General features: G+C 46.9%; 4 protein-coding genes, 2 non-coding genes and 1 pseudogene across 8 annotated transcripts; all 7 read right to left on the reverse strand.

Annotated features, from left to right (window-relative positions):
• Positions 1-5852: 5852 nt before the first annotated feature.
• Positions 5853-42933, reverse strand: LOC101555898 (ribonuclease 8-like). 2 transcript variants are annotated; one of them, XR_008629164.1, is made up of 4 exons: positions 42797-42933; positions 40502-40699; positions 39596-39896; positions 37389-39291 (listed from the first exon to the last, which is right to left on the reverse strand). XR_008629164.1 is itself a non-coding variant. In XM_055130793.1 (2 exons), exon 2 carries the CDS (start codon positions 6540-6542, stop codon positions 6075-6077), a length of 468 nt encoding a protein of 155 aa, XP_054986768.1. In that variant the 5' UTR covers positions 6543-6547; positions 39596-39714; the 3' UTR covers positions 5853-6074. The 2 variants fall into 2 exon arrangements, 1 of the variants encoding a protein (XP_054986768.1); XM_055130793.1 differs by lacking the exons at positions 37389-39291; positions 40502-40699; positions 42797-42933 and adding an exon at positions 5853-6547 and having other exon boundaries at positions 39596-39714.
• On the reverse strand, positions 10921-11077 carry LOC129403739 (U2 spliceosomal RNA; annotated as a pseudogene).
• On the reverse strand, positions 21952-39734 carry LOC101556165 (ribonuclease 7-like). Of its 2 annotated transcripts, none has more exons than XM_055130791.1 (3): positions 39596-39734; positions 23757-23887; positions 21952-23258 (listed from the first exon to the last, which is right to left on the reverse strand). In XM_055130791.1, the coding sequence occupies exon 3, from the start codon at positions 23251-23253 to the stop codon at positions 22783-22785; it is 471 nt and encodes a 156-aa protein (XP_054986766.1). In that variant the 5' UTR covers positions 23254-23258; positions 23757-23887; positions 39596-39734; the 3' UTR covers positions 21952-22782. The 2 variants fall into 2 exon arrangements, with proteins under 2 accessions (XP_054986766.1, XP_054986767.1); XM_055130792.1 differs by lacking the exon at positions 39596-39734 and adding an exon at positions 24022-24355.
• Positions 24964-25089, reverse strand: LOC129404074 (small nucleolar RNA SNORA11). The gene has a single exon (XR_008629672.1). It is a non-coding gene; the product is annotated as a small nucleolar RNA SNORA11 (small nucleolar RNA).
• A 12342-nt stretch (positions 42934-55275) lies between the features above and the next one.
• On the reverse strand, positions 55276-55762 carry LOC101556442 (ribonuclease 7). The gene has a single exon (XM_004609501.2). The coding sequence runs from the start codon at positions 55732-55734 to the stop codon at positions 55276-55278; it is 459 nt and encodes a 152-aa protein (XP_004609558.1). The 5' UTR covers positions 55735-55762.
• A 9686-nt stretch (positions 55763-65448) lies between these two features.
• Positions 65449-66415, reverse strand: LOC129403381 (ribonuclease 8-like). Its single transcript, XM_055130799.1, has 2 exons — positions 66014-66415; positions 65449-65832 (listed from the first exon to the last, which is right to left on the reverse strand). The coding sequence occupies exons 1-2, from the start codon at positions 66404-66406 to the stop codon at positions 65734-65736; spliced, it is 492 nt and encodes a 163-aa protein (XP_054986774.1). The 5' UTR covers positions 66407-66415; the 3' UTR covers positions 65449-65733.
• A 1619-nt stretch (positions 66416-68034) lies between these two features.
• On the reverse strand, positions 68035-68160 carry LOC129404075 (small nucleolar RNA SNORA11). Its single transcript, XR_008629673.1, has one exon. It is a non-coding gene; the product is annotated as a small nucleolar RNA SNORA11 (small nucleolar RNA).
• Between the last annotated feature and the right edge of the window lie 1915 nt (positions 68161-70075).

Raw genomic sequence — 70075 nt, forward strand, 5'->3', positions numbered from 1 at the left:
ACACCCAGGAGTGTCTTCTGGGACAGGCAATCTGGGAATTACAGCAGCATGAAGTCATATCTCCACCCCACTCCCGGCCCCCCAAACTTCTGAGCTGCCGAGCAGTGGGGGATAAATTTGTCTTCAGTGCCTTGACATCCTTTTTTTCTGTGCTTACTGTCTACTTCTGGGTCTCTGTGTACAGCCCACCTATTCCTGAGATCTCTTATTATGAATTTTTCTCTCTCTATGTTGTGCCATGCCTTCAAATACTCGGGAGCCAAACCTAATTCCTAAGTGATCTGTCACACTGTCTTTTTTCTTTTCCCTTCGATTTTTACCTAAAGATAAAAGGGAAATGAGGAACTTTGGTCACCGAAGAATCTGCAACTGGTAGAATAGAGCACTTCTAATTCCACTCACATAACTTTACCTCTCTACCATGAGCAAGTGTGTTTACACACACTTCCAGGCAAGCAGCCTGATTTATTGAAAGAACCAGTTGCTTAACAATCTGTCATTATTTTTTTTCTTTCTTCCTTCCCCTAGTCAACTTACTTTGTAAAAATGTAGTTTCAAAACCCCAAGTTTGGTCAGGGAGGAAAACTTCCTATTAAAGATGAGAACTCAAACATAGACTCTGAGTTAGTCTCTGAGTTTTCCTTTGCCTTGGAGTAATTGATTTCATTTCATTTTTGGCCACACCTGGGGGTGCTCAGGGCTTACTCCTGCCTCTGAATCATGGATCACTCCTGGCCCTACTTGGGGATGAGGTGGAGTGCTGGGGAGCGAATCTGAGTTGGCTGTGTGCAAGGCAAGCGCCTTACCCGCTCTACCTCTCCAGCCCCACAAAGCTAATTTAAAGGAAAAGTTCCATTTCAAGTCACATATCTAAACTGATCACACCTTCTGAATTATAACTAAAAGACCATGGGGCTGGAGAGATAATACAAAGAGTAGGACACTGATCTTATATGCTGATGACCCAGGTTCAAATCCCAGTACTCATATAATTCCCCTAGCACTGCCAGGAGGGACCCTGAGCACAGAATAAGGAGTTAGCCCTGAGCACAGTTGGGTGTGGCCCCCAAATAAAAACAAAAAGGAAGGTCAATTGAATAACAGTTTAGATATCAAACTAAATTCTCTTAAACATGCAAATATATAAAATACCAAACACACAATTTTCTTACTATAGACATCAAAACCAGGTGTCTGATTTTTTTAATGCCTTTTTTTTCTGCTTTTTGGGTCACACCTGGCGATGTACAGGGATTACTCCCGGCTCTGCATTCAGGAATTACTCCTGGCGGTGCTCAGGAGACCATATGGGATGCTGGGAATCAAACCCGGGTCGGCCGCGTGCAAGGAAAACACCCTACCCGCTCTGCTATTGCACCAGCCCCCCATGTGTCTGATTTTTAAAAAAGATTTCTATCATTAATTTAAAAAAATCTGGAATTAAAACAAACTTACCCACTTGGAAATAATTGTGTTGTCGTATTTGGCTAGAGAGTCTGTTTCTATGTGGGGCTGTGGTTTTTAAAAACACATATTCAATGAACCATAAGCATAACCAGCAGATATTTTGAACCCCCAGTTTGAGGCAACTCTTCTTAGACCCCAACTTCCCTGATGAATCCTGTTAATGGCCACTGTAGGAACAAACCAATTTCATAGCCCATATCCCCTAGTTTCAAGTTACACTCCATCTAATTCTTCATCCTACTCACGGAAGTAAAAAACTCCTACCCAGGTTGCCACACCACTTGTTTAGATATCATGAATCTATTTAAAGATCCACTCTCTTCTGAATTCTTGCAAACACTCCAGCATGTGGGACCACAACTCATAACAGATCTTGCGTGTTTGAATTTCTCCTGATGTTGTCTGACTCTGGTATTAGTTACAAAGGAACATGTAATAGGAGGTTTAACATTTAACTGGGAGCACGCTTTAGGTTAGGATAAATGAATCCTAGGGGAAGAGGGTGCAAAATATGGAATCCTGTTGGCTTCAATATACCCTTCTATTATAGCTTGTAATGTTTCAAAGTCAGTATGTTCTCTTGTCCTCTAGACTAGATAGTAAATCCTTAACTTCAATAACTTAATTGAGCTCAAAGAATTGGAGCTCAGGCCTGGCTCACACAGGGCTCTGGGTTCCATCCTGGGATCCACATGACCTCCCTAGAAGGTTTCGGGTAGCCCTCAACCCCACTGGGGAAGCCCAAAGCCAAAACCAAAACCAAACCACCACCACCATGACACTACAACAAACCTCAAATCACAGCCCCTCCAAAGTCATAATGTGCATTGAGTGCATGTTAGGAATCCTAGGAGATTTGGAGAAAGGAAACCCCTGACATAGATCTGGCTGGAGTGAGGGGTGGGGTGGTGGCATGGGGGTGGGTTGGGGGTGGGGTGCTGGGAAAGTAAGCCAACAGAAAAGAATGAGTAGCCATAGGTGTTTCTTAGACTGAGACCGTGAATGATTTGGGTGTGCTAGTTCTGCTGTCCAACACGTGCAGAAATCAAGAAGATGTTGAGCCCACTACTAAGATTTGGGATTAGGATGGCTGTTGACACCCAGGGGGCAATCACCAAGTAGATGGACCTGTGTGCCAGCAGCTTAGAAAATGGGACTGGAGAATGGCATTTGTGAGCTTCTAAGTGGCAGTTGGAAGAAATATTTCAAGTCACTCAGGAGAATGGAGTGTAAGAAGGAAAAGGAGCTAAGAATGGAGTCCTGACCTACATCATCATTGAAGGTGCAGAGACAGGAAGTGAAGCTACCTAGGCAATGCCTCGAAGAATGTTTTCTCTCATAACCATCTAGTTCACCTGACTTGGTTATAAGCACAAGAGTAGACAAAAAAAGCGACAGTCAGGGGCAGAGTTGAGGGGTGCTGCCTGGATGCTGTGAGGCTTTCTTTGGAGTGGGATGATGGCTGTGGTGGCAGCAGAGAGCTCTCTGCCTCAGTTCTTCTTTTCCTAGATGGCCGTAGCAGCTCTGGGAGCTGAACTATCTGGATGTTCTGCTTTCTGTGTCTGTGTCACTTTACATATCACCAAACATAGTTTCTTTATTCTAAGCTTTAGTTGATGTAGGAAAATTTCGATTAATGGGAGCGATAGCACAGTGGGTAGGGTGCTTGCCTTGCACACAGCTGACCCGAGTTCGATTCCTCCATCCCTCTCAGAGATCCTGGCAAGCCACTGAGAATATCCAACCCGCATGGCAGAGCCTGACAACCTACCTGTGGCATATTTGATATGCCAAAACCAGTAACAACAAATCTCACAATGGAGACATTACTGGTGCCCCTTTGAGCAAACTGATGAACACTGGGGCGACAGTGCTACATTATTCATTTATTCTTTTTTTTTTTTTTTTTTGGTTTTTGGGCCACACCCAGCGATGCTCAGGGGTTCCTCCTGGCTCTTCACTCAGGAATTACCCCTGGCAATTTCTGGTGCTCAGGGGACCATATGGGATGCTGGGTTGGCCGTGTGCAAGGTAAACCCCCTACCCTCTATGTTATTACTCTAGCCCCCATTTATTCACTTTCTATCTCTCTGCCCTCTTTTGATATTGTTGCAATGATGGGGCGGGAGTATGGGGTGGCATGTTACACTCGAGCATGGTTGTGGTGCTCTCTCATTGGGTGGCACATGAGGTGGTGGTGCCCGCACACTTGACCTCGGTGCTGTCCAGGGGCCATGCCCCTTTTTTTGCTTTGCTTGTGCACCTGCTTGCTGGTGGTTGCACTCTTTTAAATATGATACTCACCCATGGTTTTAGTTGCTGGGCTCACTGGGGGGTCTCTGTATTGCTCACACAAGTGATTTCTGGGTAAATTCTCTTTCTAAATGTAGCAAGAAAGGGAGTGTGAAGAGAAGGCAGATTCAGTGCGGGAAGAAGGGGAAGGCTGTATCTCAGTGGTGGAGCATTTGCCTTGCATGTGTCAGTTTCTGGGTTTGATCCCAGTCCTCTCCTTGCATCTTCTCCTCCCCCGCCCCCGCCCCACACTATAGAAGAAAGTTGAAAGCTGTCTCATTGTTGAGTGCTTTCCTGTAAGTATGGATATGTCCTATGTGCACGTAGGAGTATAGCTGAATGTCTTTTGCTGATTTTTATGTGTTTATATGTGTAGAATGCTTCTATTCCCCCCTGACCCCCCACACCCACCGGATGTGTATCAGATAAGTATAGAAAATGAAAGAGAACTTAGAGAAATCTTTCCCTTCTTCAGTTTTCTTTTTTTGATTTTTGTTGTGATGTCTCGGGGTTGCCACTTGGTGGCAGAGGGCTGCAGATGACACACTTTGTGGCCATGGATATCTCAGGATAATACTCTGCACAAGGGTTTGTGCTGGGAGAGAGTTCAGGGTTTCATACCTGCAAAGCAGGTGCTCTATAGATGAGCCACATTTCCAGGTCTTCATGAAACTCTTATGGTAATTTAGTAGCGTGATTTCATGCTAATTGAGTCTAATCATAGTATTTTTCTGACTTGTGTTTTTTTTTTAAAATCTGATAGCTGTTTCATATTTCTAGTAATGCCTTTTATTTTCTGCAAGTACTGGTCACTGGGCAGATTGCATCCCTACTGCTCCTCACCCAAGTTAGTGGAGGAACACTAATTAGGAGCAGATCAAGATTCTTGGAAGCTCCCGACTGTGAAATTCCCAAGGAGGGAAGCTCAGTTTAGAGTCTGAGGTTCCGGCTCCAGGTCATAATAATGAGATAGGAGGTGAAACCTGAGCAGAAGGCCCTTTAGGGCTTCCTTACACGGGCCGCAACGCCCTCCTGTACTAACATTCACTGCAGCACCTCCCTGAGTCTCAGACAAGTCCGCGTTAGACCCCCTGGTTTACTCACCACTTGGTCACATCAATGATTGCAGAGGAAATAAAAGGTATTAGTTTGAAAAAAAACTTAGGGAGTCAGGTCTCAGCTTGCTTTTCCTCCCCTTCATCTGAGAAGTGATGCCCCTCTCCCCAGGCCTCTCTAATTTTTTTTGTAATTTTTTTGGGGCCATACCTGGCAGTACTCAGGGGCTACTCCTGATGTAGGCTATTGGTGTTCAGGGGTCACTCTTGGTGGTGCTTGGGGGGAACCATGTGGTGCTAAGGATTGAGCTGGGATCAGTTGCATGCAAAGCAAGTGACTTTGTTGGTTTGTTTATTTGCTTTTTGGGTCAGAATTGCTGATGCAAGGCTGGAGCCATAGCACAGTGGGTAGGGCATTTGCCTTGCATGTGGCCAACCTGGGTTCGATTTCCAGCATCCCATATGGTCCCTGAGCACTGCCAGGAGGAATTCCTGAGTGCAGAGCCAGGAGTAACCCCTGTGCACCGCTGGATGTGACCCAAAAAAGGAAAAAAAAATGATGATGCTAAGGGGTTACTTCTGACTCTGTACTCAGGATCACTCCTAACAGTGTTTGGGGGATAATATGGGACACCAGGGATCAAAGTGGGTAGGCTGCGTGCAAGCCTTATCCAGTGTACTGTTGCTTCAACTTAGTCAGCTCTCAGAACAGTGGATACCAGTGTCCAGGCTTCACCTGCATCAGGACAGGTGACACTGATGCCTCATAGAGATAAGAGGAGTTTTCAAGCCTCCAGATTTCCCTTCAGATTGGAACCACACTCCATCAGGGAGAGCACAGCATTTTATTGCAGCAAAATGAGATACATTCCTTTTTCTAGTACAGGAAACCCAGAACCCCTTCCTTCAAGATCTTCCTGCCTAGGATCCCCTTATTGCATTTATACTTATACATCCTCTTTCTTTAGGACAGTCTCTGAAATTATACCTGCCATCAACCCCACCAAACCTGCAGCCCCGCTTGCCAAGGTCCTTTGTGTCTGAGGGACCACAAGGCAGCAGATACCCGCCCCCTGTTTCTTATCATTCTTGGAGCATTCATAAAATCCCCTCTGGAATTAAGAGTATGTGGAATTAGGCTGTGTGGGTGGGAAGTGGTATTTGCAGTGAAGGGAAGGATTCGTGAAGAGAAGAAATGCAGTAGCAGCAGCAGCAACAGGAATTTGTGGGGGTGGCAGTGTGTGTGAAAACCACTCGGCCTTAGATGACTTTATCCAAGTGCACAGGAAGCAGCTCGTAACTCTGATCATCCTTTGGTTGGGGAGGGTCGCAGGCAATGATGAAGGATGCCTCCATTTGCTCCTGTTTGTATTTGCAATCAGGGTACTTTCCAGACACGTGCTTACAGCTGGTCAAGGACACTGGCTCTGGGCTCTGGTGGCAGTTATCCCGCCCATTCTTGCAGGTTAGGTTGGGGGTCTGACAGGTTTTTGCCACGCTGGAGAAGGGTTCATGCAGGAAGGTATTCAGGTTCTTGCAGCGTTTCTTGTCCTGGTTGATGGGTTTCATGGCCGTGTCGCATCTCTCTGGGCTCAGCTGCACGTGCTGAGTTTCAAACCACTGAGCTGAGGTCATGCCGTTGGGCTTGGCGCTAACGGGGTGCTGGGTCACCCACAGTGCCAGCAGAAGCAGCAGCAGGGGACAGAATAGTGTTTTGGCTGGTGCCATCTCTCCTGGGTGGGGACAGAGGAATAGAGGGAGGAAGGGGTGGGTGAGTTGGCCTCCAGTCACAGCCTTGCTAGTGCCTTCACTAATGTGATCCTAAGGGAGTTTGATTCCTACACTCTTGGGTTTTATTAACAGCACTGGATTTTATTTTCATTTTAATTTTGGGGGCCACACCTGGACGTGCTCAGGGTTTATTTCTCGCTGCTGCTCAGATATCACTCCTGGCAGACTCAGGGCACCATATGGGATGCTGGGGATCAAATCTGGCTCACTGCATGCAAGGTAAATGTCCTACTCACTCTGTACTATCTCTATGGCCACCAGTCACTGGCATTTTAAAATTTCAGTCCCAAGAGATAATATTCTATTTTATGTCCTCGATGAGTACTTACAATGTTTATCACAGAATGGTTTTATGAGGTGAGTACAGTATGTTATATATATATATATACATATACACAAATATATATGTGTATACATATACATATGGGCAGGGTTGAGAAACATCAAGAAAATTGCCCATCACTGCAAAGGGTCAAATGCAGAATTTTAATCAAGGCCTCTTGGCTTCCCAAGCCCCTATTCTTTCCACATTCCCATGTTTCTTTTTTTTGAAACTCTGAGAAAATGACAAACTATTGTTGGAAGAATATGCCAAGAGTTTACACTTCATCCTCCTTGGCCAGCTCAGGCACTCCTGAAAGAGTCATTATTAAGGTTGTGGAGTCAAGCTCATTCCTCTCTGTTCTGTGGCCTGTTTTCTGACTGAAACTAGAAAAAACAGACACTCCCAGAAGAGAACCACCACTCCAGCTGGCAAAGCAATACGGGGAGTTGGGTTCTTTCCATGGTGCCATTTTGCCCTGCGGGAGAAAGTCTTGTCATGGGAGTGGGTGAGAGCAAGAAGAGACCTTAGCAACCACCTCAATCAATATTTTACAGATGAAAGAATGAGTGTTACTTTCTAGAAGAGCAAGTACCCATCCCAAATCCCGCAAGTGAGCTGCAGGGCTAGACCAGGAGCTTCCAACCCGCCTCTCTGGTCTGGGGCCTGATTGAAGAAGGAGTGTTTTTCATAAGAGGCAGAGCTTGGCGAGTGTGGTCTGTGGCTGTGGGTGGTATGTGAATATTGTCTTTAATAATTCCCTTCTAATCTTTCTGATATCATTTAGGAGAAAAACCTCCTGTTTGAGCAACAAGGTCTGTTCTTTCTCTCTCCCTTTTTGTTAAAGACAACAGAGTGAATCAACCTCTGAAAACAATATCTGGAAAGAGTTTTTAAAAGTCGGATGACATTTTTTTGGTCACATCAGGTAGAGCTCAGCTCAGATCCCTGGCTCTGTGCTCAGGGATCATTCTAGTTGGGGCTTGAAGGACTATATGAGGTGCCAGGGAGCAAATCTCCATTAGCTGCTCGCAATGCAAATGACTTACACTCTGTACTATCTCTTGGGCCCTCTTTAATGTGACATGGATATTCTTAAAGTATGGTAATATGGGGTAGGATGAGACTCATTGATAGATCTCTTTGATGTGAGATCTATCACACATCTATCACACAGTGAAAGAGGTCCTGGACTCAATTCCCAGCATCTCCAAAGTAAATAAATAAATAAAAATAATAAAAAAAATATAGCGACTAGAAAGGTTCCTTTTCTCTCTTTCTTTCTTTCTTTCTTTCTTTCTTTCTTTCTTTCTTTCTTTCTTTCTTTCTTTCTTTCTTTCTTTCTTTCTTTCTTTCTTTCTTCCTTCCTTCCTTCCTTCCTTCCTTCCTTCCTTCCTTCCTTCCTTCCTTCCTTCCTTTCTTTCTTTTTTGCTTTTTGGGTCACACCTGGCAGTGAACAGGGCTTACTTCTGGCTCTGCACCCAGGAATCACCCATGGTGGTGCCTAGGGGACCATATAGTATGCTGGGAATCGAACCCGGGTCCGCTGTGTGCAATGCAAATGCCCTACGCACTGTGCTATTGCTCCAGCCCAGAAAGGTTCCTTTTCAAAGAATTATTTGAACTAAATGAGTACCCATTTATTTAGTGAGTTGTGAGTTATAACACTGGCTGTAAATGACAATGCAACAATTATCAAAGAAGGAAGCAAAGGTATTGAATTTGGGGTACCTGCTTATGTTCCAGATTCTCAGGCCCCTGCCAGTGTGCTGGGCTCTAGTCAACATCTAGACCTCGCGATGTCTGTGATTTTGGTACCTAGGTGGGCAGCTCCACAAAAAGACAGAATTCCCTCGGGCTCCTAGAATCTGCATTGCCAGATGGGAAACTTCTTCCATGTTTCCTTCTGCTTCCATTTTCCTTCTATAGTAGGGATCCCTTTGACATTCCTCTCCCCAAAGCTAACAAACATTGATTTTTTTTTTTTTTTTTTGCTTTTTGAGTCACACCCAGTGATACTCAGGGTTTACTCCTGGCTCTGCACTTGGAAATTACCATTATTCCTGACATTACATGGGGGACCATAAGGGATGACAGGATTGAACCCTGGCCTGCTGCATGCAAGACATGTGCAATGCTCTATCGGCTATACTATAACTCCAGCCCCAACACTTATGTTTTAAACCCAGAACAGTTTTCTGGCAAGCCGTTGACTTGGGCCTCATGGAGCCAATCTCTGCAGTTTTCCCTTGCAGGTCCCCCTCTGCCCCTCTCCTGGTGAGATGGAATGATTACCAAGTGACTCATTAATAGTTGCAGACCCACAACTCTGGGCTTTGGAGTGAAAGGGTGGGGACAGTGGCAGGAGCCAAGGGCTGGCACAGATATTTTGTGCTAACCAGGATGATTGACCACAGACTCTGCAAGCCCTGAATTCAATTAAGCTGCAAACATGCCTTCCCTCAGATGAGGGTTGATTTTGCCCTGGCCAGCACCATCCAGAGAGACCTGGAAAAGGGGTTCCTTTGATTGTATATTTGATCCTAGTTATTTATTATATCTTCTCAGTTGCTGTTGTCTTGGCTGTTCTAGCCATTAAACACCAGAGTCTCAGTGTCTAGGGCCTGGGAGGTTCTCAAAGATCTACAATATTTGGAACAGGGGAAAAATATGAACTAATACGGGAAAAGTCAACTTTGACTCAAATTTAAACTATTTTCTTACTGTTACTATTGCCACATAAAATTGATTTTATTTAGTTTGAAATTTGGCATACATTAAATATTTATTATATTGGAAAATAGTCTCAGATTAGATTTTTCTTGATTTTATAGGAATTCTCGGGGCTGGAGCGATAGTACAGCAGGTAGGGCATTTCCCAACATCCCATATGGTCCCCTGAGCATCGCCAGGAGTGATTCCTGAGGCAGAGCCAGGAGTCAGCCCTGAGCATCACCAGTGTGACCCAAAAAGCAAAAAAAAGAAAAATAAAAGAATTCTCAAGTACCACGAGAACAGAGACAACAGTGCCAACCACAAATTGCTCTAGTCAAAGAATTTTAGAATAAAATCTTTAATTTTATTTATTTATTTTATTTTTCGGAGAACCTGGCAAGCTACTAAGAGTACCCCTCCTGCACAGCAGAGCCTGACAAGCTACCCATGGCATATTCGATATGCCAAAAACAGTCACGACAAGTCTCACAATGGAGACAATACTGGTGCCTGCTTGAGCAAATCGATGAACAATGGGAAGGCAGTGCTACAGTGCTACAGTGCTACATTTTTTGGGGGGCCACACCTGTCTCCCTTCTGACTCTGTGCTCACAGATTGCTCCTGGTGGGCTTGGGGGACCATATGGGGTGCCAGGAATTGAACTTGGGTTCAGCAGTGTGCAAGGCGTGCATTCTACCCGCTGTACTATCTCTTTGCCCCCCAATAAAAACTTTTAAAGTTATTTCATTAATTACTGCATGAATGGCTTTGAGTGTGGAACATATATACTATATATTTAATGTGATGTGAAGAGTGTTCAAGTGCCCAGTATGGTATGGTTGCATTAAACAGTGTTTCATCAGAAGAATAGTGCTAGGCTTTAGACCCCCTGCCTTGCAAGTTTATGGTCCCGAGTTCTGGTGTCTCACACGTGCCAAGCATGATCCCGGCAGTTATGCTGTCTTTGGTCCCCGGCACTATCATGATTTCCAGCTGAACCACAGCCACGTATGAGGAGAAGCACAAAAATGGGACGCGACCCTCAGCATGCACCATAGTGAAAACATATGTGAGGACCACAGCCAGAGAACGCCCACTGTGGTGAGCATGGGTGAGGGCGCCACAGTGACCCCCGAGTGAGCCCCACAACTGTAATTTGTGTGCCTCAACTAAGAGTCCTGGCAAGCATGTGCCGCAATTACTGTGAGCACCACAGTCACGTGTGGGAGCTCTGCCACCTGATATGGAACCTGCAGCGTGTGCACCAGAGCCAACAGTGTCCAGGCACTGCAGCCAGGTGGGTGTGCAACCCCTGGTCATCACACAGCACCAACACATCAACACCGAGGGGAGAGGGAGCAAAGGAATAGAAATTTAAAAGAAATCCAAATTGATGTAAAACACTTGATCCTAGCCAAAAGGCCGAGAAGCGATAAATTGATGTAAAACAAATAAACATGGTCACAGACATTCTAGGGCCAGTTGCCTTGGGAGTAATAATAACTACTTTCCTTTAGGCAGCCCAAATTATATACAGCACCTGACCGTACATGAACAGGGGAGGGTACCACTTACTACTGTTTGGGGAGCATCTGATACATGCCCGGTACACTGCTAGGAACTCAATTAAGAATTATAACATCATTTGAGAAAAGTGCTTCCTGGACCCAGAGACATGGCTTAGTGTTAGAGCACACACGAGGCCATGAGTTTCTTTCTTTCTTTTTCACACACAGGACTTACTCCCGGCTCTGCACTCAGGGATCAGTCCCATGCTCACAGGGCCATTTGGGTTGGCTGCATGCAGAACCAGTGCCTGGCCTGCTGTGCTATCGCTCTGACCCTAGTGGCCATGAGTTTCATGGCTGGCATCACCCCACACAGCTGAGTATGGAAGGAAATAAATAAATAAATAAAGACAATCTTAAAAAAAAAAGCGCTCATGGCATGCCAAGGCATTGGACTTTATATGAAATTTTATAGACAAAATAGTTATCATTCCTTACATTCCATATCTTTTTTTCCTTTTTTGTTCTTAGAAACTATTTTACTTATTTATGTTTTAAGTTTTATTTTACCTTAATTTTTTATGTAATTCTGGGCTCTTTTTTAAAAAAAGCTTCAATTTTCTTTAAACTATTGTAATTTTTACAGTTACAGAGTTGTTCGTGATTGGGTTTTAGTCACACAATGTTCTAACACCTGTCTCTTCAATAGTGTACATTTCCCACCATCAATGTTCTCAGTTTCCCTTCTTGGCCCTCCCCGCTTCTGTATGGCAGGCAACTTTCTTCTCTGTCTCTGTCTCTTGTGGAAGCTTGCCACAAGTGTGTGGGGAGTGGAGGCCAGTTAGGATAGAGATTAAACCTCTGACAATAATAGTTGGAAATGATCACTTTGGACAAGAACTGAGTGCTGAAAGGAGGCAAAGGAATATACATATTAACCTTCCTGTTTATTTGTTGTTGTTGTTTGTTTGTTTTTGGGTCACACCCAGTGATGCTCAGGGGTTACTCCTGGCTCTGTACTCAGGGATTTCTCCTGGTGTTGCTTGGGGGACTATATGGGATGCCGGGGATTGAATCCGGGTCTGTCACATGCAAGGCAAATGCCCTACCCGCTGTACTATCACTCTGGTCCTCAGTACCTGTATTGCAAATCATAATGCCCCAAAGAAAAGAAAGGGAGGGACTCTTTAACATTTTGTTTTTGTTTTTGGGCTACACCCACTGTGCATAGAGTTTACTCCTGGCTCTGTACTCAGGGATCTTTCCTGGCCAGCTTGGGGACCATATGGGGTTCAAGAATGGAATACTGCCCCTAAATTCTCATTCCTTGTCTGCCACTAACATGCAAAGCAAGCACCCTACTATCTCGCTGACCTACATTTCAGTTACACTCCAGTTTCTTATCCCAGTCATAGAGAAAAAGAAAGAAACTCCGAGGTCAAAGATTTAGTTAAGAGACAGACTGGGATAGAAAAGGAGCCGGTCTGGCTTCAGAGTTCTGTTGCTTCTTTGCTTTACGGCTAATTTGTTAAGCCATTTTTTGAGTTGGGGGCCACACTTACCTTGTGAGCGCTGGCCTGACACTTTGACACATGAGACAGTGTTGGCTCTGATTGTTTGGTGCTTGTGCTCACCAGATCATTACCACTATTTTCTCCTATATGGCTTATATCAGGCTAAACCATGTGTGTGTGTGTGTGTGTGTGTGTGTGTGTGTGTGTGTGTGTGTGTGTATGAGACAGAGAGACAGACATACAGACAGAGAGAGACAGAGACAGAGAGACAGAGAGAGACAGACAGAGAAAGAGACAGAGAGAGACACAGAGAAAGATTTTGTAACTAAAATCATGCTCTCACTAACTTTGCACCATCCTCACAAAATAGAAACAACGCTGTCCGTGTGAGGAGAGTGGAAAACTTTGCCAACGCCAGGTCAATCTGACTCCAATCTACCACCTCTATTCACTATGAATCAAATCCAAATACAAGTTTGTTTCATTCCAGAAGCAGTCTTTACTGATTATCCCCAGCAGTACTCCAGGGCCATTTTTTTTTTTTGCGGGGTGCTATGGTAGTGGGGTATTTGGGGCCACAGCTGGCTGTTCAAAGGCTTACTCCCAGCTCTGTGCTCAGGGATCACTCCTGATAGTGCTCAGGGGACTGTAAGCAGTGCCAAGCATCAAACCCAGGATGGCCACTCGCAAGGCAAGTCCCTTACCTTCTGTGCAATCTCTCTGGTCCCAGGACCACTGTTATTATTTTGGTGCTCAGTAACATGGCACTGCTTCTCCCCTACATCCTGCCCCACCATATCAGGCACGTGGTACTGGGGGTTGAACCTGGGCCATGAAATCAACTCCCTGAGCCCTTTTCCTAAGCCCTTCCTTGCGTGTTTATGTGGGTTCTTCTGGCCACCCATCCCTCACAGTAAAACCTCATTTTCTACCTGGAGATGAATCAAACTGCAGAGCTAAAATTTTGTAGTGGCAAGCACACAATAGCACATATTAACAGCTCTAAATTCTCGTTCCTCCTCTGCCACTAACTCGACTCAGGTCAAGGTTATTTCTTTTATTATTATTAATTTTGTTTGTTTTTATTCTTTGGGGTCACACCTGCCAATGCTCATGGCTTATTCTTTATTCCTGGCTCTGCCCTAAGAAATAATTCCTGGTGGTGTTCAGGGACCATATGGGATGCCAGGGATCAAACCAGGGTCAACTCCATGCAAGGTAATTGCCTTACCCGCTCTATTATCTCTCCAACCCCCTCAAGACATTTCACTGATCTTACCTGGACCCAGTTGCATAGAATACCAGAACTGGAAAGAACTTTAGAGTTTATTTGTCTCCCACAGTGTCCCCTCCCACACACCCTGGATGACTTTTTTACTTTTTCAGGATGTTTTGGGGGCTTGAATCTCCAGTTACACAGATTTTCACTATCTTCCCTGGAAGTCCTATTGAGGCCAAAGGGCTCTTATGCTAGGACAAACATTTACAGGCTCAGAGGTTAAAACAGACCTCAAGATAAATGTGTTTTCTTACAATTTTACTAATTCAATTTTTGGAGGGAGGACTAATTTAATGTCTTGTTTGCTCTAAAATAAAATTCTACTTAAGAATAATAAAATAAAAGTTTCTATTTCTATTGGAAAACTGTAGAGTACGTTTTATGTGTTTTAGAACAGTACATAATAATTTTCTATATACTTCATCTAGATCCCCCATTTTGAGCATTTCTGAACTATTTGAGAATAATTATGCCCTCTATCCCTTAATACTAAAATTATTGTTTGTTTTTTTAATTATAAGTACTCTTGCCTACATAGCCACACTACAACCATCAATTATTATCACACAGGAAATGCTAAGATAACCTTAAATATTTATTCTAAGATAATCTTAAATATTTATGTGCATGCTTAGTCTACAAATATTAGTAGCTCTGTGGTACATGCATGCTTTGCATATTTGAAGATGTGGACTTGATCCCCAGAACCTCCTGCCTCAACATTTTTTTAAATTATTATTATTATTTTTTTTTAGATTTTTTGGTCACACCCGGTGATACACAGGGATAACTCCTGGCTCTGCACTCAGGAATTACTCCTGTCAGTGCTCGGGGGACCATAGATGGGATTTGAAAATCGCACCTGGGTCAGCCTCGTGCAAGACAACCCCCTACCCGCTGTGCTATTGCTCCGGCCCCAACATTTTTTAATTTTAAAATAAAAAATAGGGGTCAAGGAGATATCTCCATGGACAGAGCATAGGCTTTGCATTCAGGAGGCCCTGCCACCACGTTGTCCCCCAGCACCACTGGGAGCAACCTCCAAGCACTAAGCTAGAAAAAGTTACTGAGTACTGGGTGGCTGTGACCCCAAAACAAAGCAAAAATTTAAAAATATGCATCAGATAAGAAAAAAGAAAGAGGCATAAGAGAAAGCTCCTGCTTGCTGGCCATGACTTTGAGTGTTTTCACTAGTTCTCTTCGCCCATCACTAGCATAGGGGAAAGGCTAAAAACATTGCTCAGTGGACTGTAGTTGCGTTAAGAACCCAACCCGACTGGAAGCTCCCAATCTGAGGGTAAATAAGGGCGACTCCTCACTAAGGAGAAACTGTCTCAGCCCACGGGGGCTTCACTTACCTGGAACTTCTTTGCACCGTTTTACTCCGGTCCTGGCGGTCAGATGGGAAGTGGAGACCTTTGTCTTTGCATGTGCCCCTATTTACGTCTCCAACAGTCAATGACATGACCTAGGGACATGCTTGACCAATTTATCATCAACATCTTTGGTGTTATTTTTTTCCATTTCGTTGACACAATGTGAGCATTCAGGTCACGGAGATGTGGTCCACAGGTAAGAAGCAGCAATGTAAACATGTCAAGATCATGTGTATTAAATGCTGTTTTGGTTGAACATGACATTTCTAATATTCAGGGATACACTGATTTTCAGGTTGACCTGAATTGAGTTTGACCTTGGAAAATGTCTTAACTCCATTTGGAGCTATTAATAAAATGTGTTTTTGGACTAGTTCAAGAAATTGAGGCCCCTATTTTTCTCTTTTGTTTTTTGGGCTACACTTGGTAGTGCTTGGAGTTTTCTCCAAGATCTGTACTCTGGGGTCACCCCGGAAGTACTTAGGGGACCATATGTATATGTGGTTTTGGGTATTGAACCAGGGATTGACTACATACAAGGCCAGCACCTTATCCCAGGTACAATCCCTCTGTAATTTTGAGAGCATACCCAGTGCTCAGGGGTGCTGGTGACTCAGTTCTTAGGAGTTGCTCCTGCCAGTACTAAAAGTGACAATCAATGCGGGGACCCAAACGTGGGACTTCTGTACGCTAAGCCTGTGCTCTAGGCCAATGAGGCAGCTCCTTGCCCCCAAGAAACAGATCTGACTAAATTAGCTGTGCAATTTTGGGCAAGGTCTTTAAATCCTCTGGGTCTTCCTTTTATTTTTATTTTCCCTTGGAACAATGAAAAAGACAGAACTAAAGATTACTCTGAAGTCATTAGGTACAATCTCTTGCAACATTATAATTTAATGGATTTCCACTGAAAGAGAGCTAAGTTTTAACAAAGCTAAAGCTAAGCAGCTGTCAAGTTCTAACTTGTCCTAAATGCCACAACTTAAGTAAGAATTTGTCCTAATTCACACTAAGGTCAGTTTATGTTTTATTTATTTATGTATTTATTTATCTGTTTATTTATTTTGCTTTTTTTGGTCACACCCGACAATGCACAGAGGTTACTCCTGGTTCTGCACTCAGCAATTATCCCTGGCAGTGCTCAGGAGACCGTATGGGATGCTGGGAATTGAACCCGGGTCAGCACGTACAAGGCAAATGCCCTACCCGCTGTGCTATTGTTCCAGCCCGGGTCAATTTATGTTTTTTTTGTTTTGTTTTGTTTTTGTTTTTGCTTTTTTGGTCACACCCAGTGATGCACAGAGGTTACTCCTGGCTTGTACACTCAGGAACTACCCCTGGCGGTGCTCGGGAGGGACCACATGGGATGCTTGAATCGAACCCAGGTCTGCCTGCGTGCAAGGCAAATGCCCTACCCACTGTGCTATTGCTCCAGCCCCCAGTTTATGTTCTAAATGTGAGTTCAATTAAGTTCTTGTGTGATGACCATAGAACAGAATAACTTATGATGTATTTTCACTGCAACCAATCCACTGGAAAGCAGTGGAGGAGGCCATGAGCCATGGGTATTGGTGGAAGATCAAAGCCTCATGGGAAATACAGTGACGTGGAAGTCAAACTAAGAAGAGATGAGTCAGAGTGTGGGAAATGTAAATGATCTTCATGAAGGAGTGAGGGGAGAGTAGCTTTACCTGTTGACTTGATTAAATGTCTCAGAAATTGTGTCTGTGAGTAGAGACCTCTTTCCATCTATGGTTGTAAACACTGAACATCTGGAGAAGGGTGAGTATGGAGGACACATTCTTCTGCCTTTTTATTTTCTATTTTGGATTTATGAACAGTAAAGATGAGAAAACCAAACCTCCCTAAAAGAGCACAGTATTAACAATAATATTTAGTATCCTTTAGTTCGGTTTTGTTCTCATAAAAATATTCCCTGCTTCATCTCACTCCAAATTGCCTCACTTAGAGAAGCTAATGCTTGCTGTCCTTTGGTCTGACCTTGGACCTAACCTTATCTATCCTTGGCTCAGAACTTTTTTTGGCCAAGAGAGGCCTGGGAGGGGTTTGGCTTCTTTTGTTTAAGTCCTTTGTTCTTCTGTCCCGGAAGTCAGGCCTGCTGCATCCATCCCAGGTTTGGCCACTCAACATTTGACACCACAGTAATAAATATAAGTGATAACGCCTCTCAGATGTTTCCTACATGTCAGCCTCCGTACTAAGTGCTTTATGCATGTTGTCATTTTAAATCTTGCTGCTCTCCCTATGAAGTAGATGAAGTAGGTTGCCTTTCTATGCATGTGGAAATTTCCATTTGTGGAAGTCAGAGGGACTCTCTATGTAGTGTGTATTTCCATTGTGGGTAATTGTGGAGAAACATCTCTCCTTACCTCCCCAGTAGGAACAATGGACTATAAGGTCTCATTAGCAATTGAGCTTTTTCATGCACTTTCATTGTTTGTTTGTTTGTTTTTGAGTCACACCTATGATACTTAGTGGTTACTCTGGGTTCTGTGCTCAGGAATTACTCCTGGAGGTGCTCAGGGGACCACCGTACTGGATGCTGGGGATTGAATCCAGGTTGGCTGCGTGCAAACATTCTACCCTTTCATGGTCTTTTCATTCCATGGATAATCCTTAGCTTTGGGAAGGCTTGGGTACCGCATAGGGAATGGAAGCATTCTGGTAAGAACTGTAGTGTGTGACTTCGGCCTCTCTATGTGTGATGAGTAGGAGGAGCACTTTCACAGAGTGAGGCTATGGCATTTTCAGGGCATTTTTGAAGCCCAGTTATGCGGGAGTATAGGAGGAATGGGCTGAACTGGGCCAAATCTCGCAGAGAGAAGGCTCCCTGGATCTTGCCACCTGGATGCTGTTTTCCGCTACCAGGGCTTTGGGGCGGATGTGTCTAAGAAGGCTTGCTGAATCAAAGGCAGATCGAGGTCCTCTTTCCAAAGGCATTTCCTGCATTGTGTCTTTGAGACTGGACCCCTCTCTCCAACCCGCTCATCGAGTTCATGGCCCTTTCCACAGTGCCTATGGGCCTTTTTCTTGAGAGGGTAGAGCCTCCAGGGAACCAAGAAACTGTAGAAAAACCTCCTTCCAGATAGTCACATGCCAAGGAAAGTTAGCTCACACTAACTTTATTTCTTGTGCTACTTTCTTTAGTGTATTCTCTTTCTATTGGCAGGGGCGGGGGATGGTTGGAGGGGGGTGTTGTAAGGGTATTGGAGCCATACCTGGCTGTGCCAGGGACTACTCCTGGGTCAATTTTTTTTTTCTTTTTGGGTCACACCTGGCACTGCACAGAGTTACTCCTGGTTTTTCACTCAGGAATTACTCCTAGCGGTGCTCAGGGGACCATACTGGGATGCTGGGAATCGAACCTGGGTTGGCCGCGTGCAAACCAAATGCCCTATTCTCTGTACTATTGCTCTTGGCCCTCTTGGCTCAATTCTTGCTGGTCACTTCTTGCAGTGCGTGTGGGACCATATAGTAGCAGGGATTACATGCAAATCACACATGCCAGCCCTTTGGACTATCTCTCTGGTCACTGGACTCCTTTTCTGATTTTAGTTTGAGGCTCAAATAATTCTCTTTAAAGCCATCTACACATCCCTACCCCTCTCTAATTTTATACCCCAGCAACAAAGATCTTTTGTTTATAATTTCTTCTAATCCATCTCCTTTACCCACTCTTCAGCTTTTGAGTGAGAGTGCATGAAGAATTCAGCCAGCTTTGGTATTTGGCCTAAACCTGTTATTGGTTTTCTTTTTTCTTTTTTTTTTTTTTTTGCTTTTTGGGTCACACCTGGCAATGCACAGGGGTTATTCCTGGCTCTGCATTCAGGAATCACTCCTGGAGGTGCTCAGGGGACCATATGGGATGCTGGGAATTGAACCCGGGTCGGCCACATGCAAGGCAAACGCCCTACCCGCTGTGCTATTGCTCCAGCCCCTCAAACATGTTATTGTTTTGGACCTTAGCTTTTGCCTTTAGAAGTCAGAATAACCAAATGCCTATTTCAACATTTTCCTGGCATCCCTAAACTTGGCTTTTATCACGATCATGTGAAGGAATGGGTGACTGTCAAAATTAAACAGCTAAAACATCAGTCATGAGAACAAGCTAGGTCATTTGAATTGATTGCTAATATCTGAAGTCCTTAGAAATATTGGTGAACATTCTGGAGCCAACTGCAGTATTTTACTTCTAAATGTTTTAAAAGTGTCAGATTTCTATTGTTTAATGGAAATAAGTAAAATTAAAATAGATTATTCAAATTAAAATGTTTAATAATAATGGTTATGAAAGTTTATATTATATACAAAACAATAAAGGCTTCTCACAGAGTTAAAAATAGGAAAATTAATTGACAATGAATATAAACAATACTAGGAGATATTTTGTTAGAAGAATTTTAGGGAGATTCATGTATTCTTTTGAATAAGTATGACATTTTAATTAGTATAAGTACTATTTAATAGTATGAGGTAGACAATAGAAATGAGATATTATAATTTTATCATGATATTTATAGCAGTAATTAATGTATTAGCATTTATCATGTTAAATGAAATAAACCTTAGAATCTATGCTTTCTCTTTGGTGGTAGGTTGAACTGGGAATTTGGTGGAGGGTCTGATGAATCTTGCATACATATAGAGAGGCATTAGACTACGAGATTCTGTAATATTGAAAATTAATGGTAAAACAATTTTAAAAGGATAAAACAGGAAGAACGACGCTTTTAGGAGAATGTTTTCATTGTGTACAAATTTCATTCAGTTAAGTATTCAAATGTTAGCGTGTAGATCAAAGAGATTTCACAGAGTGAAAATCTCCAGACCATGAATAGAACATTGTCAATTTACCTCTTACCCTTTCCCAGATTATACTCCCTCAGGCTACCACTATTCTGCAGCTACCATCACATACTACTTTTGAATTATGCTTATTTATAGTTAATACAATTTAGGTCATGAGTCTTTCATAAAATTTCCTGTTTGGAATCCTCATTTTGAGAGGCTGCATTCAATGCATAAAATTTCACAACTTCAAAATTTCGCTAGGATGTCTTCAAAATTGTCAGAAAAATAACGAATAAAGAGTACTAAAGAATTGTGGAAAAAGGAATAAAGTGAAGATAAATATCAACTATAGTCAAGGACATTGCTTTTCTATGCACCTTGGTTGAAATTCATCACAGTAATCATAGTATGGTGACCACAGTATATATAGATTTTACACTCAGTCACTTGGCATTTGCCACGATGTACTAAATTTAGTAACCTCTGTTTTCAGCTCATTGGCCTCACACTCGTCTTTAACTAATTCCTTATTCTACCCTCTTTTCTTTCTGCCATCGATTTTATCCCTCATGATGTCAAACCACCCATTCCGCTTAGCCAGACTCAGCCTGTAGGCTTGTCCTCTATGTATGGAACATGGGAATGACTCCAGCAAAGAGAGCCCTCAAGAATAACTGAATGGGGTGTTCATTTGCCTTGGTCTGAATATTTCCCAAAGGTGGATCTGACTAGACAGGAATATCATTACTACTGGATTGCTTTTTGGGTCACATCTGGCAATGCACAGGGGTTACTCCTGGCTCTGTGCTCAGGAATTTGTCCTGGTGGTGCTCAGGGGACCTTGTGGGATGCTGGGAATCAAACCCAGGTTGGCCGCATGCAAGGCAAATGCCCTACCCACTGTACTATCGCTCAGGCCCCCCAACTAAGTTTAGAAGCGCCATTTCCAAGTCTTCTGTGATCCTATCAGGTAAGTGGTATTGTTCCCACTTTTTAATATGGAAAGACAGTTGCAGAGAGGCTCAGAAGTGTGCTCAGAAGAAGACAGGAGTGGAGACAAGAATTATAACCAGTTCTATTTTGTTCCAAAACGTTCTCTGACTCTGGTAAGCAGTAAAGGAACACAGGAGTTCTAGGGGCAGGGTATGTAGAAAGGACACTCCAAACTGGGCCAAAGAGGCCTAATGAGGTAGTTGAGCGCTGAGGCAGGGTGGGCTGACAGTGAGACGCGCTTTACCTGGGACTGAGAGGAAGGACAGAAGGGCAGGGATGGTCAAGACTATGGGCTCGGAGTGAGGGGCTGCCCGGATGAACCAACAAGAAGCCAGATTATCTCCAGCTCAACTCAGGAGGGAGGGAGGGAGGAACAGTATGGGTAGTCCAGGGGGGACAGGGAGATGGCATTTCCACATTTCAACCCATCAGGCCTGGGCAGATTGCCAGGGTGGAGAGCCAGGGAAGCACTGAGGCAGGAGAGATCATTATCAGGAGGAAGGAAGCTTGCTCTGGCAGCTCCCACCAGCCTGTTTGTGACAAGCAGGCTTTGGGGCAAGGAAGTCCACTGAGGTCAAGGGAAATGTGATCCTGGAGCAAGGGGATGAAGCTGGGACACTCCCCTGTGCCTAGGCCTTCAGGCCAAAGGGATCTAGTCAGAACCAGGCCCAGAGTCCAGGTCAAAGAGCAACAGGCTGGAGAAGGAGAAGGGACTTTAGAGGGAGGGAGAGAGAGAGAGAGAGAGAGAGAGAGAGAGAGAGAGAGAGAGAGAGAGAGAGAGAGAGAGAGAGAGAGAGAGAGAGAGAGAGAGAGAGAGAGAGAGAAATGAAAATGAATTCAGATCTCTGGAAGCATCTCATACAGTCTTTTGGCTAGAGAGGTAATGAGTGACCTTTACTGTGGCCAGCACAGGGTAGCTGACTCCTCCGAGCTCTCGGGGTATATTTCTTCACGTGAACTCTTACCTAATTCTCTTCTCCCTACAGCCTTGTTTCTATTTAGCCAATGGTAAAGTAGACAGGGCACTCTGTTTGGAGTAAGGAGGCCTGGCTTCAACTCAGGTTCATCTACGCTCCAAGCTGGCAAGCTCTTTAATTAAACTTTATGAAATCCCATTTTCCTGATCCCTGAAGATGGCATATCGTCCCTCACCCTGTCAGCCTATCTCATGGAGCTTCCTGTGGCAACACCATGAAATGCTAGACAAACACCAGGAGGTGCTGCCGTGTCTCCGGGTTCTCTTCCTGCCCCCTCTGAGTACAGGTCACCCCACTGCCATGTCTGAGCTCAGAAAGTCAATGGCCAAAGAACAGGAGGTGCCCTGTCTCTAAATTCCAGCCCGTCTTTCTTACTGTTTCTTCCTCATGTTCAGCTGCCATGAGAAGGCGGGGCAATGGAGAGAGATGTACAAAGACACAGACCAGGGAACCCATATTCCCTGTCACTCGCTCAGACCCACTCTTGGAGAGAAGCCACAAAAAAGAACTGGAGCTGTTCTGGAGCTCCGTCTCCTGAGGTGTCAGCCTCCTCTCACCTCAGTCTCAGAGGAGCTTAAGCTAGGAGGGCCCCGGAAGATGAAGGGAGAGAACGTTCTGGGCTTAGGAGTGGTGCTGAGCCCTGGTAAAGATTCCACAGCTCAAGTGGGAGGAGGGCTGGAGACCTAAATGACTTTGTCGAGGTGCACAGGAAGCAGCGGCAACTTCCAAGGGTCCCTTTCTTCAGGAGGGTCACAGGCAATGATGAAGGACGCGTTCATTTGCTTATCTCTGTAGTTGCAGTCAGGGTACATCCCTGAGACTAGATGACAGTTGGTCAAGGACACTGGCTCTGGGCTCTGGTGGCAGTTATCCCACCCATTCTTGCAGGCTATGTTGGGGGTCTGACAGGTGTTGGCCACACTGGAGAAGGGTTCGTGCAGGAAGGTGTTAAGGTTCTTGCAGCGTTTCTTGTCCTGGTTGATGGGTCTCATGGCCATGTTGCATCTCTTTGGGCTGAGCTGCACATGCTGAGTTTCAAACCACTGAGCTGAGGTCATATTCTTGGGCTTGGCACTGACGGGATGCTGGGCCACCCACAGAGCCAGGAGCAGGAGCAGCAGCAGGGGGCAGGACCGTGTTCGGGTGGGTGCCATCTCTCCTGGGGGCATGAGCAGTCAGAATGGAGACTGAGTCCAGAGCAGGAGGTGGTCAGGAATCAACTTTCTCTGACACAGCTGCTCTGATCACCACCTGCTTGTACCCCGTGCCCCACCTTTGTATGCCCACAAACCCTGTGATCCCAGCTCCTAGCCCTGATGAAGGGATCATCCCTTCACCTCAAATTCCAACCATCTTTTTCATTTTGTCCTCTGACCCCTCCCCTTCTAGCTTCTCTCCCTCCTGTACCCTCTCACATGTTCTCATGTCCCCAACTCTTTCTCTGTCCCCACTTTTCCATGGCCCTGTTCCCATCTCCTCCCTCTCCCTATTCTGTCTCCACCCCCCAAATCACTCTCCTCTCCCTAAGGACCCTAGGTGTGTTCCCCAGCCCAGAGTCCCTTCTCTGACTGGTCACTCACCCGAGGGTGCTCTTTTCTGGTTTTAAACCATCCCTTCTCAGGCCCCTCCTTTCGCTGGTGTCCCGCAGAGGCCTTACCTGTTCATGGAATCCTGGCGCGGTGTCTCTGACCACTGGGCTTCAGCTCTCTGAGGGCCTCCGTCTCCACACCTGTCTCCTCCACGCAAGCCTGAGTACTCGGCTTCTGTCTGCGCGTGGCTGGCAATGTCCTGTGTCAGGAAATGAATCAGGTTCATGCGTCGCCACGACATGGCTGGAGGGATGCCTGTGGAGTTGTCTAAACAAGCCCAGCAATGTGTACCTGTCTAAACAAGCCCAGCAATGAGGAAGCTGAAATCCTCACCTGCAACATCTGTGTCCTGGTCACAGGGGCTTTGTTTGGCTTTGTCTTGGGGCCACTTCTGGCAGTGCTCAGGGTCACTCCCAGCTCTGTGCTCAGGGGTCACTCCAGGTGGTCCTGAGGATCAAACCTGGGCCCCTGCAGGCAAAGCATGTGCTCAGCCCAGCCCATTGAGCTATCTCTTCTGGCCTGTCTTTTGTTTCTGATTTTGTTTAGTTCTGGCAGTGTTTAGGACTCCCTCTTGCTTCTGTGCTCAGGAATCTCTCCTATTAGGCTTGGTGGGTGGGGGTGGGGGGTGGTATGGGTAATGTGGATTGAACCCAAATCAGCTGCATGCAAGGCCAGTACCCTACCTGCTATTCTATTTCTCTGGCCCCTGGTCACATGGTTTTGATGAGTAATGAAGCACCTGACCCAAGAGTCAACCCAAAAGTATTTCAGGAAGAGCTGTCACTTCATTCTCTCTGTTTGTGATCCAGGGAAGCACAGTCACTGTGCTGGTAAAGAACTTCTTTTTTCTCCCACCTGAGACACAGAGAGAAGAGCTGCTTTGAATATTTTCCTTCGTTCGTTCGTTCGTTCGTTCCTTCCTTCCTTCCTTCCTTCCTTCCTTCCCTCCTTCCCTTTTGTTCCTTCCTTTTTCCCTTCTTTCCTTCATTCTTTTCTTCCTTTTTTCCTTCCTTTCTCCCTTCTTTCCTTTGTTCTTTTCTTCCTTTTTCCCTCCTTTTTCCCTTCTTTCCTTCATTCTTTTCTTCCTTTCTTCCCTCCCTTTCTCTCTCCCTCCCTCCACCCTTCCTTCCTTCCTTCCTTCCTTCCTTCCTTCCTTCCTTCCTTCCTTCCTTCCTTCCTTCCTTCCTTCCTTCCTTCCTTCCTTCCTTCCTTCCTTCCTTCCTTCCTTCCTCTAAAATGTTCAGTGGTGATGCATTCGTTGGAGTACTTCACCTTGTGTGTAGGCATGTGTTCATAGGCCTTCCACACATTTTATGCTCCTTGTCACTGAGCCCAGATTTCAGCTGGGTGTGTTGTAAACAGAGGAACCATGACTTCAGCCCCAGGACCTAAGCACACCCCATTTGTATGGTTTCTTACCACTGGGACTTGTGGCTTATCTCCAGGAGGAAATGGACGAGACAGGGAAGTGGGTGAATCACTGCTGTCCGGAAAGCCCAGTACCACCCCAGCTCAGCTCTTCTACAATGACTCACTCCTCTAGGGCCCTCCAGTCCCAGGTGTAGACCAAGATCACCGAACTCTACCTGGAGAAGGCCCCCAACACCTCTCATCCTTCACTCTTCCTCTCCTTGCATGAAAGGCTATCAAATTGAGAATGCTGTTGTCTGTTTGCAGTGCATTCTGACCAGCCTCAGACCTCCTTGCCATGTGTGCCCTACCTTCCCTGCCCCCTTCCTCCCTCCCAACCATAGGTAGTTACAGCTGTGTGGAGAGTGGGGCAGTGCTGGCCCTGCAGTTGGGAGCACTGAGCCACAGAGACAGAGTGGCATCCCTGTCTCGGAGTTGGAACGCTGGACACAAATAGTATTTGTGTTTTTAAGGGATCTCAGGTTCGACTCTGTTCAACTAGTCAACAAATATTTATGTGCCAAGGTGCTTGGGATAGATAAATAGAGCAGGAATAAAAGAGAAAGAAAATCCCTCTCATTATAGAACTAGCATGTTGTTAGAAAAATGAAATCTAGAAAAGAAAAAGAAATTTAGGGCTGGGGGGTGCAAGCTTGGTGGTGAGCTTACACGTGTGAGCTTACATGTGTGAGACCCTGGGCTTGATCCACACATGCCCCTGAGCACCACTGGGGGCAACCTGTAAACAACAAGCTGGGAGAAGCTCTTGAGCACTGCAGGCTGTGGAGCTCAAATGAAAACAGATAAAAATCTAGGAAGTGGTTCAGTGGGCTGGAATGCATGTTATGCATGAAGAAGCCTCAGGTCTGGTCTCCACACTGCACACCCCCTCCCTAAGCACTGCAGGAAAGGAGCCCCTGGACATCCCACCAATGTGACCTAGAAGACAATGAACGAATCTAGGTTTGGGGAATGACTCATGGGAGAGCACCTGCATTGTAGGCATGAAGATACGAGTATGATGCGGCCCCATCCCCACCCCACCGCTGTTTGGGATTCCAGACCTCAACCAAGAGGTCCAACTCTGGGACTCTCCCCTTCAAGTGTGCAGTGACCCCTGGTCCCCATAGCCACAACAAAAGGGAAAAGAAAGGGGGGGGAGGTTTAAAAGAAAAAAATGCAGGGGGCACAGAGGAATATTGAGTGGCTTAATACTGCAGTGGCTTAGAGGCTTGTCCTGCCAGAGCCTAAGTTCCTTCTGTCTGCCTGTGCCAGGCATGATCATGGTAGCTCTCCTGTCTGTGAACCCACCGCAAGTGATTTCTGGTTACAACACAGTCAGGTGTGTGCAAGCATTGCTAAGCACCACAATGGAAAAGATGTGTGAGCACCATGGCCTGAAAGTGTGATCTCTGGCATGCACGTGTGTGAGCACAGGGACCCCAGGTGAGAACCACTGGCATAATCTCTGCCTTGGATAAAGGTGGTCACCCCTGGCATGTGCATATGCAAATCCACAACCGAAAGGAGCCACCAACCTTGGTGAGAACATAGCACCATAGCCTGATGTGAGACTCCTGCTTAACACCACGTCTGAAATATGTGAGTATCATAGCCACTTTTGTGTGTGCCAGCTCCGGTCACTGCAACACCCACAACAACAAAGGGAAGGGGGCTGGCAAATAAAAATGTAGTAAACAAACTGTAGTAAAGCAGAAAAAAAATCTATTTTGCTCAAAGTGATCATTGTAGGGGCGGCTCATTAGCAAAAAAAAAAAAAAAAAAGCCTTGCTTTGCATGTGCGAGGCTCTGAGTTAAATCCCTGGCATCACCCCTTATATTCACAGCCGACTTATCAGAGGAAACCCTCCAAGCCAGAAGACAATGGTGGGATATAGTGAAAAAACTCAATGAAATGAATGCCTCACCATGAATACTTCATCCGGCTAAGCTCTCACTCAAACTTGAAGGAACCATACACAATTTCATGGATAAACAACTAAGGAACTTCATAGACTCAAAACCAAGCTTAAAAGAAGGACTAAAGCGGCCTTTGTAAGTCAAGGAAAAACTCTACTAGAACAACAAACCCCGCAGAAAGATGACACAAAATTTCATGACAATAATCTCTCTCAATGTCAATGGCCTAAATGCACCAATTAAAAGACACAGAGTGGCAAAATGGATTCGGAAACAAAAATCAACATTCTGCTGCCTACAAGAAACACACCTGAACATTCAGAGCAAACACAGACTCAAAGTCAAAGGATGGAAAACGATCCTGCAAGCAAACAGCTCCCTCAAAAAAGCTGGGGTGGCCATACTAGGATCCGACAACATAGATTTCAGGTTGAAAAAGATTAGAACGGACAGTGAAGGTCACTTTCTATTTATCAAGGGATATGTACAACAGGAAGAAATCACACTCTTAAACATATATGCACCTAATGAGCGACAGGCTAAATACTTAGAACAAGTCCTAACAGACTTTAAGGAGGACATTGCTAGCAGCACAATAGTAGTCGGAGACTTCAACACTGCCTTATCACCTCTGGATAGATCGACAAGAATAAAACTCAACAAGGAAATACTGACACTGAAGGAAAAAATAGAAGAGAGAGGCCTAATAGACCTATACAGGACTTTACACCCCAAAAAGAAAGAATACACATTCTTTTCCAGTGCACATGGAACATTTTCCAAAATACACCATATACTGGGCCACAAAACATACCTCAATAGAATCGGAAAAATAGAAATTGTATCAACTACCTTCTCAGACCACGATGCGCTGAAGATAGAAGCTAACCACACACAGACACAGAGAATCAAAGCAAACACCTGGAAATTAAACAGCTCATTGTTGAACAGTGAGTGGGTCAGGAAGAAAATCAAGGAAGAAATAAAGAGATAGCTCGAAACAAATGAAAATGAAGATACGAGCTACCAAAACCTATGGGACGCAGCTAAAACTGTGTTAAGGGGAAAATTTATAGCTCTGCAAGCATTCCTTAGGAAGGAAGAAAGGGCCTACACAGATAGCTTGACTTCACAGCTCAAGGCCTTAGAAAAGGACCAGAAAAAGGAACCCAAACCAGACCGAAGGTAGGAAATAAGAAAAATTAGAGCAGAAATTAATGACATGGAAACCCAGAAAACAATCCGAAAGGTCAATGAAACCAAGAGCTGGTTCTTTGAGAAAATAAATAAGATTGATAAACTGCTAGCAAGACTCAAAGAAAGAGAGAGAGAGAGAGAGAGAGAGAGAGAGAGAGAGAGAGAGAGAGAGAGAGAGAGAGAGAGAGAGAGAACCCTAATAAACCAAATCAGGAATGAAAAGGGGGACATCACAACAGAAACCAATGAAATTCAAAAGATCATCAGAGACTAGTTTGAAAGTCTATATGCCATGAAACCAGAGAACCTAAAAGAAATGGATGAATTTCTTTTTTTTTTCTTTTTTTTTTTTTAAATTTATTTATTTTTAATTAGAGAATCACCGTGAGGGTACAGTTACAGATTTATACACTTTTGTGCTTATACTTCCCTCATACAAAGTTTGGGAACCCATCCCTTCACCAGTGCCCATTCTCCACCACCCGTAAACCCAGTGTCCCTCCCACCCTCCCCAATCCCATCTCCCCCCCACCCCACCCTGCCACTGTGGCAAGGCATTCCCTTCTGTTTTCTCTCTCTAATTAGCTGTTGTGGTTTGCAATAAAGGTGTTGAGTGGCCGCTGTGCTCAGTCTCTAGCCCTCATTCAGCCCGCAACTCCCTTCCCCCACATGGCCTTCGACTACAATGTAGTTGGTGATCGCTTCTCTGAGTTGACCTTTCCCCGGAACGTGAGGCCAGCCTCGAAGCCATGGAGTCAACCTCCTGGTACTTAAGAAATGGATGAATTTCTTGACTCCTACAATCTCCCAAGACTGAACCAAGAAGACTTGGAATACCTGAATAGACCCATTAATATCAAGGAAATTGAAACTGTAATCAAAAGTCTCCCCAAAAACAAAAGCCCAGCTCCAGATGGATTCACTGGTGAATTCTTCCAAACATTTAAAGAAGATCTGTTGTCAGTTCTCCTCAAGCTTTTCCAGGAAATTGAAAAAACAGGAACTCTCCCAAATAGTTTCTATGAAGCACATATCTCCCTAATACCAAAAGCAAACAAAGACACCACTAAGAAAGAAAATTATAGACCAATATCCCTGATGAACACCGATGCAAAGATCCTCAACAAAATATTAGCAAATAGGATTCAACAACTCATCAAAAAGTCAACAACACCATGACCAAGTGGGATTCATCCCTAGGATGCAAGGATGGCTTAACATTCGGAAATCAATCAACATAATCAATCATATCAACAAAAGTAAAGATAAAAACCATATGATCATATTAATTGATGCAGAGAAAGCATTTGACAAGATCCAACATCCGTTCATGATGAAGGCCCTCACCAAAATGGGTTTTGGAGGAACTTTCCTCAAGATAGTAGAAGCCATCTACTACAAGCCTATGGCAAGCATTATCCTCAATGGGGAAAAACTAAGGGACTTTCCTCTAAGATCAGGGACAAGACAAGGATGCCCACTCTCACCACTTCTGTTCAATATAGTAATGGAAGTACTTGCTATAGCTGTTAGGCAAGAAAAAGATATCAAGGGCATCCATATAGGAAAGGAAGAAATCAAACTCTCACTATTTGCAGATGATATGATACTATATCTAGAGAAGCCTAAAGCCTCTACTAAGAAACTCTTAGAAACAATAGACTTGTACTGTAAAGTTGCAGGCTACAAAATCAATACCCAAAAATCCATGGCCTTCCTATATGCAAACAATGAGACAGAGGAAAGGGACATGAAAAAAGCAATCCCATTCACAACTGTACCCCAGAAAATTAAGTACCTTGGAATCAGCTTAACTAAGGAAGTAAAAGACCTCTACAAAGAAAACTACAAGACACTACTCCATGAAATAAAAGAGGATGTGAGAAAATGGAAACATGTGCCCTGCTCATGGTTACGGAGAATCAACATTGTCAAAATGGCAATACTCCCAAAAGCATTATACAGATTCAACGTGATCCCTATAAGGATACCCATGACATTCTTCAAAGAAATGGATCGAGCAATCCTGAAATTCATATGGAACAACAAACGCCCATGAATTGCTAAAACAATTCTTGGGAAAAAGATAATAAGAGGCATCACCCTCCCCAACATCAAACTTTACTACAAAGTGGTAATAATCAAAACAGCATGGTACTGGAACAAAGGCAGAGCCGGAGACCAATGGAACAGTGTGGAATATCCCTACACACAACCCCAAATGTATGACCATCTAATCTTTGATAAGGGAGCAAGAGATGTGAAGTGGAGCAAGGAAAGCCTCTTTAACAAATGGTGCTGGCACAACAGGACAACCACATGCAAAAGAATGGGCTTAGACCTCAACCTGACACCATGCACAAAAGTCAGATCAAAATGGATTAAAGACCTCAACATCAGACCACAAACCATAAGGTACATTGAAGACAAGGTCGGCAAAACCCTCCACGATATTGAAGCTAACGGTTTCTTCAAAGATGACATGCAACTGGCCAACCAAGAGGAAACAGAGATAAACAAATGGGACTACATTAAACTAAAAAGCTTCTGCACCGCAAAAGATACAGTGACCAGAATACAAAGACAGTCTACAGAATGGGAAAGGACTTTCACCCAATACCCATCAGATAAGGGGTTGATATCAAGGTTATATAAAGCACTGGTTGAACTCTATAAGAAGAAAATATCCAACCCCATCAGAAAATGGGGCAAAAAAATGAACAGAAACTTTCACAAGGAAGAGATACAAATGGCTAAAAGGCACATGAAAAAGTGCTCTAGATCACTAATCATCAGGGAGATGCAGATCAAAACAACCATGAGATACCATCTCACACTGCAGAGACTGGCACACATCCAAAAGAACAAAGCAACCGTTGTTGGAGAGGATGTGGGGAAAAGGGACCCTTCTACACTGCTGGTGGGAATGTTGACTGGTTCAGCCTTTTTGGAAAACAATATGGACAATTCTCAAAAAACTAGAAATTGAGCTCCCATTTGACCCAGCAGTACCACTACTAGGAATATACCCCGAAGAAGCAAAAAAGTATAGTCAAAATGACATCTGCACTTATATGTTCATCGCAGCACTGTTTACAATAGCTAGAATCTAGAAAAAACCCAAGTGCCCTAGAACAGATGACTGGTTAAAGAAACTTTGGTACATCTATACAATGGAATACTATGCAGCTGTCAGAAAAAATGAGGTCATGAACTTTGCATATAAGTGGATCAACATGGAAAGTATCATGCTAAGTGAAATGAGTCAGAAAGAGAGAGACAGACATAGAAAGATTGCACTCATCTGTGGAATATAAGATAAGAGTAGGAGACTAATATCCAAGAATAGTAGAAATAAATACCAGTAGGTTGGCTCCATGGCTTGGAAGCTGGTCTCACATGCTGGGGAAAAAGGCAGCTCAGATAGAGAAGGGAACACCAAGTAAAATGTGGTTGGAGATCCCGCCTGGGAAGGGAGATTCGTGCTGAAAGTAGACTAGAGACTGAACACAATGGCCACTCAATACCCCTATTGTAAACTACAACACCCAATTGGAGAGAGAGAGAACAAAAGGGAATGCCCTGCCACAGAGGCAGGGTGGGAGGGATACTGGGGGTACTGGTGGAGGAGAATGGCACTGATGGAGGGATGTGTTTGTGAACATTGTATGAGGGGAAAACAAGCTCGAAAACGTGTGAATCTGTATCTGTACCCTCATGGTGATTTACCAATTAAAGAATAAAATAAATTAAAAAAAATAAATCCCTGGCATCAGCCCACACGTGCCTAAAATGCAGCCTAGGATGCTGGGACACAGCAATGTGTGATTTCTGGTGTGCACAAGTAGGGATGAGCACAGAAACCAAGTGCATCTGGTCTCCCTTATTGCAATAACCGCCCAAAACCAACATGGGTGGGGAGAAGGAAAGGAGAACAAAAACAGAAGTTACAATTGCTAAGAAAAAGTTAAGAAGGAGGATGGAGAGATGCTTCAGCGGGCAGGAGCACATGTTTGCATGTGAGAGGATCAGGTTCCATCCCCAGCACCACAAGGTCCTTGGGGCACCACTGGGAGTGGCTTCTGAGCACTGCTGGCTGTGGCTCCCGAACTAACAGAACAAAAGAAAAAAAAAAAAGGAAAACAGGATGGGGCTCAGTAGGCAGTGATTTTAAAGGAGAGCCATTGGGGCCCAGAAAGATAGTACAGAGGATGAGATGCATGCCTTGCATATGGCTGACCTGGGGTTAATTCCTGGCACCACATCAGTCTCCCTGAGCGTCACCAGGAGAGATCCCTGAGCACAGAGCTTGGAGAAAGCTCTGAGCTCAGTGGGGTGGCAAAACCAACCAAGTCCCCAAATAAAATAAATCCCCAGTCTCAGGTCATTGAAGTGAGTGACTCTGGGTCAGAAAATTGAAGTGAGACTGGATTTTTCTTGCCTGAAAGGATGCCCCAAGGAGATTGAAAAACTCTGCAGAGGCCTGAGCGTTGGAGGAACAAGAAGACCAATAAATAGGATTAGAGACCGGAGGTCAGGGCCGGGAAAGCCTTAGAGACCCAGAGAAGAGCTCTGAATGTAATGGCAGCCCTGGGAGGGTTCCAAGAAGCAAAAAAGGCAGTACTGTTTAAAGGTCACGGCGGGATTTTGAGTCAGGAAGATGAGTGTTTGGAGACCAGGGAACGTCTCATTTTAGTGTGTGTGGAGCAGAACTCTGGGTTAGGATGAAGGATCTTTTTTTCTCCCCCTCCCCTGCCCCCCCCCCAGTTTTGGTGTCACACTCAGCTGTATTCAGGGCTTACTCCTGACTCTGAGCTCAAGGATCACTCCTGGTGGTGTACAGGGGACCGTATTTGTGCCTGGGATGGAACCCCGGCCCAGTGCTTGCAAGCTAAGCACCCTACCCTCTGTTCTAAGGCTTTGGAAGAAGCGGTGTTGGAGGTCGGAAGCACCACTAGATGGCAACAGAGACCGGGGAGCAGGTTTCCCCGCAGGCCTGCCCCCAGCACCCTCTGGGGCCTGGGCTGTGGGAACAGCCTTTGCTGTTTTGTTCAAGGTGCTTGAATCTCTGCAGTTTGAACTTTGGGGCAGACAGTTATGCCTCTGCTGCTGTAGAAATGCAAATGCTTGGACGCGAAGCCCATGGTCTCCAGCAGACTGCGGACAGAATGTGAATGGAGGCTGGGGCGGCTGGAGTGGGTGGTAGGTCCTGAGCTCATTTGCATTCTAGCCAGGATGCCTCACTTATTATTCTAGAGTGGGATGTTTCCAAACCACAGCTTGTCCTGCCCTCTGCTCCTGTGTTTTCCTGTCATTAGAATTATTCTGGTTCGCTCTTTAACTCCATTACACCGGGCTCTCCAGAAAGGCTGCCTGAGTGCTGTGTGAAAGTAAAATAAATGTGGCCCCACTGTCACAGGTGGCAGGAAAAAATGAGGAAAGCTGGAAGGGCCAGGAGAAGGGACAGGGGTTAAGAAGCTCGCCTTGGGCCGGAGTGATAGCACAGCAGAGAGGGCGTTTTCCTTGTACGCGGCCGACCCGGGTTCGATTCCCAGCATCCCATATGGTCCCCTGAGCACGGCCAGGGGTAATTCCTTAGTGCAGAGCCAGGAGTTACAACTGAGCATCGCTAGGTGTGACCCAAAAAGAAAAAAGATAAAGAAGCTCTCCTTACATGCAGTCGGCCCTAATTCAATCCCTGCCATTAAATGTGGTCTCCTAAGCATCAGACAGAGCTGGGAGTGACTCCAGAGCACTGCTCCCTCCAGCCCCCAGGAGTAAAGCTAAAGCTGAAGTGGCAGGGTTGAAATCTGTGTGAGTCAAGCTGCAGTCCTCACTTGGCCTCAAGCACTTGATGAGACAGATGACTTTACACAGTGTCTCAGATCTGCTTCACTTTGCCACAGAAGTTGCCATTTACCCCCCCTTCACTATGTCATGGGGAGAGATGAAAGATGGGAGGAGGAGGGGAAGGTTAGGGAGGGCCACAGACGGATCAGAGTCTGGCAGAAGGGAGAGAGAAGAATTGAGAGAGGCGAGCAGAGGACAAGTTGAGGGAAGGAAAGAGAAAGCCCCTTGCAAGCAGCGTCCAGCTGGGCTGGGAGTTTCTGCCTGGCTTCTTGCTGGTGTGTGTGTGTGTGTGTGTGTGTGTGTGTGTGTGTGTGTGTGTGTGTATGTGTGTGTGTAGTCATTGGGGCAGTATTGTGAAAGTCGTGAAAGTCCCAGTGGTGCCAGGTGGACCTCTGCCTGTCTCTCCTGCAGGACAACAGCTGCTATTTCCTCTGTCTGTATAGGGAGGGGCCTGGGAGAGTGCTGGGCAGGGCCTGGACAGGGGCCCACTCTTCAGAGCCCAGCCTCCCTCCCTCGCTCTCCTCCCCACCCATCCCCAAAGCCTCTGGATATGATGGAAAACCCATGAGAATTTTCCCCCAAGCACAGGAAGGTCCAAGTCTTCTTTTTCTACCTTTGTGGCTCCTGGGATGAATAAAGGTAAAGGACGGGAGATTTGGACACGCAGAAAGGGAAACACCGCAATTTGGAATCAAATCAGGGAATCAGGGAGGGTCTTTGAATTCTCACGCTCTCTCCAGGAGCAGCTGTGGCCTTGAAGAGACAGTGCCACAAAAGGCCGTGGTCCTTGGCTCCCAGGCCCACGCTGTTGGACAAGCCAGGGGGAGAAGAGGGAGACCTGTCCAGGTTGAGAGTCCTCAGCAGGTCATTCTGTCTCCTAAACCACTGCGGGTTTATCTGCATTCTGTTCCCCAGCTATCTACAGAATAAAAGGCAAGTTCCTCTGCATGAGTGTCACAGTCTGCTGCCATCTGGCAAACCTGTCTGTCCAACTTTATTTTTGACTTTTCTCTGACTGAATACCTTAACCCCTGCCAGGCTGGGCTGTCCTCTCCTTTCTTGACATATCTTTCAGAATCCTGTCTCTTTCACCCTTTACTTTTCATCCATTGCTTTACTTAGGTGCTCAGGGGCAACTCCTGGTGTGCAGCTTGGGGTCCTTCCCCAGAGATTTTCTGCAAACCAGGGAGTGCCAGGGATCCGACCTGGGCCTCCCACAGGTGAAGCATGTACCCTGACCCTTTGAAGCACCTCCCCGCCCCTCATCACCTAATTCTTGCTCATTGAGACCCAACCCAAGCCTCAGGGTGACCCTCTCTTTCCTCTCCAAGGAAAACTTCTAGCCTCCTAATTGGAAGAATCAATCGTACCTCAAATCCTACAGCCCTCACTCTTTTCAAGGCCCATGCTTCTTTCCAATGGGTCATTATTTAATTCCTCCATATAGATTGAGCTATTCTCTAATTTAGACTTCCAGTGCCCAGGAGATAAGGACCCTCTCTTACATCTTTTGTCCTCTCGCAAGATATAATATAAACTTTTGCCTATGTGACTCTAGCTGACTCAGCCTCTGCGTGTAAAGGGATCCCTCTGTCCCTGAATGATCTCAGTCTTCTGCACAGTGCTGGTGAGCAATCACTGGAAGTGACAGTGCTGCTTATGGACTTCAGCCCCAGGGCAGGAGGAAGCGATGACAAGAAGGCCGAGGTTGACTGAAGCAATCCTTTTGGGTTCAAGGACAACCCTAAAACTGTAGGTTGTTTGAGCAACTCGACCACTAAAGGGTTGCCACAGAAATTGTGATGAGCTCAATCAAGGAAATACTTGGGGCTCCCCTCCATCACAGAAGTCCTCCCGGGAGCTGCATCCTTCACCAGTTGTTCATGCTTATTGTTGGGAGGGAGGAGCAGAGAATGTGTATATATCTTCATGCACAGGCCTCTTTTAGAGAAAAAAGCAACTCCGAGTTGCTTTGGCAGTGAGTTGTCAGCATTCCTCTTTTTGGCAGCTGGGCTTACCCAGTGGTGCTTCATGGGAGCGCTTACCAGCTCTGTGCTTGGGGATCACTCCTGACTGTGATCAGGGGACCATGTGGTGATGGGGAACCAAATCCAAGTCTCCTGCATGCAAGGTATATTCTCAGTCTGCTGAGCTCTCTCTCTCTCTCTCTCTCTCTCTCTCTCTCTCTCTCTCTCTCTCTCTCTCTCTCTCTCCCCGACCTACCATGAGCATTTCTTTTGTTGTCAGAAGAACTAGCACTGTTATAGCAAATTCTAACAAAAATATCTCAAAGTCTCAGCTTTTCGTTTTTTAGTTTTGGGACTGTACTTGGCAGGGCTCAGGGATCTTTCTAGCAGTACACAGTGAGCTATGAAGTGCCAGGGATCGAGTCTGGACCTCCTACATGCAAAATATACACTTAACACATTAGCTAACTCTCTGACCCTGCTAAACATTTTTAATCTGTGATAAGTAAGTCTCTCTTGTTCAGTAATCATCAGACCTGAGTTTCTCAATTTTGCTGTTTACATTTTGATTTGGATAGTTGTTTGGGAGCTGTCTTGTGCAATATCTGATATTTGGTGGCATTCCTGGCCTGTATTCTCTAGGCACCAGTAGCACCTGCCAAATTTAAGAACCAAAAATTTCCAGATGCGACCAAATTGCCTTCAGTGGAGAACCACAGAATAAGACATAGAGCCTTGTGAGAAATCTACTGTCCCTCTAAATATTAGTTTCTCGGGATCAGAGAAATAGTTCAAGGGTTAAAGCATATGCTTTGCATTCAATTGGTCAGGTTTGACCCCCAAGTACTACAGCAGGTGCCCCCCTGAGGCCCACCAGGGTGGTCCCGATATATCCCCTGCCCTGCAGGACCCAAACATTGAATTACCGTATGGTTGGCTGAGAATAACTGAGTGCCCTGGGCCTCCTGAGCACTGCTTGGGAGGACTCTACAGCCCCAAACAACTTAATTTCTCCCTTTCTAGGTTGTTTTGTCACTGTCACTGTCACTGTCACTGTCAACCTGTCGCTCATTGATTTGCTCAAGCAGGCACCAGTAACGTCTCCATTGTGAGTTTTGTTGTTACTGTTTTTTGGCATATCGAATACACCACGGGTAGCTTGCCAGGCTCTGCTGTGCAGGTGAGATACTCTCGGTAGCTTGCTGGGCTCTCCGAGAGGGATGGAGGAATCGACCCCAGAGTTGGCCTCTTGCAAGTCAAATGCCCTACTGCTTTGCTATCGCTCCAGCCCAGGTTGTCTTGTAAATATAAAAATTCCAATGTGGTGGGTAATCATTCCAGGAATCTCAGGCTAAGGCATGGAGCATAAGGATCTTAGAAGGGAAGAGCAATGCTATGGCATCTCACAGGAAGGACAGATTTAGCGGATAGATTTGAAAGATCAGACTCCACTGGCGACTACAATTGGAGAAGGAAGGCTCATCACACACTTAATATTTTTTCTGTCCTGTATTCATACCTTGGTAATATATGCTCATATGTGTGTCTTTCCAAATGAATTGTAAGTTTACACTGAACCAGAACAGTCTTATTTACCTTTGTATTTTCCCCAGAACTTGTCCTCGTGCTTTCAAGATAGCTTTTGACAAGTATCTTTTATTTATTTATTTATTTATTTATTTTTGCTTTTTGGGTCACACTTGGTGATGCACAGGGGTTAATCCTGGCTCTGCACTCAGGAATTACCCCTGGTGGTGCTCAGGGGACCATATGGGATGCTGGGATTCAAACCCGGGTCGGCCATGTGCAAGGCAAATGCCTTAACCGCTGTGCTATCACTCCAGCCCCTTGACAAGTATCTTTTAAAAGTGGGGAGAGTGGGAGCTGGATATGTAGTACAGTGAATAAATCACTTGCCTGACCCTGGTTTAATCCCCAGCACTGCAAATGTTTCCCTAAGCCCTGACAGAAATGATTCCTGAGCAGAGTCAGGAGTAATCACTGAGCAAAGCCAGATGTGGCTCAAAAACTAACTTAAAAACTTTTTAAAAGCAAGCAAAATGGGGGCAGGGACAGAGCAATAGTACAGTAGGTAGGTAATTATAGGGTGCTTGCCTTGCATGAGGTCGACTTGGGTTTGATCCCCAGCATCCCATACGGTCCCCCATGGACCACCGAGAGTGATCCCTGAGTATTCCTGGGTGAAACCTCCCACTCTAACAACAACAAAATAGAGCAAAATGGATGCATTGCTAATAAAAATAGCAGGAAGGTGATGACTTTTAACCTCCTTCCTTTTCCTTGGCCGTTGTGATGCCTGGCAGCTGCACATCAGTTCTGCTGCATGTATGTTCATAGTGGTGCTCCAGACACTGGCCTTTGTTGTAACACTGAGGATCCCAGATTTCAGTGGCACCAGGACCACAACAAGTGTGTTGGGTAGGGTGGGGACCCAACTCTTGAACTCTGGGTCTCATCTTGGCAAAGCAGGCTGTCTGCTACTGAAATAGGTTCTTGGAAGATGAATTCAAGTCACCTGGTAAAGGGGTTTCTAGCTGGCTGAGCAGGATGGAGGAGAGGGCACCTAGCCAGTTGTGGGAATTAAAAACTGTGCCTAAAGATCACTGTAAAGCTATTGAGTAACCTCTGAGCATTGCCAGATGTGACCAAAAAGCCAAAAAAAAAATTGTTCCTTTTAAAAAAAAGTTTTTATTTGTTGTTGTTGCTGTAGTTCTTGGAGTCATACCTGGTGGTGTTGGGTTTTGGAGAGCTGGAACCTAATCAAGGCAGGTGCTCTGTTATCTGAGACATATTTCTGGTCTGAGAATTTCGGGGAGGCCACACCCAAAGTACTCAGGCATAACTCCTAGAGGGCTTGAGGGAACATAAGAGGTGCCAGGGATCAAACCTAAGCAGACTGGGGGTGCTGGAGTGATAGGACAGCGGGTAGGGCGTTTGCATTGCACTCGGCCAACCTGGGTTCGATTCCCAGCATCCCATATAGTCCCCTGAGCACCACCAGAGGTAATTCCTGAGTGCAGAGCCAGGAGTGAACCCTGTGCATCATCGGGTGTGACCCAAAAAGATAAAATAAATCACAAACCGGGGCTGGAGCAATTGAACAGTGGGTAGGGCATTTGCCTTGCATGCGGCCAACCCGGTTTCCATTCTCAGCTTCCTATATGGTCCCCTGAGCACTGCCAGGGGTAATTCCTGAGTGCAGAGCCAGGAGTAACCCCTGTGCATCGCTGGGTGTGATCTAAAAAGCAAAAAAATAAAAATAAAAAATCTAAGCAGGCTATTTGCAAGGGAAACACCCCACCCATGGTACTATCTCTGTAGCCCCTGAGAACTTATTTACTGTACTTCTGTATAGTAAATATACCCCAACAACCCTTGGAATGTGTGCATGTTGGCTCAGGTTGTGGGAGCCATAAGAATTTCTTGAGCTGGAGGAATAGGAAATCACTTTTCCCAAACCATGGGCAAGTCTCAGGTCTGTCCTTACTCCTAAAATGTCTTCATGAGGCCATTCCTGGGCTGGGTTGGGAGGAGTGTCTTACCTGGTGTGTTTCTATCCAGTGGCTGGGAGATGGGTCCCGGTGGCCTCCCATGTTCCAGGGCAGCTCCTCTGGCTTGATCACTCTTTCCAGGTCATTCTCTGACAGCAACTCAGCACCCAGGAGACTTGCAAGGTTTCTGGGATGGTCACTCAGACTTGCAAGGTTTCTGGGATGGTCACTCAGAATTTGGGGGCCAACTGGGGGCTCCAGCTAGCCCCTTCTCTCCTCTTCATTCTGGTGGGGACTGAGTGGCACAGAGGGGCTCCAAGCTGAAGTCCGTGGAGTTTCTTGGGAAGGTCATCTACAGAAAGAAGCAGCAGCCGCTGAATTAGGGGAGGGTCTCCCACATCCTGAGGCAGAGAATAACTCAACTGTGGACGACTGCTGGGCCGGGGGTGGCCACGTGGGAGCATCAGGATCAGGGGAAGTATCGTCTCAGGGGGTTGGTTACCTGGAGCTGATTCAGGACAGGGATGAAAGCTGGAGGCAAGAGCTCGTGGTAAGAAGCTTTTCTAGAAAGCTCGTCCCCAGTGTGGGCAGGGAAGAAATGAGTCATTACAAAGACATGGTCAGCAGATGCCATTGTCTTGGAGGAGTCCGTCCAGCCTCTTAGGAGGTCTTTATTTCTGTGGGTGCCAGGATCTTGGTTGAGTTAGGTCTGGGGGAGTTGGGCACCGGAGAAACGGGTATGTCGGGAATTGGATTTGGAGGGTTGGGGTGTTTGGGAGTTGATGTCAGAGGTGGATTGGTGGCGGTGGTGGTGGAGGCAGGAGCTGAATGTATCTGACTGGTAAGTGCCTCTTGGGGGGCCTGGGGGATCCATGACAGGGAGGTAGGTGTTCCAGTGGAGGGAACGGAGAATGATGGGAGGTAATGGATCTCAGGGGAGGAAAAACAGCCACTCACACAGGCTTCCTGCTGGACCTTGGCAAGCAGGTGCTTGGCAGGCACCAAAAAGTCCAGCGTGTACCTCAGCGCATCCTCCCGATAGGTCCTCTCTACCACCTGGAACACCTGGCCCAGCAGAGTGGGTGCTGTGGCCTCGAAGGGCGGGTAAAGTGCAGCGAGCGTGCTCTGCACACAGTCCTCCACCGGCTCCGGCTCCTGCAGGGATGAGAACAGGCTTCAGGGTCCCGGACATCACGCCAGGGAGGCTCCTGGGGAGCAGACTGCTATGGGCCTGGCTGTGTTCCTCCAAGGCCAGTGTGGCACAGGGAGGGCACTTGGGGAAGCAACTGAATGGGCTCCAGTAGGGCTGGGCTGGGTCAGCACAGAGGCCTTGCATGTCCTCCTTGAGCTCTTAGACCCAGGGGGGGACTTGAGGGTGCTGTTCTGAGATCAAGGTTGAATCAGGACAATTGCACAGGCCCTGCAGAAGATGTGGGCCAAGGAAGGGCATGAGAGTTTGCAGAAAGCCATCCTGCAAATCTCACCATCAGCAGAAGGCCTTTAGCAAGGGCCACCTGGACTGGAAACAAGCCTGTGCTGGAGATGAGTTTGAATGGGAAAGAGTGAAGGACTGAGTTGAAGACTCCCCATTCCCCTCTCTCTTCCAGTCACACCAACCCTTTCCCAGAACATGTGGGATTGAGTTACAAAGCACTGGGTGCAGGCAGATGAAAAAATAAAAAGCCACAGACAGAACGTGCAGAACAGGGGAAAAGTGAGGCCTGCACCTAAGTGTTTGCAGATTCAGAACTTGTGACTCCACATGGACGCCACAGTCAGAGCAGACCCAGTCCTGCTTCCGGCAGCCTCCAAACCTGAATCAATGGGATGCTTTCTCCATCCCCGCCCCTGAAAACCACCCCTTGGGCTACTGCTTTACCAGCTGATTTCCATTTCAAGATGGCTTTGAAGTTCCTTTTATCAGACATCTTGGCCCCGCATGGGCAAGGGGCAGCGCACTGCCCTGTTTACCCATCAGCCCCACTCCCCCCAACCCAGGCCGCGCGCCCAGAGCCCTTCTTTGCCCTGAAGATAAAACTTGCATGTATAACTTAGAGCCCCTCCAGCCTCAGCGCGGACCTATCCCGCGCGCGGGCTGGGAGACCCTACACAAGAGTAGTCCAAGAGAGACTGAGTCAGCTCTCCCTGGCCCGGTTCCTCTTTCTTCTCGTTCCAGCCTCTCTGCCAGGGCGGGGGCTGGCCTTCCCTCTGCAGAGGGGGCAGCCCGGCGGGGCGCCTGCTTCCCCGTCCCTGCACCAGGCCCCCTGGCAGGGCCTCTCCCCCTCCTCCACTCCCTGCAGTAAGCCTCAGGTCGGTCCCGCCTCGGTTCTTCAGAGAGTAGTTCTGGGATGCAAGTTCCCAGCCCCGGGTCGCCGCGGGCCGGCAGGGGCTTCCCCCTCTGCAGTGCCCTCCTGCTTCCTGCGCCCCGGGTCCCCCGTGTCCCCTGCACACAGCTCCCGCCCCTGCTCCCGCTCCGGTGCAGCCGCCAGGGAAGGGGGTGCTCTTAGGCCGACCTTCTGCCCCCCGCACAGTGAGGTGGGGGGAGGGTGCGTTGAGGGGATCCACCTCCCACACCCCAAATCTCTCGTCTGTCTGGCGGCGTCACGCCCCCTGGCACTGCGACCCCTTCGGGATTCTCTCTGTCCCCGCTCCTGAAGCAGCCCCTCTTTTCTCCGCGGGAATTTCCCTCTGTGGCCATGTCCCTGGCTCCAGCCCAGCCACAGCTGTGGCCGGTCCCCCAGGGCCGGATGGGTGGACCCGGCGCACCGGGCTGGGGACTGGGGTTGGAAAATGGTGGTTCCAGGCAGGTCAGTTCTCATGACCCCGAGGCTCGGCTCCCTCCAGGGCCGCCGCCGCCGCGGGACCCACCCGCAGGGGTCTCCCTCCAGCAAAGATCTGGGGACGCGGAAGGGGCGGGGGACAGGGGCAGGGGGCGGGGGACGGGGGGGGGGAGGAAAGACCCTGCAAAGGAAGGCACAGGTCAGGACGGCGGGTCGCAGGGGGGTGGTGCCTGTGCATTCGCGGGGTGACCGTAGGGGGCTGGGGGAGGGGGCGCGGGGAGGGGGAAGAAAGGGAGAGGGCCGGACCCGGGTGGACAGAGGCAGACTGCGGGGCGGACAGGCGGACAAGCGAAGAAAAGAAGAGGGGGAGGGGAGGCAGCGAGTCCCAGGAGCGCCCCAACAGCCCGCGGCAGGCGCAGCCGGGAGTGGGCAGCGCGGAGGCAGAAGGGCCGCGGGGCCGAGCGGGACTCACCATGGCTCGGCGGGGGCCGCGTCCGACGCTCGGACGGGCTGGCGGGGCGGGGCGCGCCTCCCTCCCGCCGCTCGCGCCGCGCCGGCTCTGGCGAGGGGACAGCTCCAGCCGCGGTGGCGGCTCGGCCCGCTCGGGCGCCCAGGCCGCGGGGCCCCGCCAGGGAGGGCCAGACGGCCGCCCCTCCCCGCCCCGCCCCGCCCTCCGCCGCCCGACCCCCCGCCGCGCCGCCCGACCCCCCGCCGGGGCGCCCGCGCCCGCACGCAGCCTCGGCGCTGCCCCTCCACAGCGCCCCGGGACTCGGAGCCGCCGCCCCGCCCCCGAGGGTGCCTCTCTCCGGCGCGCTCAGAGTGGGCTCAGGTCTGGCTCTGCAAGAGAGACCCCTCCTCCCCCCGCCCCAGAGGCTGGGGTCTCCAGCCCGGGACTAGGAGGGTTTCATCTTCAACTCAGCTGGGACCCTTTCCTCCCTGCAATTGGGAGACCGTAGGCAGGACCTGGGGCTCCGGAGAAGACCCCAGCCCCCTCCTCATCCCGCCCCTGCCCGCCCGGGGTGTAGCGGAGGGCTGGAAAATTGGGCTGCTCGACCCTCCCACTCCTCTTAAGACACCCCTCTTAAGACGCGGGCCTGGAGCCTTCGGGACCCCACAAAGGGCTTCTCTGTGTGCCCCGGCAGGGCGGGGGCGGACGGGGGAATTCGGGAGCAGCGAGGGCTTGGGTAGGGGGTGGGACGGTGGCTCAAGTCTGGGCGCCCGGGGAGGGCGTCTGCCGCTTTCTCACGGCACTCCCCTTCCGCGCCCCGGCCCCTAAGGCCCCCTTCTCGGCCGGCCGAGGGTGGGCCGGACTGGATCCGGGGAGCGCGGAGGTCGACCCTGCCTCCGTGAGGGGAGGAGGGCTCGGGGAGCTGCAGACAAAGCGGGGTTCGCCAAGTTCCGAAAGTTCTGGGCTGTCCCATCCCCCACCGCTCCTGGATGGGAAAGGAGGGCCGGGCGCGGGTGTCCCAGGAGGCCCCGCAGAAGCTCAGCCGCAGCGGACAGATGCCTGGACCCTCAAGCAAGCGCCGCCGCGGGCAGGGTTTGCCGGGTGCGGAGACGCTCCCAAAAGGGTGGGCAGCGGAGAGGAGGACGGACCGCCAGTCTTCGACCGCCAAAGGCCGTGCAGCGAGGGGGCGACTTTTGGAGAATGTCGGGAGCGTGGGGTGCAGCCGCCGCCCGGGGCAGCGATTGCAGAGGGTTGTTGCGGAGAGGGGAGCGTCTGGATCTGGAAAAGGGGGGAGAGAACGTTCATCCTTGAGGAGTCGGAGTGGGGGGAGGCAAGAAGTTTCCTCTGCTCCACAGTCAAAATAGAACCGAGGGCGACCACCTCAGGGACCATCTTCAAACCAGCAAAGCCTACAAAGTACGGATCTGGAGACCTTTTCCCTGAATGCCTCTTGGGCCTGGAGTTGCTGGAGATGAGTCCCGGGGGCTGGGAGAGTGCGAGGATGCTACCCCCTGGTGTCCACTCTGTAAGGCTGCCCCGCTGCTGCCCACAAGCTCCCGGGATGTGAGCCGCCCTTGCTGCTTTCAAACCCGGCTCACTCATTTCCGTGCTGCCACAGTCCTTCCACTCCTGAGACGCAGGCAAATCGGGGGAGCATGGGGGAGGCTGCAAGGTTCTCACACTCAGGAAAGGTGATGTCTATAAAGTCCTGGGAATCCAGGAGCTCTGGGAAAAAGGGGGAGGGTCATTTTCCCCTTCATGGAAAAGCTTGTATGAGAGGGAGTTCGGATGAAGGATCTCTGATCCAGTTACTCCTTTCCAGGAATTGTTTTAATCTGTTGTAAATTAAAAATGTTTATTTTAGCGGCTGGAGAGGTAGCACAGCGGGTAAGGCGTTTGCCTTGCAGGGACCGATCCGGGTTCGAATTCCAGCATCCCATATGGTTCCCGGAGCACCGCCAGGAGTAATTCCTGAGTGCATGGGCCAGGAGTAACCCCTGAGAATCGCCGATGTGACTCCAAAACAAACAAAAAAAATGTATATTTTATTAAGATGATGTATATAATTGTAGTGATTAAATACCACTTTCTCCAGAAATGCCAGCTTTGAGAGGGAGAAAGAGAGACAGACAGACATCCCGACAGAGACAGAGACAGAGAGGGGCGAGACAGAGAAAGAGAGAGAGAGAATGTATGTGCTTTAAAGTGTATATTTTGGGGGAGACACGAAGGAGAAGATGGAAGATCATAATGTTAATCATAAGGATTAAACGCTGGGAATAGATCAAGTTTAAAAGCCTTTCCCTGGGATAGAGAAGGGCCCACCATGACAAAGATAGTTGGAAATAATCACTCTGGATAAGAACTGCGTGCTGAAACAGGTAAAGGAACAAACGTGATAAACTCTCAGTACCTGTATGGCAAACCACAATGCCCCCAAAGGGAGAGAGACAGAGAGACAGAGACAGAGAGGAGAAAGAGAGAGAGAAGGGGTGGGGGGAGGGCCTGCCATTGAGATTGGCTGGCGGGGGGGGGGGGGGGCGGTGGGGGGTGGGAAGAGGGAAACTGGGCACACTGACATGGGTGGTAGGAAATATACACTGGTGGAGCCACAGATATTGGAACACTGTATGACTGAAACCTGACCCTGATAACTTTGTAACTATCTCACAGCGATTCAATAATAAAATAAAATAAGAGCCTTCCCCTGCATCCACAAACATTTCCCCCCAAATTTCTCATCCTTTTGAAACCCCCTTTGATACTTCCATGACTGGGGGGGAGGTGAACACGTGCACACTTGGTTGGGGTGCTTTAAACATTTGAACACCAGGTTTAGGTGCTCATGCGCATGGAGGTCACACTTGTTTAGTTGTGGTGCTCACATTCTGGTTGCAGTGCTCACCAGTGATGCTTAAACAGTGGTCATACCCTTTAGTTTGATGCTTGCACACTCCTGACTGTGGTGCCACAGGAAACCACTGGCAGCATCGGGAATCTCAGACACAAACAACAGAACTTCCAAAATTGGTGCATGTGGTGATCCCACAGATTGAAGTCTAGGCTTCATGCCTATAGAGCCTCTGCACCATCTCCTGGATCCCCTATTTTATAGGGGCCATACCTGGTGGTGCTCAGGGCTTAGTTCTCGCTCTGTTCTGAAGGGTCACTTCTGGTGGGGCTCAGGACAAGGCGTATACGTGGTGCCTGTGATGAAAGCTTGTCACATCCAAGACAAGCTCCCTGCCTGCTGTAATATCGCTTCAACCTCTATCCCCTGGGCCCCTCTTAACCATTAATTGAAGGAGTTAATCTACATTGCTAAGGCTATGTAAGAAGTACCTGAACACAGCATCACCATTTTGCCACATAACCATCAAGTTCCAAAGTTGATTAATTTTTGATTAATCAAAAATTAAATTGACTAACTACAAAAACTAATTTTTGTAGTTGCCAGAGCTGAAGAATTTTTTTTGCTTTTTTTGGGGTCACACCTGTTGATGCACAGGGGTTACTCCTGGCTCTGCACTCAGGAATCACCCCTGACGGTGCTCAGGGGACCATATGGGATGCTGGGAATTGAACCTGGGTGGGCCACGTGCAAGGTGAACTCCCTACCCGCTGTGCTATCATTCCGGCCCCAAGCTGAAGAATTTTAAAAGGTGATTTTTGTATCCCTAAGGGTCAAAAAATAAATCCATTTCCTTATTAGGTGTGGTTCACAGTTCCATATGGTTTCTTTGAAACTTAATGTGGATGTCACAAAAATTTGCTTTAAAAAGACTTATGACTTATTATTTTAATTTGCTTTAAATAAACTTATGACTTGTTATTTTAATTTGCATTACTATTTGATATACCTGCTGCTCTCCCAGCCTTCTCTCTCCCTGCTCAACTTCATGTGGAAGCTACTCCTGCCCTTTCAAGTCCTCACACGTGCTTTGCTTATTTCTAGTTTGGATCCTTCTGTTCCTTTCCCCTGCTGCCAGAATGCTTCTCTTCACAGTTCTAGTGACTGACTCTCATCTCCCATGTTGAACGAGAGGGTTGCATTCCTTATTTGTTTAGGGACCATATCCAGCGATGCTCAGGGGTTACTCCTGGCTGTTTGGGTCATAATACATTTGCTCACACATTCTGCCAGGGGGGTCACACTTAGTTGTGGTGTTCGAACACATTCTAGTTGTTTCTGGCAGTCGCACGTATATCGTGTGTGTGTGTGTGTGTGTGTGTGTGCGTGTGTGTTCACATACATGCTCACTAGGGGTTGAAGTCTAGCTGTAATGTTTGAACATCTTGTGGGTGCCAGGATTGAGCCCCTTTGTTGCAGTCTCCCCACGCTTGTCCGTGGTGCAGACAGTACCAAGTGGCTGGTACTGTCGGACCACAGACCGCAGAGCCTCCAGGCACAGCAGCAGGCCTGTTGGAACCAAGATCAATGAAAGCAATAGCAGCAGCAGCGGGCAAACTTACCAGGCAGCAAGGCAGGCCCAGTGGCTGACAAACTACCTTCCGGGCCCCAGAACATGAATTTATTTATTTCCTGTCTCTAAAGGACACCGCCCTGCCTCCATAGATCACTCAAAACTAAGCTCCATGGTTCAAAGACCGAGTCTATTCTGTCAGTACTGTGTTCTCGAGTGTCTAATAGTGCCTGAAAACTGCCAGCCCTCTAGGTGAAGACAGGGAGCAGGAGCTCCACAGAGGGGCCAGCGAGGTAGCACAAGTGGGAGCACATGTCCTGCACGCAGAGGCTGAGTTGGATCCTCGATACCTTATGGTAACACTCCTCTCCCAAGGCTCCCCCAACACTGCTGGCCAAGCCCAAGCAAACACCATCACTGGTGAGCAACCCCCAACCTCCCAGCCCCTGTCCTTACAAAATATTAAGAATAACCCACAGAACAGGAATGGTGGGGAAATCAAGGAGTTTGAGATCTGCTCTTCAGCGTTCTTTTCTTCCTGATTTAAGCCTCACAAGTTCTTTGTTGATTGATACCTTGCAAGTGGGAGATACACAGGACAGGACTAGAAAGCAAACATGTAACATCTTCTGGCTCAACTGTTGGCTCTCTGTACTGGGAGAGTAGAGAAGGCAGGGTTGGATAGGGGCTTCTGGAGAATTTGAATCTCTAAATCCATTTATACACTTCACTGATCTCTCTCTCTCTCTCTCTCTCTCTCTCTCTCTCTCTCTCTCTCTCTCTCTCTCTCTCTCTCGTGATTTTGGGTCACACCTGGCAGTGCTTGGGGGATACTCCGAGCTCTGTGCTCAGGAGTTGCTCCGGAATCACATGGTGCTGAAAATCAAATCAGCCACACACATGCTTAAGTGCCTTAAAACTGTACTATTTTTGTAGACCTCTCCCCCTTTTTTGTGGTTGTTAGTGTTGGGCTATACTTGGCTCTGGATATACTCTTGGTTCTGTGCTCAGGGAAGCGTATGTGGTCCTGGGTATTGAAACAGGGTCGTCTGTGTACAAGGCAAGCACCATATATGCTGTATAGTCATTCTTGCCCCTCTTAGCCCTATTTATTTAGGGGGGGGTCACACATGGCGATGCACAGGGGTTACTACTCAAGTACTCAGTGTGATGAGAGATTGCATTTATAGAGGGGTTTAAAGTGGAAGGGACTGTGAATTGCTGCCATTAGAGACAAGTAGAGTAGGTTCTATGTAGGGGAGATTTCACACTTCTAGCCACCTGGAAATGGCGCAGACTGTGTTCATAGGAATCAAATACCTCCTGCTTCTGGAAAACTTTAAGCATACTGAGTTTTAAAAGAAATTGTTTGAAAAGGTTTCCAGATTTTTTCGATCATTATATTTTCCTAGCCCCATTCCTTTTTTCTGAAAACAGCTTTTGTTAAACAAACATTTCCTAGGACCCAGCGCATGCCAGGTATATCAGTGGCAGCCTGAGCCCTCATTGGCAGACACCCAGGAGTGTCTTCTGGGACAGGCAATCTGGGAATTACAGCAGCATGAAGTCATATCTCCACCCCACTCCCGGCCCCCCAAACTTCTGAGCTGCCGAGCAGTGGGGGATAAATTTGTCTTCAGTGCCTTGACATCCTTTTTTTCTGTGCTTACTGTCTACTTCTGGGTCTCTGTGTACAGCCCACCTATTCCTGAGATCTCTTATTATCAATTTTTTTCTCTCTATGTTGTGCCATGCCTTCAAATACTCGGGAGCCAAACCTAATTCCTAAGTGATCTGTCACACTGTCTTTTTTCTTTTCCCTTCGATTTTTACCTAAAGATAAAAGGGAAATGAGGAACTTTGGTCACCGAAGAATCTGCAACTGGTAGAATAGAGCACTTCTAATTCCACTCACATAACTTTACCTCTCTACCATGAGCAAGTGTGTTTACACACACTTCCAGGCAAGCAGCCTGATTTATTGAAAGAACCAGTTGCTTAACAATCTGTCATTATTTTTTTTTCTTTCTTCCTTCCCCTAGTCAACTTACTTTGTAAAAATGTAGTTTCAAAACCCCAAGTTTGGTCAGGGAGGAAAACTTCCTATTAAAGATGAAAACTCAAACATAGACTCTGAGTTAGTCTCTGAGTTTTCCTTTGCCTTGGAGTAATTGATTTCATTTCATTTTTGGCCATACCTGGGGGTGCTCAGGACTTACTCCTGCCTCTGACTCAGGGATCACTCCTGGCCCTACTTGGGGATGAGGTGGAGTGCTGGGGAGCGAATCTGAGTTGGCTGTGTGCAAGGCAAGCGCCTTACCCACTCTACCTCTCCAGCCCCACAAAGCTAATTTAAAGGAAAAGTTCCATTTCAAGTCACATATCTAAACTGATCACACCTTCTGAATTATAACTAAAAGACCATGGGGCTGGAGAGATAATACAAAGAGTAGGACACTGATCTTATATGCTGATGACCCAGGTTCAAATCCCAGTACTCATATAATTCCCCTAGCACTGCCAGGAGGGACCCTGAGCACAGAATAAGGAGTTAGCCCTGAGCACAGTTGGGTGTGGCCCCCAAATAAAAACAAAAAGGAAGGTCAATTGAATAACAGTTTAGATATCAAACTAAATTCTCTTAAACATGCAAATATATAAAATACCAAACACATAATTTTCTTACTATAGACATCAATACCATGTGTCTGATTTTGAAAAAAGATTTCTATCATTAATTTAAAAAAATTCCAGAATTAAAACAAACTTACCCACTTGGAAACAATGATGTTGTCGTAGTTGGCTGGAGAGTCTGTTTCTATGTGGGGCTGTGTTTTTTAGAAACACATATTCAATGAACTATAAGCATAACCAGCAGATATTTTTTTTTAATTTATTTATTTTTAATTAGAGAATCACCGTGAGGGTACAGTTACAGATTTATACACTTTTGTGCTTATACTTCCCTCATACAAAGTTTGGGAACCCATCCCTTCACCAGTGCCCATTCTCCACCACCCGTAAACCCAGTGTCCCTCCCACCCTCCCCAATCCCATCTCCCCCCCACCCCACCCTGCCACTGTGGCAAGGCATTCCCTTCTGTTTTCTCTCTCTAATTAGCTGTTGTGGTTTGCAATAAAGGTGTTGAGTGGCCGCTGTGCTCAGTCTCTAGCCCTCATTCAGCCCGCAACTCCCTTCCCCCACATGGCCTTCGACTACAATGTAGTTGGTGATCGCTTCTCTGAGTTGACCTTTCCCCGGAATGTGAGGCCAGCCTCGAAGCCATGGAGTCAACCTCCTGGTACTTATTTCTACAGTTCTTGGGTGTTAGTCTCCCACTCTGTTATTCTATATACCATAGATGAGTGCAATCTTTCTATGTCTGTCTCTCTCTTTCTGACTCATTTCACTCAGCATGAAACTTTTCATGCCCATCCACTTAACTACAAAATTCTTGACCTCCTTTTTTCTAACAGCTGCATAGTATTCCATTGTATAGATGTACCAAAGTTTCCTCAACCAGTAATCCGTTCTGGGGCATTCGGGTTTTTTTCAGATTCTGGCTATTGTAAACAGTGCTGCGATGAACATACATGTGCAGATGTTGTTTCGATTGTACTTTTTTGCCTCTCTGGGATATATTCCCAGCAGTGGTATTGCTGGGTCAAATGGGAATTCAATATCTAATTTTTTGAGAGTCGTCCAAATTGTTTTCCAGAAGGACCAGCAGATATTTTGAACCCCCAGTTTGAGGCAACTCTTCTTAGACCCCAGCTTCCTGATGAATCCTATTAGTGGCCACTGTGTCATTACTGTAGGAACAAACCAATTTCATAGCCCATATCCCCTAGTTTCAAGTTACACTCCATCTAATTCTTCATCCTACTCACGGAAGTAAAAAAACTCCTACCCAGGTTGACACACCACTTGTTTAGATATCATGAATCTATTTAAAGATCCACTCTCTTCTGAATTCTTGCAAACACTCCAGCATGTGGGACCACAACTCGTAACAGATCATGCATGTTTGAATTTCTCCTGATGTTGTCTGACTCTGGTATTAGTTACAAAGGAACATGTAACAGGAGGTTTAACATTTAACAGGGAACATGCTTTAGGTAAGGACGAATGAATCCTAGGGGAAGAGGGTGCAAAATATTATGGAATCCTGTTGGCTTCAATATACCCTTCTATTATAGCTTGTAATGTTTCAAAGTCAGTATGTTCTCTTGTCCTCTAGACTGGATAGTAAATCCTTAACTTCAATAACTTAATTGAGCTCAAAGAATTGGAGCTCAGGCCTGGCTCACACAGGGCTCTGGGTTCCACCCTGGGATCCACATGACCTCCCTAGAAGGTTTCGGGTAGCCCTCAACCCCACTGGGGAAGCCCAAAGCCAAAACCAAAACCAACCCCCCCACCACCACTACACTACAACAAACCTCAAATCACAGCCCCTCCAAAGTCATAAAGTGCATTGAGTGCATGTTAGGAATCCTAGGAGATTTGGAGAAAGGAAACCCTTGGCATAGATCTGGCTGGAGTGAGGGGTGGGGTGGTGGCATAAGGGGTGGGTTGGGTGTGGGGTGCTGGGAAAGTAAGCCAACAGAAAAGAATGAGTAGCCATAGGTATTTCTTAGACTGAGAACGTGAATAATTTGGCTGTGCTAGTTCTGCTGTCCAACACGTGCAGAAATCAAGAAAATGTTGAGCCCACTAATAAGTTTTGGGATTAGGATGGCTGTAGATACCCAGGGGGCAATCACAAAGTAGATGGACCTGTGTGCCAGCAGCTTAGAAAGTAGGACTGGAGAATGGCATTTGTGAGCTGTTAAGTGGCAGTTGGAGGAAATGTATCATGTCACTCAGGAGAATGGAGAGTAAGAAGGAAAAGGAGCTAAGAATAGGGTCTTGACCTACACCATCATTGAAGGTGCAGAGACAGGAAGTGAAGCTACCCAGGCAATGCCTTGAAGAATGTTTTCTCTCATAACCATCCAGTTTGCCTGAGTCGGTTATAAGTACGAAAGTAGACAAAATAGCTACAGTCAGGGGCAGAGTTGGGGGGTGCTGCCTGGATGCTGTGAGGCTTTCTTTGGAGTGGGATGATGGCTGTGGTGGCAGCAGAGAGCTCTCTGCCTCAGTTCTTCTTTTCCTAGATGGCAGTAGCAGCTCTGGGAGTTGGAATTTCTGGATATTCTGCTTTCTGTGTCTGTGTCACTTTACATATCACCAAACATAGTTTCTTTGTTCTAAGCTCTAGTTGATGTAGGAAAATCTCGATTAATGGTAGCGATAGCACAGCGTTTAGGGCGTTTGCCTTGTGCGCAGCTGACCCGGGTTTGATTCCTCCATCCCTCTCGAAGATCCTGGCAAGCCACCCAGAATATCCCACCCACATGGCAGAGCCGGACAAGCTACCTGTGGCGTATTCGATATGCCAAAAACAGTAACCACAAGTCTCACAATGGAGACATTACTGGTGCCCATTTAAGCAAATCGATGAACAAGGGGGCGACAGTGCTACAGTGCTACATCATTCATTTATTAATTTTCCATCTTCCTCGCTCCCTTCTTTTGATACTGTTGCAAGGATGGGGTGGGAGTATGGGATGGCATGTTACACGAGAGCATGGTTGTGGTGCTCTCTCATGGAGTGGCACACGAGGTGGTGGTGCCCGCACCCTTGACCTCGGTGCTGTCCAGGGGCCATGCCCCTTTCTTTGCTTTGCTTGCGCACCTGCTAGCTGGTGGTTGCACTCTTTTAAATATGATACTCACCCATGGTTCTAGTTGCAGGGCTCACTGGGGGGGTGTGTCTCTGTACTGCTCACACAAGTGATTTCTGGGTAAATTGTCTTTCTAAATGTAGGAAGAAAGGGAGGTGTGAGGAGAAGGCTGATTCAGTGCGGGAAGGAGGGGGAAGGCTGTATCTCAGTGGTGGAGCATTTGCCTTGCTTGTATCTGTCCCTGGGTTTGATCCCAGTCCTCTCTCCCCATTCCTTCTTCCCCTCCCCCCACACACACTACAGAGGAAAGGAGAAAGCTGACTCATTGTTGAGTGCTTCCCTGTGAGTATGGATGTGCATGTAGGAGTATGGCTGAATGTCTTTTGTTGATTTTTATGTGTTTATAAGTGTAGAATACTTCTATTCCCCCCATCCCACCACACCCACCAGCCATGTGTCAGATAAGTACAGAAAATGAAAGAGAATTTAGAGAAATCTGTCCCTTCCTCTGAGTTTTCTCTTTTGATTTTTGTTGTGATGTCTCGGGGTTGCCACTTGGTGGCAGAGGGCTGCAGATGACACTTTGTGCCATGGATATCTCAGGATAATACTCTGCACAAGGTTTGTGCTGGGAGAGAGTTCAGGGTTTCATACCTGCAAAGCAGGTGCTCTATAGATGAGCCACATTTCCAGGTCTTCATGAAACTTTTATGGTAATTTAGTAGAGTGATTTCATGCTAATTGAGTCTAATCATAGTATTTTCTGACTTGTGTGTTTTTTTTTTTTTAAATCCGATTGCTGTTTCATATTTCTAGTAATGCCTTTTATTTTCTGCAAGTACTGGTCACTGGGCAGATTGCATCCCTACTGCTCCTCACCCAAGTTAGTGGAGGAACACTAATTAGGAGCAGATCAAGATTCTTGGAAGCTCCCGACTGTGAAATTCCCAAGGAGGGAAGCTCAGTTTAGAGTCTGAGGTTCCGGCTCCAGGTCATAATGATGAGACAGGAGGTGAAACCTGAGCAGAAGGCCCTTTAGGGCTTCCTTACACGGGCCGCAACGCCCCCCTGTACTAACATTCACTGCAGCACCTCCCTGAGTCTCAGACAAGTCCGCGTTAGACCCCCTGGTTTACTCACCACTTGGTCACATCAATGATTGCAGAGGAAATAAAAGGTATTAGTTTGAAAAAAAACTTAGGGAGTCAGGTCTCAGCTTGCTTTTCCTCCCCTCATCTGAGAAGTGATGCCCCTCTCCCCAGGCCTCTCTAATTTCTTTTGTAATTTGTTTTGGGGCTACACCTGGCAGTACTCAGGGGCTGCTCCTGATGTGGGGTGTTGGTGTTCAGGGGTCACTCTTGGTGGTGCTTGGGGGGAACCATGTGGTGCTAAGGATTGAACTGGGATCAGTTGCATGCAAAGCAAGTGACTTTGTTGGTTTGTTTGTTTGCTTTTTGGGTCAGAATTGCTGATGCAAGGCTGGAGCCATAGCACAGTGGGTAGGGCATTTGCCTTGCATGTGGCCAACCTGGGTTCGATTTCCAGCATCCCATATGGTCCCCGAGTACTGCCAGGAGTAATTCCTGAGTACAGAGCCAGGAGTAACCCCTGTGCACCGCTGGATGTGACCCAAAAAAGAAAAAAAAATGATGATGCTAAGGAGTTACTTCTGACTCTGTACTCAGGATCACTCCTAACAGTGTTTGGGGGATCATATGGGACACCAGGGATCAAAGTGGGTAGGCTGCATGCAAGCCTTATCCAGTGTACTGTTGCTTCAACTTAGTCAGCTCTCAGGACAGTGGATACCAGTGTCCAGACCACACCTGCAGCAGGACAGGTGACGCTGATGCCTCATAGGGATAATAGGAGTTTTCAAGCCTCAAGATTTCCCTTCAGATTGGAACCACACTCAGTCAGGGAGAGCACAGCACTTTATTGCAGCAAAATCAGATACATTCCTTTTTCTAATATAGAAACCCAGAACCCCTTCCTTCAAGATCTTCCTGCCTAGGATCCCCTTATTGCATTTATACTTATACATCCTCTTTCTTTAGGACAGTCTCTGAAATTATACCTGCCATCAACCCCACCAAACCTGCAGCCCCCCTTGCCAAGGTCCATTGTGTCTGAGGGACCACAAGGCAGCAGATATCCACCCTAAATTTCTTATCATTCTTGGAGCATTCATAAAATCCCCTCTGGAATTAAGAGTATGTGGAATTAGGCTGTGTGGGTGGGAAGTGGTATTTGCAGTGAAGGGAAGGATTCGTGAAGAGAAGAAATGCAGTAGCAGCAGCAGCAGCAGGAGTTTGTGGGGGTGGCGGTGTGTGTGAAAACCACTCGGCCTTAGATGACACTATCCAAGTGCACAGGAAGCAGCTCTTTATTCTGATTATCCTTTGGGTCGCAGGCGATGATGTAGTATGCGTTCTTTTGCTCATTTTTGTAGTTGCAGTTCGGGTACGTTCCAGAGGTGTGCTTACAGTTGGTCAAGGACACTGGCTTTGGGCTCTGGTGGCAGTTATTCCGCCCATTCTTGCATTGTTTGTTTTGGGTCTGACAGGTTTTGGCCACGCTGGAGAAGGGTTCATGCAGGAAGGTGTTGAGGTTCTTGCAGCTTTTTGAGTCGTTGTTGATTTGTTTCATGGCATTCTTGCAGTTCACTGGGCTCTTATGCACGTGCTGAATTTCAAACCACTGAGCTGAGGTCATGCCGTTGGGCTTGGCGCTAACGGGGTGCTGGGTCACCCACAGTGCCAGCAGAAGCAGTAGCAAGGGACAGAATAGTGTTCTGGCTGGTGCCATCTCTCCTGGGTGGGGACAGAGGAATAGAGGGAGGAAGGGGTGGGTGAGTTGGCCTCCAGTCACAGCCTTGCTAGCCCTTCACTAATGTGATCCTAAAGGAATTTGATTCCTACACTCTTGGGTTTTATTAACAGCACTGGATTTTATTTTCATTTTCATTTTGGGGGCCACACCTGGACGTGCTCAGGGTTTATTTCTCGCTGCTGCTCAGATAATACTCCTGGCAGACTCAGGGGACCATATGGGATGCTGGGGATCAAATCTGGCTCACTGCATGCAAGGTAAATGTCCTACTCACTCTGTACTATCTCTATGGCCACCAGTCACTGGCATTTTAAAATTTCAGTCCCAAGAGATAATATTCTATTTTATGTCCTCGATGAGTACTTACAATGTTTATCACAGAATGGTTTTATGAGGTGAGTACAGTATGTTAAATATATATACATATACACAAATATATATGTGTGTACATATACATATGGGCTGGTTGAGAAACATCAAGAAAATTGCCCATCACTGCAAAGGGTCAAATGCAGAATTTTAATCAAGGCCTCTTGGCTTCCCAAGCCCCTATTCTTTCCACATTCCCATGTTTCTTTTTTTTTGAAACTCTGAGAAAAAGACAAACTATTGTTGGAAGAATATGCCAAGAGTTTACACTTCATTCTCCTTGGCCAGCTCAGGCACTCCTGAAAGAGTCATTATTAAGGTTGTGGAGTCAAGCTCATTCCTCTCTGTTCTGTGGCCTGTTTTCTGACTGAAACTAGAAAAACAGACACTCCCAGAAGAGAACCACCACTCCAGCTGGCAAAGCAATACGGGGAGTTGGGTTCTTTCCATGGTGCCATTTTGCCCTGCGGGAGAAAGTCTTGTCATGGGAGTGGGTGAGAGCAAGAAGAGACCTTAGCAATCACCTCAATCAATATTTTACAGATGAAAGAATGAGTGTTACTTTCTAGAAGAGCAAGTGCCCATCCCAAATCCCGCAAGTGAGCTGCAGGGCTAGACCAGGAGCTTCCAACCCGCCTCTTTGGTCTGGGGCCTGGTTGAAGGAGGAAAAAGTGTTTTTTTAAATTTTATTTTATCTTAATTTTTATTTTATTCTGGGCTCTTTTTTTAAAAAGGTTTAATTATCTTTAAAGTATTATAATTTTGGGTGGCTGGCGCAATAGTACAGTGGGTAGGTGCTTGCCTTGTTTCTTTTTTTTGAAACTCTGAGAAAAAGACAAACTATTGTTGACCGTGTTGTACACGGTCAACCCAGCATCCCATATGGTCCCCTGAGCACTTCCAGGGGTGATTTCTGAGTGTAGGCCAGGGGTGACCCCTGTGCATTGCCAGGTGTAACTAAAAAAAAAGCATAAAACAAAAACAAAAAAACAAAGTTGTTCATGATTGGGTTTTAGTCACACAATATTCTAACACCTGTTTCTTCAACAGTATACATTTCCCACCATCAATGTTCTCAGTTTCCCCTCTTAGCCCTCCCCGCTTCTGTATGGCAGGCAACTTTCTTCTCTGTCTCTGTATCTTGTGGAAGCTTGCCACAAGTGTGTGGGGAGTGGAGGCCAGTTAGGATAGAGATTAAACCACCGTAACAATAACAGTTGGAAATGATCATTTTGGACAAGAACTGAGTGCTGAAAGGAGGTAAAAGAATATACATGTTAATGTTTCAGTACCTGTTTTTTTTTGTTGTTGTTGTTTGTTTGTTTTTGGGTCACACCCAGTGATGCTCAGGGGTTACTCCTGGCTCTGCACTCAGGGATTTTACCTGGTGTTGCTTGGGGGACCATAACCAGGGATTGAACCTGGGTCAGTCACATGCAAGGCAAACACCCTACCCGCTGTGCTATCACGCCGGCCCTCAGTACCTGTATTGTAAATCATAATACCCAAAGAAAAGAAAGGGAGGGACTCTTTACCTTTTTCTTTTTGTTTTTGGGCTACACCCACTGTGCATAGAGCTTACTCCTGGCTCTGTACTCAGGGATCTTTCCTGGCCAGCTTGGTAACCATATGGGTTCACAAATGGAATACTGTCTGGGCTGGATCAATAGCACAGCGGGTAGGGTGTTTGCCTTGCATGCGGCTGACCAGCTTCCATTTTCAACATCCCATATGGTCCCCCAGCACTGACAGGAGTAATTCCTGAGTGCATGAGCCAGAAGTGACCCTTGTGCATCGCTGGGTGTGAACCAAAAAGCAAAAAAAAAAAAAAAAAAAAAAAGAAAAGAAACCAAAAAATGGAAAACTGCCCCTAAATTCTCATTCCTTGTCTGCCACTAACATGCAAGGCAAGCACCCTACTATCTCTCTGACCTACATTTCAGTTACACTCCAGTTTCTTATCCCAGTCGTAGAGAAAAAGAAAGAAACTCCAAGGTCAAAGATTTAGTAAGAGACAGACTGGGATAGAAAAGGAGCTGGTCTGGCTTCAGAGTTCTGTTGCATCTTTGCTTTATGGCTAATTTATTAAGCCATTTTTTGGGTTGGGGGCCACACTTACCTTGTGGGTGCTGGCCTGACACTGGCGGTCAGATGGGAAGTGGAGACCTTTGTCTTTGCATGTGCCCCTATTTATGTCTCCAACAGTCAATGACATGACCTAGGGACATGCTTGACCAACTTACCATCAACATCTTCGATGTTATTTTTTTCCATTTTGGTGACACAATGTGGGCATTCAGGTCACGGAGATGTGGTCCACAGGTAAGAAGCAGCAATGTAAACATGTCGAGATCATGTGTATTAAATGCTGTTTTGGTTGAACATGACATTTCTAATATTCAGGGATACACTGATTTTCAGGTTGACCTGAATTGAGTTTGACCTTGGAAAATGTCTTAACTCCATTTGGAGCTATTAATAAAATGTGTTTTTGGACTAGTTCAAGAAATTGAGGCCCCTATTTTTCTCTTTTGTTTTTTGGGCTACACTTGGTAGTCCTTGGAGTTTTCTCCAAGATCTGTACTCTGGGGTCACCCCAGAAGTACTTAGGGGACCATATGTATATGTGGTTTTGGGTATTGAACCAGGGATTGACTACATACAAGGCCAGCACCTTATCCCAGGTACAATCCCTCTGTAATTTTGAGACCATACCCAGTGCTCAGGGGTGCTGGTGACTCAGTTCTTAGGAGTTGCTCCTGCCAGTACTAAAAGTGACAATCAGTGCGGGGACCCAAATGTGGGACTTCTGTATGCTAAGCCTGTGCTCTAGGCCAATGAGGCAGCTCCTTGCCCCCAAGAAAAAGATCTTACTAAATTAACTGTGCAATTTTGGGCAAAGTCTTTAAATCCTCTGGGTCTTCCTTTTATTTTTCTTTCCCATTGGCACAGTGAAAAAGACAGAACTAAAGATTACTCTGAAGTCATTAGGTACAATCTCTTGCAACATTATAATTTTATGGATTTCCACTGAAAGAGAGCTAAGTTTTGCAAAGCTGAAGCTACGCAGCTGTCAAGTTCCATCTTGTGCTAAATGCCACAGCTTAAGTAAGAATTATTGTCCTAATTCACACTAAGGTCAGTTTATGTTTTATTTTTTTATGTATTTATTTATTTATTTTGCTTTTTTTGGTCACACCCGGCAATGCACAGGGGTTACTCCTGGTTCTCAACTCAGCAATTACCCCTGGCAGTGCTCAGGGGACCATATGGGATGCTGGGAATCAAACCCGGGTCGGCCACGTGCAAGGCAAATGCCCTACCCGCTGTGCTATCGCTCCAGCCCCCAGTTTATGTTTTAAATGTAAGTTCAATTAAGTTCTTGTTTGATGACCATAGAACAGAATAACTTATGATGGTTTTTCACTGGGCTGGAGCGATAGCACAGCGGTTGGGCATTCGCCTTTCACGTGGCCTACCCGAGTTCGATTCCTCTGCCCCTCTCGGAGAGCCCGGCAAGCTACCGAGAGTATTGAACGCTGTGTGGCAGAGCCTGGCAAGCTACCTGTGCGTATTGGATATGCCAAAAACAGTAACAATAAGTCTCTCAATGAGAGACGTTACTGGTGCCCGCTTGAACAAATTGATGAGCAACGGGATGACAGTGACAGTGACAGTTTTTTCACTGTAACCAATTCACTGGAAAGCAGTGGAGGAGGCCATGAGCCATGGGTATTGGTGGAAGATCAAAGCCTCATGGAAAATACATTGAGTTGGAAGTCAAACTAAGAAGAAGAGATGAGTCAGAGTGTGGGAAATGTAAATGGTCTTCATGAAGGAGTGAGGGGAGAGTAGCTTTACCTGTTGACTTGATTAAATGTCTCAGAAATTGTGTCTGTGAGTAGAGACCTCTTTCCCTCTATGGTTGTAAACACTGAACATCTGGAGAAGGGTGGGTATGGAGGACACATTCTTCTGCCTTTTTATTTTCTATTTTGGATTTATGAACAGTAAAGATGAGAAAACCAAACCTCCCTAAAAGAGCACAGTATTAACAATAATATTTGGTATCCTTTAGTTCGGTTTTGTTCTCATAAAAATATTCCCTGCTTCATCTCACTCCAAATTGCCTCACTTAGAGAAGCTAATGCTTGCTGTCCTTTGGTCTGACCTTGGACCTAACCTTATCTATCCTTGGCTCAGAACTTTTTTTGGCCAAGAGAGGCCTGGGAGGGGTTTGGCTTCTTTTGTTTAAGGCATTTGTTCTTCTGTCCCGGAAGTCAGGCCTGCTGCATCCATCCCAGGTTTGGCCACTCAACATTTGACACCACAGTAATAAATATAAGTGATAACGCCTCTCAGATGTTTCCTACATGCCAGCCTCTGTACTAAGTGCTTTATGCATGTTGTCACTTTAAATCTTGCTGCTCTCCCTATGAAGTAGATGAAGTAGGTTGCCTTTCTATGCATGTGGAAATTTCCATTTGTGGAAGTCAGAGGGACTCTCTATGTAGTGTGTATTTCCATTGTGGGTAATTGTGGAGAAGCATCTCTCCTTACCTCCCCAGTAGGAACAATGGACTATAAGGTCTCATTAGCAATTGAGCTTTTTCATGCACTTTCATTGTTTGTTTGTTTTTGAGTCACACCTATGATACTTAGTGGTTCCTCTGGGCTCTGTGCTCAGGAATTATTCCTGGAGGTGCTCAGGGGACCATACTGGATGCTGGGGACTGAATCCAGGTTGGCCGCATGCAAACAATATACCCTTTCATGGTCTTTTCATTCCATGGATAATCCTTAGCTTTGGGAAGGCTTGGGTACCGCATAGGGAATGGAAGCATTCTGGTAAGAACTGTAGTGTGTGACTTCGGCCCCTCTATGTGTGATGAGTAGGAGGAGCACTTTCACAGAGTGAGGCTATGGCATTTTCAGGGCATTTTTGAAGCCCAGTTATGCGGGAGTATAGGAAGAATGGGCTGAACTGGGCCAAATCTCGCAGAGAGAAGGCTCCCTGGATCTTGCCACCTGGATGCTGTTTTCCGCTACCAGGGCTTTGGGGTGGATGTGTCTAACTAAGAAGGCTTGCTGAATCAAAGGCAGATCGGGGTCCTCTTTCCAAAGGCATTTCCTGCATTGTGTCTTTGAGACTGGACCCCTCTCTCCAACCCGCTCATCGAGTTCATGGCCCTTTCCACAGTGCCTATGGGCCTTTTTCTTCAGAGGGTAGAGCCTCCAGGGAACCAAGAAACTAGAAAAACCTCCTTCCAGATAGTTACATGCCAAGGAAACTTAGCTCACACTAACTCTATTTCTTATGCTACTTTCTTTACTGTATGCTCTTTCTATTGGTGGGGGCAGGGTGGGTAAAGGCAGGGGTGGGTGGTTGTGGAGGGAGGGTGTTGTAAGGGTATTGGAGCCTTACCTGGCTGTGCCAGGGAGCTACTTCTGGCTCAATTTTCTTTTTCTTTTTGGGTCACACCTGGCAATGCACAGGGTAACTCCTGGCTTTGCACTCAGGAATTACTCCTGGCGGTGCTCAGGGGACCATATTGGGATGCTGGGAATCAAACCTGGGTTGGCCTCGTGCAAGCTAAACGCCCTATCCTCTGTCCTATTGCTCTAGGCCCTCCTGGCTCAATTCTTGCTGGTCACTTCTGGCAGTGCTTGTGGGACCATATAGTAGCAGGGATTACATGCAAGTCATGCATGCCAGCCCTTTGAACTATCTCTCTGGTCACTGGACTCCTTTTCTGATCTTTAGTTTGAGGCTCAAATGATTCTCTTTAAAGCCATCTACACGTCCCTACCCCTCTCTAATTTTATACCCCAGCAACAAAGATCTTTTGTTTATAATTTCTTCTAATCCGTCTCCTTTATCTACACTGCAACTTTTGAGTGAGAGTGCATGAAGAATTCAGCCAGCTTTGGTATTTGGCTCAAACCTGTTATTCATTTTGGACCTTAGCTTTTGCCTTTAGAAATCTGAATAACCAAATGCCTATTTCAACATTTTTCCTGCATCCCTAAACTTGGCTGTTATCATGATCATGTGAAGGAATGGGTGACTGTCAAAATTAAACAGCTAAAGCATTAGTCATGAGAACAAACTAGGTCATTTGAATTGATTGCTAATATCTGAAGTCCTTAGAAATATTGGTGAACATCCTGGAGCCAACTGCAGTATTTTACTTCTGAATTTTTTAAAAGTGTCAGATTTCTGTTGTTTAATGGAAATAAGTAAAATTAAAATAGATTATTCAAATTAAAATGTTTAATAATAATGGTTATGAAAGTTTATATTATATACAAAACAATAAAGGCTTCTCACAGAGTTAAAAATAGGAAAATTAATTGACAATGTATATAAACAATAATAGGAGATATTATGTTAGAAAAATTTTAGGGCGATTCATGTATTCTTTTGAATAAGTATGAAATTTTAATTAGTATAAGTACTATTTAATAGTATGAGGTAGAGGGGCTGGAGTGATAGCACAGCGGGTAGGGCGTTTGCCTTGCACGTGGCCGACCCGGGTTCAAATCCCAGCATCCCATATGGTCCCCTGAGCGCCGCCAGGAGTAATTCCTGAGTGCAGAACCAGGAGCAACCCCTGTGCATCGCCAGGTGTGACCCAAAAAGCAAAAAAAAATAATAGTATGAGGTAGAACAATAGAAACGAGATAATATAATTTTACCATGATATTTATAGCATTAATTAATGTATTAGCATTTATCATGTTAAATGAAATAATCCTTAGAATCTATGCTTTCTCTTTGTTGGTGGGTTGGACTGAGACTTTGGTGGAGGGTCTGATGAATCTTGCATACATATAGAGAGGCATTAGACTACGAGATTCTGTAATATTGAAAATTAATGGTAAAACAATTTTAAAAGGATAAAACAGGAAGAACGATGCTTTTAGGAGAATGTTTTCATTGTGTAAAAATTTCATTCAGTTAAGTATTCAAATGTTAGCGTATAGATCAAAGAGATTTCACAGAGTGAAAATCTCCAGACCATGAATAGAACATTGTCAATTTACCTCTTACCCTTTCCCAGATTATACTCCCTCAGGCTACCACTATTCTGCAGCTACCATCACAGACTACTTTTGAATTATGCTTATTTATAGTTAATACAATTTAGGTCATGAGTCTTTCACAAAATGTCCTTTTTGGAAATCCTCATTTTGGGAGGCTGCATTCAATGCATAAAATTTTACAACTTCAAAATTTTGCTAGGATGTCTTCAAAATTGTCAGAAAAATAACGAATAAAGAGTACTGAAGAATTGTGGAAAAAGAAATAAAGTGAAGTGAAGATAAATATCAACTATTGTCAAGGACATTGCTTTTCTATGCACCTTGGTTGAAAATCATCACAGTAATCATAGTATGGTGACCACAGTACATATAGATTTTACACTCAGTCACTTGGCATTTGGCCACGATGTACTAAATTTAGTAACCTCTGTTTTCAGTTCATTGGCCTCACACTCGTCTTCAACTATTCTGTATTCTACCCTCTTTTCTTTCTGCCATCACTTTTATCCCTCATGATGTCAAATCACCCATAGCCAGACTCAGCCTGTAGGCTTGTCCTCTATTTATGGAACATGGGAATGACTCCAGCAAAGAGAGCCCTCAAGGATCATTGAATGGGGTGTTCATTTGCTTTGGTCTGACTATTTCCCAAAAGTGGATCTGACTAGATGGGAATGTCACTACTACTGGTTTACTTTTTGGGTCACACCTGGCGTTGCACAGGGTTTACTCCTGGCTCTGCGCGCAGGAATTTGTCCTGGTGGTGCTCAGGGGACCTTGTGGGATGCTGGGAATCAAACCCAGGTCGGCCGCATGCAAGGCAAATGCCCTACCCACTAAGCTATTGCTCAAGCCCCTCCTCCGCCCCCCCACCCCCACTAAGGCTTTAGAAGCGCCATTTCCAAGTCTTCTGTGATCCTATTGGGTAAGTGGTATTGTTTCCCCTTTGCTAGATGGAAAGACAGTTGCAGAGGCTCAGAAGTGTGCTCAGAAGAAGACAGGAGTGGAGACAAGAATTATAACCGGTTCTATTTTGTTCCAAAACGTTCTCTGACTCCGGTAAGCAGTAAAGAAGCACAGGAGTTCTGGGGACAGGGTAGGTAGAAAGGACACTCCAAACTGGGCCAAAGAGGCCTAATGAGGTAGTTGAGCGCTGAGGCAGGGTGGGCTGACAGTGAGACGCGCTTTACCTGGGACTGAGAGGAAGGACAGAAGGGCAGGGATGGTCAGGACTATGGGCTCGGAGTGAGGGGCTGCCCGGATGAACCAACAAGAAGCCAGATTATCTCCAGCTCAACTCAGGAGGGAGGGAGGGAGGGAGGAACAGTATGGGTAGTCCAGGGTGGACAGGGAGATGGCATTTCCACATTTCAACCCATCAGGCCTGGGCAGATTGCCAGGGTGGAGAGCCAGGGAAGCACTGAGGCAGGAGAGATCATTATCAGGAGGAAGGAAGCTTGCTCTGGCAGCTCCCACCAGCCTGTTTGTGACAAGCAGGCTTTGGGGCAAGGAAGTCCACTGAGGTCAAGGGAAATGTGATCCTGGAGCAAGGGGATGAAGCTGGGACACTCCCCTGTGCCTAGGCCTTCAGGCCAAAGGGATCTAGTCAGAACCAGCCCCAGAGTCCAGGTCAAAGAGCAACAGGCTGGAGAAGGAGAAGGGACTTTAGAGGGAGGGAGAGAGAGAGAGAGAGAGAGAGAGAGAGAGAGAGAGAGAGAAAATGAAAATGAATTCAGATCCCTGGAAGCATCTCATACAGTCTCTTGGCTAGAGAGGTAATGAGTGACTTTTACTGTGGTCAGCGCAGGGTAGCTGACTCCTCCGAGCTCTCGGGGTATATTTCTTCACGTGAACTCTTACCTAATTCTCTTCTCCCTACAGACTTGCTTCTTTTTAGCCAATGGTAAAGTAGACAGGGCACTCTGTTTGGAGTAAGGAGGCCTGGCTGCAACTCAGGTTCATCTACGCTCCAAGCTGGCAAGCTCTTTAATTAAACTTTATGAAATCCCATTTTCCTGATCCCTGAAGATGGCATATTGTCCCTCACCTTGTCAGCCTATCTCATGGAGCTTCCTGTGGTGACACCATGAAATGCTAGACAAACACCAGGAGGTGCTGCCGTGTCTCCGGGTTCTCTTCCTGCCCCCTCTGAGCATGGGTCACCCTACTGCCATGTCTGAGCTGAGAAAGTCAATGGCCGAAGAACAGGAGGTGCCCTGTCCCTAAATTTCACCCCGTCTTTCTTACTGTTTCTTCCTCATGTTCAGCTGCCATGAGAAGGCGGGGCAATGGAGAGAGATGTACAAAGACACAGACCAGGAAACCCATATTCCCTGTCACTCGCTCAGACCCACTCTAGGAGAGAAGCCACAAAAAAGAACTGGAGCTGTTCTGGAGCTCCGTCTCCTGAGGTGTCAGCCTCCTCTCACCTCAGTCTCAGAGGAGCTTAAGCTAGGAGGGGCCCGGAAGATGAAGGGAGAGAACGTTCTGGGCTTAGGAGTGGTGCTGAGCCCTGGTAAAGATTCCAGGCACAGCTCAAGTGGGAGGAGGGCTGGAGACCTAAATGACTTTGTCGAGGTGCACAGGAAGCAGCGGCAACTTCCAAGGGTCCCTTTCTTCAGGAGGGTCACAGGCAATGATGAAGGACGCGTTCATTTGCTTATCTTTGTTTCTTTTTTTCTTTTTGGGTCACACCCAGCAATGCTCAGGGGTTACTCCTGGCTTTGCACTCAGGAATTACTCCTGGCGGTGCTTGGGGGACCATATGGGATGCCGGGGATCGAACCCGGGTCGGCCGCATGCAAGGCAAACGCCCTACCCGCTGTGCTATCGCTCCGGCCCCTTGCTTATCTTTGTAGTTGCAGTCAGGGTACATCCCTGAGACTAGATGACAGTTGGTCAAGGACACTGGCTCTGGGCTCTGGTGGCAGTTATCCCACCCATTCTTGCAGGCTATGTTGGGGATCTGACAGGTGTTGGCCACACTGGAGAAGGGTTCGTGCAGGAAGGTGTTAAGGTTCTTGCAGCGTTTCTTGTCCTGGTTGATGGGTCTCATGGCCATGTTGCATCTCTTTGGGCTCAGCTGCACGTGCTGAGTTTCAAACCATTGAGCTGAGGTCATATTCTTGGGCTTGGCGCTGACAGGGTGCTGGGCCACCCACAGTGCCAGCAGCAGGAGCAGCAGCAGGGGGCAGGACCGTGTTCGGGTGGGTGCCATCTCTCTTGGGGGCATGGGCAGTCAGAATGGAGACTGAGTCCAGAGCAGGAGGTGGTCAGGAATCAACTTTCTCTGACACAGCTGCTCTGATCACCACCCTGCTTGTACCCCGTGCCCCACCTTTGTATGCCCACAAACCCTGTGATCCCAGCTCTTAGCCCTGATGAAGGGATCATCCCTTCACCTCAAAGTCCAACCTTTTTTTTTTTGCTTTTTAGGTCACACTCAGTGATGCACAGGGGTCACTCCTGGCTCATGCACTCAGGAATTATCCCTTGCAGTACTCAGGGGACCATATGGGATGCTGGGATTCAAACCCAGGTGGGCAGCGTGCAAGGCAAACGCCCTCCCTGCTGTGCTATCACTCCAGCCCCCAAACCATCTTTTTCATTTTGTCCTCTGACCCCTCCCGTTCTAGTTTCCCTCCCTCCTGTACCCTTTCACGTGTCCTCATATCCTCAACTCTTTCTCTGTCCCCACCCTTCCATGGCCCTATCCCATCTCCTCCATCTCCCTATTCTTTTTCCACCCCCCAAATCACTCTCCTCTCCCTAAGGACCCTAGGTGTGTTCCCCAGCCCAGAGTCCCTTCTCTGACTGGTCACTCACACAAGTGTGCTCTTTTCTGGTTTAAAACCTTCCCTTCTCAAGCCCCTCATTTCCCTGGTGTCCCTCAGAGGCCTTCCTGTTCATGGAATCCTGGCGCGGTGTCTCTGACCACTGGGCTTCAGCTATCTGAGGGTCTCCGTCTCCACACCTGTCTCCTCCACGAAGGCCTGAGCACGCGGCTTCTGTCTGCGCGTGGCTGGCAATATCCTGCATCAGGAAATGAATCAGGTTCATGCGTCGCCACGACATGGCTGGAGGGATGCCTGTGGAGCTGTCTAAACAAGCCCAGCAATGTGTACCTGTCTAAACAAGCCTAGCAATGAGGAAGCTGAAATCCTCACCTGCAACATCTGTGTCCTGGCCACAGGGGCTTTGTTTGGCTTTGTCTTGGGGCCACTTCTGGCAGTGCTCAGGGTCACTCCCAGCTCTGTGCTCAGGGCTCACTCCAGGTGGTCCTGAGGATCAAACCTGGGCCCCTGCAGGCAAAGCATGTGCTCAGCCCAGCCCATTGAGCTATCTCTTCTGGCCTGTCTTTTGTTTCTGATTTTGTTTAGTTCTGGCAGTGTTTAGGACTCCCTCTTGCTTCTGTGCTCAGGAATCTCTCCTATTAGGCTTGGTGGGTGGGGGTGGGGGGTGGTATGGGTAATGTGGATTGAACCCAAGTCAGCTGCATGCAAGGCCAGTACCCTACCTGCTATTCTATTTCTCTGGCCCCTGGTCACATGGTTTTGATGAGTAATGAAGCACCTGACCCAAGAGTCAACCCAAAAGTATTTCAGGAAGAGCTGTCACTTCATTCTCTCTGTTTGTGATCCAGGAAAGCACAGTCACTGTGCTGGTAAAGAACTTCTTTTTTCTCCCACCTGAGACACAGAGAGAAGAGCTGCTTTGAATATTTTCCTTCCTTCCTTCCTTCCTTCCTTCCTTCCTTCCTTCCTTCCTTCCTTCCTTCCTTCCTTCCTTCCTTCCTTCTTTCCTTCCCTTCGGTCCTCTAAAACGTTCAGTGGTGATGCATTCATTGCAGTACTTCACCTTGTGTGTAGTATTGTGTTCATAGGCCTTCCACGCATTTTGTGCTCCTTGTCACTGAGCTCAGATTTTGGGTGGGTGTGTTGTAAACAGAGGAACCATGACTTCAGCCCCAGGACCTAAGCACACCCCATTTGTATGGTTTCTTACCACTGGGACTTGTGGCTTATCTCCAGGAGGAAATGGACGAGACAGGGAAGTGGGTGAATCACTGCTGTCCGGAAAGCCCAGTACCACCCCAGCTCAGCTCTTCTACAATGACTCACTCCTCTGGGGCCCTCCAGTCCCAGGTGTAGACCAAGATCACCGAACTCTACCTGGAGAAGGCCCCCAACACTTCCCATCCTTCACTCTTCCCCTCCCTCCTTGCGTGAAAGGCTATCCAATTTGAGAATGCTGTTGTCTGTTTGCAGTGCATTCTGACCAGCCTCAGACCTCCTTGCCATGTGTGCCCTACCTCCCCTGCCCCCTTCCTTTTCCCCAACCGTAGGTAGTTACAGCTGTGTGGAGAGTGGGGCAGTGCTGGCCCTGCAGTTTGGAGCACTGAGCCACAGAGGCAGAGTGGCATCCCTGTCTCGGAGTTGGAACGCTGGGCACAAATAGTATTTGTGTTTTTAAGGGATCTCAGGTTCGACTCTGTTCAACTAGTCAACAAATATTTATGTGCCAAGGTGCTTGGGATAGATAAATAGAGCAGGAACAAAAGAGAAAGAAAATCCCTCTCATTATAGAGCTAGCATGTTGTTAGAAAAATGAAATCTAGAAAAAAAAAAGAAATTTAGGGCTGGGGGGTGCAAGCTTGGTGGTGAGCTTACACGTGTGAGCTTACATGTGTGAGGCCCTGGGCTTGATCCACACATGCCCCTGAGCACCACTGGGGGCAACCTGTAAGCAACAAGCTGGGAGAAGCTCTTGAGCACTGCAGGCTGTGGAGCTCAAGTGAAAACAGATAAAAATCTAGGAAGTGGTTCAGTGGGCTGGAATGCATGTTATGCATGAAGAAGCCTCAGGTCTGGTCTCCACACTGCACACCCCCTCCCCAAGCACTGCAGGAAAGGAGCCCCTGGACATCCCACCAATGTGACCTAGAAGACAATGAACGAATCTAGGTTTGGGGAATGACTCATGGGAGAGCACCTGCATTGTAGGCATGAAGATACGAGTATGGTGCGGCCCCATCCCCACCCCACCGCTGTTTGGGATTCTAGACCTCAGCCGAGAGTTCCAACTCTGGGACTCTCCCCTTCAAGTGTGCAGTGACCCCTGGTCCCCATAGCCACAACAAAAGGGAAAAGAAAGGGGGGGAAGTTTAAAAGGAAAAAATGCAGGGGGCACAGAGGAATATTGAGTGGCTTAATACTGCAGTGGCTTAGAGGCTTGTCCTGCCAGAGCCTAAGTTCCTTCTGTCTGCCTGTGCCAGGCATGATCATGGTAGCTCTCCTGTCTGTGAACCCACCGCAAGTGATTTCTGGTTACAACACAGTCAGGTGTGTGCAAGCATTGCTAAGCACCACAATGGAAAAGATGTGTGAGTACCATGGCCTGAAAGTGTGATCTCTGGCATGCAGGTGTGTGAGCACAGGGACCCCAGGTGAGAACCACTGGCATAATCTCTGCCTTGGATAAAGGTGGTGACCCCTGGCATGTGCATATGTAAATCCACAACCCAAAGTAGCACCTTGGTGAGAATATAGCACCTTGGTGAGACTATAGCACCAGGGTGAGAATATAGGACCATAGCCTGATGTGTGACTCCTGCTGAACACCAGGTCTGAAATATGTGTCATAGCCACTTTTGTGTGTGCCAGCTCAGGTCACTGCAACACCCACAACAACAAAGGGAAGGGGGGTGGCAAATAAAAATGTAGTAAGCAAACTGTAGTAAAGCAGAAAAAAAATCTATTTTGCTCAAAGTGATCATTGTAGGGGTAGCTCATTAGCAAAAAAAAAAAAAAAAAAAAGACTCAGTTTCCATCCCCAGCACCACAAGGTCCTTGGGGCACCACTGGGAGTGGCCTCTGAGCACTGCTGGCTGTGGCTCCCAAAC

This window comes from Sorex araneus, chromosome 3 (genome assembly GCF_027595985.1).
Source record: "Sorex araneus isolate mSorAra2 chromosome 3, mSorAra2.pri, whole genome shotgun sequence".
NCBI lineage: Eukaryota > Metazoa > Chordata > Mammalia > Eulipotyphla > Soricidae > Sorex > Sorex araneus.

Bases quoted from the DNA above. Each gene is read 5' to 3' on its own strand.
- LOC101556165 (XM_055130791.1), bottom strand. From the start codon at position 23,253: ATGGCACCCACCCGAACACGGTCCTGCCCCCTGCTGCTGCTCCTGCTC.
- LOC129403381 (XM_055130799.1), bottom strand. From the start codon at position 66,406: ATGCCCCCAAGAGAGATGGCACCCACCCGAACACGGTCCTGCCCCCTG. The intron at 65,833-66,013 runs GCCGGAGCGATA...AACAAAGATAAG, and splicing joins ACTACAAAGATAAGCAAGGG to CAAATGAACGCGTCCTTCAT.
- LOC101556442 (XM_004609501.2), bottom strand. From the start codon at position 55,734: ATGGCACCAGCCAGAACACTATTCTGTCCCTTGCTACTGCTTCTGCTG.
- LOC101555898 (XM_055130793.1), bottom strand. From the start codon at position 6,542: ATGGCACCAGCCAAAACACTATTCTGTCCCCTGCTGCTGCTTCTGCTG.